The sequence below is a fragment of the Neomonachus schauinslandi genome, chromosome 5 (genome assembly GCF_002201575.2).
Source record: "Neomonachus schauinslandi chromosome 5, ASM220157v2, whole genome shotgun sequence".
Classification (NCBI taxonomy): Eukaryota; Metazoa; Chordata; class Mammalia; order Carnivora; family Phocidae; genus Neomonachus; species Neomonachus schauinslandi.
This window is the reverse complement of record NC_058407.1, coordinates 21,112,291-21,184,379: the sequence shown is the minus strand read 5'-3', so window position 1 is coordinate 21,184,379 and position 72,089 is coordinate 21,112,291. Positions and strand designations below refer to the sequence as shown.

The 72,089-nt window shown below is 38.5% G+C and overlaps 1 protein-coding gene and 1 pseudogene across 5 annotated transcripts; one reads left to right on the top strand and one right to left on the bottom strand.

Annotated features, from left to right (window-relative positions):
- Positions 1 to 24,277: 24,277 nt before the first annotated feature.
- NR1H4 (nuclear receptor subfamily 1 group H member 4) lies at positions 24,278 to 70,914 on the top strand. Of its 4 annotated transcripts, none has more exons than XM_021687554.1 (9): positions 24,278 to 24,356; positions 36,537 to 36,902; positions 50,628 to 50,768; positions 52,895 to 53,028; positions 54,697 to 54,795; positions 55,130 to 55,229; positions 59,168 to 59,314; positions 69,091 to 69,204; positions 70,676 to 70,914. In XM_021687554.1, exons 1-9 carry the CDS (start codon positions 24,278 to 24,280, stop codon positions 70,912 to 70,914), a joined length of 1,419 nt encoding a protein of 472 aa, XP_021543229.1. The 4 variants fall into 4 exon arrangements, with proteins under 4 accessions (XP_021543229.1, XP_021543230.1, XP_021543228.1 ...); XM_021687553.2 differs by lacking the exon at positions 24,278 to 24,356 and adding an exon at positions 30,050 to 30,315; XM_021687552.1 differs by lacking the exon at positions 24,278 to 24,356 and adding an exon at positions 30,050 to 30,315 and having other exon boundaries at positions 50,628 to 50,780.
- LOC110578040 lies at positions 58,484 to 58,965 on the bottom strand (annotated as a pseudogene). Its single transcript, XR_002480161.2, has one exon. The product of XR_002480161.2 is annotated as a ubiquitin-60S ribosomal protein L40-like (transcript).
- Positions 70,915 to 72,089: the final 1,175 nt, after the last annotated feature.

The following is a 72,089-nucleotide window of genomic DNA, read 5'->3' as shown; positions in this document are numbered from 1 at the left end:
CACAGATGTGGAAGGGACCTTGGCTGTCATCTGGTTGAACATCCTCATTTTGTAGGGCTTAGAGAGATTAGATGAGTTGCCCCCCCAAATACAGGTAGGGAGAAGCAGAGGCAGATCTGTAACTATAGACATAATGTGCCTAAAATATGTGGAGAAGAGAGGTACAGATTACTTGTCACACCCTGAAATTTATAATTTCACCTACTATAAAACCATGACTTATACTTTTTTCAAGGAGCTCATTTTGTGTATCTTTGAGAGTTCTATCACATTTCCGTCAATAGCATTTTCCTACCAGGGAATAAAAATGGGATGTGTGTACTTTTTCTGTTCCCCTGGCTTCCTTCCCCACCAAATTATGCCCTGAATCCAAGCCTCATCAGCTTTGGACTAAGCAGTGCTTAGTCTAGATCTAACCAGTGTTGATTTAGATCTACGCTGTGATCTTACAACTGTGTTGTATTGAAATCTAGGCCTCATCAACACACACATATGTAAGTAAAACAAAAGCTCCATTAATTGGTATGTACCTTTCTACTTACAATGGAAATATTTGCTATGCTATCTTAAAAAATACACCATTTCATTGAAAACAAGCAAATGCTGGTCACGACCCACTAACTTGATTTTATGAACCACTAATGGGTCATGTCACACAGTTCAAAAGACACTGCTTGAATGTCCATGTTGCTTCTGTATGGGGAGGGGTAAGTGAGGACTGAAGGCATCTCAGAAGACATTTCCTCTGGAAAAGAGAACCACCCACAAGGCCCCCAAGTGCTGGCAAAGGGCAAGAAATAGACATATTGAGATCCTATTGGGAGAATATAAATTGACACAATCTTTCTGAAAACAGTTTGCTAAGTTTACTGTAGAATCTTAAAAATTTATTCACTCTGACCCATTCATTCCACCTCTAGAAAAACAGGCTGAGGAAATAATCTTAGATGTAGCCAAGGATTTAGCTACAAAGGATGATCATTGCAATATTATTTATAATGGAGGAAAATTGGAAATAAGTCAGTTTCAGCAGTACGCAATTGATCAATGAGGGCTTTATATCTATGAACTGAATATTGTATTGCCATTAAATTATGTTATATATGTAGTGAAAGATTTAATGATATTAAAATATTTATGATACAGTAAAAGAGGAAAGCAGATTCGGAACAGTATATACCACATGGTATCATTTTTTATGAAAAGAGAAGATGTGATATATCTATTTGCATTAAAAATTAAGAAGAAAATATATCAGTGTTAATAGTATATTGTATGATTCTATGGGTTGTAAGAATATAAGTAAATTTTATTTCCTTCTTTATGATTATCTGCATTTTCTATTTTTCTACACTGACCATTATTACTTATGAATTAAAAACAACAAAAATAAAGGACCCCTCCAAAAAAGGGAGGGGCAGGGAAGATACAGAAACAAAGTGCATTTGATCTAGGATGAGTGGAGAAACTAGCGTCCTAAGTACAATATAGTAATGTTCTATCTCATGGGTTACATGTTAAAACAGGTTGTGAATATATATATTTTTGATTTGAAGAAACAAAATTGTTTTTTTCTTTTAGTTTTTTATTTAAATTCAATTTACTTAACATATAGTGTATTATTAGTTTCAGAGGCAGAATTTAGTGATTCATCAGTTGCATATAACACCCAGTGCTTATTTCATCAAGTGCCCTCCTTAACGCCCATCATCCAGTTACCCCATGCCCCCACCCACCTCCCCTCCAGCAACTCTATTTGTTTCCTATACTTAAGTCTCTTATGGTTTGCCTCCCTCTCTGTCTTTATCTTATTTTTCCTTCCTTTACCCTATGTTCATCTGTTTTGTTTCTTAAATTACACGTATGAGTGAAATATGGTATTTGTCTTTCTCTGACTGACTTACTTCACTTAGCATAATACCCTCTAGTTCCATCCACATTGTTGCAAATGGCAAGATTTCATTCTTTTTGATGGCTGAGTAATACTGTGCATATTTTATTTTTAAAAGGTTCTGATCATTAAGACTGGCTGTCCAGGTTTAGATGAATGTCCAGCTATGTACTTCACCATCTATAGGATGGCTATCTCTGCAATGTAGACCCTGTGACTTTAGTGAGTCACTTAAAAGTTGATTGCAGAGAGATGGGTCAGATTCTCATGGTTTCTGAAGATTTCACATCTTATGGGGTCTGCCAGTGCTTCTCTTTGCTGTTTTTGTACCATGCATTTTCATGTGGTATTTCATGTTGATTTTCATAATAACCCTATGAGGTAGGCATTGTTTTCCATTATTATATTATTTTGAGGGGAGGAAACCCAGAGATTGACTTGCTCAAGGTCATGTGACAAGACTAGAGTCAGGACTCAAACCCAGGTCCCTGACTGTGAATACCCACACTTTTGGCACTGCCCCTACCATATTGTCCTAGGTCTTACAAATTTTCTCTGGTTTTGAGAACACAGCTTCTTTAGGGTTGTGGTGCCTAGACAGAGAAAGGAAGTTACTTAAGGTATAGTATAAGGACTGCTGCAGACAAACTTCTGTTAAGACTGATTCAGTGTTGGGACAAAGATTCACTCACAGCCAGGACTGAGCCAATGGGGAAAGAGACCAACTCAACTATCCATGCTTTCTTTCCTTCCTTCCCTTTCTATTTTAGTGTCCTCCTTGTGGTCACTGCCTTTTGAAGCTGAGTGTCCTGTCTCTGTTCTCTGACTGTGGTGGTCACCCATGTCTCCTGTCCCTAGGTTAGGTCACACCTTTGCTATTCTAACATTTAAAGTTTGCCTGTTCTGCTTCCCATTTGCTTTGGGATCTTTTCTTGTCTTTGATTTATGATGAACTCATTCATTAGGGTGGGTGGGGGAAATTTTCAATTAAAAAAAAAAAGGAGGGGGGCGCCTGGGTGGCTCAGTCGGTTAAGCGACTGCCTTCGGCTCAGGTCATGATCCTGGAGTCCCGGGATCGAGTCCCGCATCGGGCTCCCTGCTCAGCGGGGGGTCTGCTTCTCCCTCTGACCCTCTTCCCTCTCGTGCTGTCTCTCATTCTCTCTCTCTCAAATAAATAAATAAATAAATCTTTAAAAAAAATTAAAAAAAAAGGAGGAAATTAGAGAAGATAAAAAAGCCAAAGCATTAATAAAAAAATATGAATTTCTATGAATAGAGATCTTTTTTTTTTTTTTGGCAGAGTGGCTTTTATGCTACACATCTAAAACTATACCAGAGTTGATCACTGACAATATGTTAATGATTTCCCTCATCTCTACCCTATTCAGCAATTAATTAAAATATCCCAGTACTGATAAGCATTTCATAAATATTTTGATCTCACTTTGCCTGGCTTAATAGTGGAATAAAGTATAGGAGGGACTATATTAGCTTTGGAGAAAACAAACCTAAGTTTAAAGCCCCAGCTTTGTTGCTTTTGACAATTCGCTGATCTCTAAGTCTTGGTTTCCTCATTTGTAAAATGGAGATACTACTTCCTAGCTTCTGACTTATAAGGACTAGATGGAAGGGGCCCTCATGCCCTCAGTGGGGTGTTGAGTTGGCTTGCTCTGGTTCCTAAGAGCCACTTGTTAAATTTCCAGGAATTTCTGAGCAGGTTGTTAAACATAGCCATATTAAAAATTAAAGTATATAAACTTACAACTAAATGCATTGTTTAAAAAGATGTAATAAATACTCAAAACTCATCATCTCCTAGTTATTTTGCTATATTTTACAATTATCTATGCTCTTGTGGTTATTCACATCTATTGTATGTATCTGTAAGGTGGAAATACTAATTAATGGTGTACCACCCTTCCTCTCTTCTCAACCTCGTGTTAAGTAACGTCTTGTTGATAGTTTGGCCATGATGAGGATATTTACGCTACAGAAATGAGCAAAAATCCATGAATCAGGATTTGATTTATTGCTTTGTCATTGTCTAAGGAAGGCAGGGCTGGCAGACAGAATTTGGCCCATGGATATTTTGGTACAGCCTGCAAACTAAGAAAGAGGTTTTATATTTTTAAAAGGTTGTAAAATAGGACAGAGACCAGATGTAGCTGCAAAACCTAATATATTTATTTTTTGGCCCTTGAGAGAAAAGTTTGCAATCTCTGGCCTAGGTGGAGAAAATTTTAATAATAAAGATTAAACTTAGAAGTGTGTCCTGCCTTGATATGTGGAATTTGAGAAACAAGACAGAAGATCAAAGGGAAGGGAGGGAAAAATAAAATAAGATGAAACCAGAGAAGGAGACAAACCATAGGAGACTCTTAATCTCAGGAAACAAGCTGAGGGTTGCTGGAGTGGAGGGGGGTGGGAGGGATGGGGTGGCTGGGTGATAGACATTGGGGAGGTTATGTGCTATGGTGAGCGCTGTGAGGTGTGTAAGACTGATGAATCACAGACCTGTACCCCTGAAACAAATAATACATTATATATTAATTTAAAAAAAAGAGGTGTGCCCTGCTTGTAGCTCTACATTGTGAGGAGCACATACACAAAAATGAAGACGTGTCTTCCAATATCTGAAAACTATTATTTGATTCAGCCAAAAAGCTGCTCATGTCACTGGTTAATGAATGAATTTCCAACATATATGTTGGAACTGAAAGAGGGTGTGATTTAATGAGTATAATTTTTGTGAGGGTGGCAGTTCAACATTATTTCACACATGTGATTTCATGACAGCAAATGTATGGGGAAAAGCATTCGTGGACCAGAATACAGTTCTGTTGATCAAATCATGGTTGAAAATCAGCTACCAATACAAGAGTTCAGCAAAGCTAAGTGAAAGCATTCTGTGAGCATCAGTTGGCTACATGGAATTTATAATATACAAAAACTTTGTGTCTTGTTATTATTTGTGAAACATGTTACACATCTCTAATATCTAAAAAGTTGAAACATGAGTGTGTGTGTGTGTGTGTGTGTGTATGCCCCTCTCTGAGAGGTTGTTAAACGTTCCCCAGCACACCACTGCCCCTACCTCCCCTATCCGTCTTGCTTCACACCTCCTCTGTGCTCTTAGTTGAAAAACACTGGCCTTCTTTACTTCATGGGATTCTCCAAGCTACCTCCTGGCTCAGAGTCTTTGATGTTGCCTTTTCCTTACTCTGAAATTTTCTCCTCCTCAATACTTTCACTCCCAATACCTGAGATCCTTCAGATCTAGTCTAGTTGGGCAGATAATGATAGTGTGAAATGCCTAGGGAAAAACAGCAGTAGCTAATGCTTAGAGATCACGTCTATGTATCAGACACTCTGTATGTACCAGCACTTTGCACATATTAATTGATTTAATCTTTACAATAACCCTGTGAAATAGGTAGTAATTATATGTCCATTTTATAGATGAGGAGATAGAGATGTTATGGAAAATCCAAAGGTCTCAAACGCAGCAGAGCTGAGATTTGAACCCAAGTGACAGGTTCGCAAGTCTGTGTCCTTAACCATCACCTTCCACTGCTGCTGGGGAGAATGAAATCATAGCATAGCTCTTGCCATCCAAGAAGAATTGGTCTGGGAGTCATGCAGGAGTCCTTCAAGCATCTCAGAGTTGCAGAGCAGTGTGAGTGTCACCAGACTCTTCAAATGGGAGGGGAGAATTTACAAGGCTGGATTCCCCCTCTTCCTTGTATCTGGGGGCATGCTTCAGTATATAGGGAGCCCATAGGCATAGGGAGTGAGAGCCTGTAGGACCTACAGATGCTACTTAATAAGAGACGTAAAATATAGCAACCCTAAGAGGTTTGAATGTAGACCTCCCACTAACTTTACAATGGGGAACATTCGTACATGCACATATACGGGCGAACACACACACCCACCCATGTGTGCACATGCTACTTTGGGAAGTTGTTCTTTTCTCAGCTCACTCACTGATTTAGCTAACAAATAGTTATGCAATAGTTTTCCATGAGAGGCACTATGTGAAGACCAGGGATGGATACAAACGTAAGTCAGCTACCATGCCTTTCCTCCAGAAATTTTGTTCTTGTAAAAGAGGTAAGTAGGTGACTATAATATACAAGGTCAGAGGGATTAAGGGACAATGAGAGAACTACAAATAAAAGGTGAGGAGGGTTTGGTGGGCAGAGTAGGGGCAGATGAGGAATAGGGTTGGCTTCAGGGAGAACTCAGCACTTGTGGTGGGCCTGCAAGACCTGAGGATAGGAAAGGAAGGTGATTTAGGTAAAAGGAGAAACTTGAGCAAAGGCATGGAGCCAGGAGAGCTTGGCATAGGTGGGTAAGAGGTTAAGGTCTCTGAAGAGACAGGATGTAAGAAAATGCTAGAAAGATAGATCAGGGCTAGATTGTTAGAGAGTGGGAGGAGTTCTAAATATCAGACCAAAGCATTTTAAATTTATTTTTATGGCAGTGGGAATCCATTGGGGGATTTTGATTAGGAGAGCATCTAGCAAGCTGCTTGCTGGGTACATAGTATGCAGATGACCATTCAACGTCAGTTCAATTGATAAAGCAAAGAAATAATAATGGCTGAAATGTATTGGGTGCTTGCTGTAGCTCAGGCACTTTTCAAACATTTTACACATTTTTAACATGTAATTCTCACCACAGCCCATGAGATACTGTATCTCCACCTTACGGGGGAGGTAACTAAGACTCAGAGAGGCTATGTGTCTTGCTCAGGGTTGTGTCAAATAAGTAGGCATCTGACCAGAGCCCCCACGCTTTATACCGCTGTGCAACTTGGAAAAGAGGAAAAAAAAAAAAAAGGAAAGAGAAAAGAGATATGAAGCCAATGCTGTTCTTCAGAAAGGAGGCTGTGGTAGGCCCAAATTAGCAGAGGAACAGGGTGGGTTGGAAATAAGAGACATTCCAAAGATAGAATCCACATGGATCTGTTATTACTTGCTATAGGAGGCCCAGGAGAGGGAAGGGTCAAGAAAGCTCAGTTGCTAACTTCAGTCCCTGGGAGGTGGTGGAGCTATTGAAAGAAATTGGGGGGAAGGGGGAGGACAGTTCATTTTCAGACCATGCCTGCGGAAACCTGGGGACTCAGAACCCTACCAAGGAGCCTGAGGAGAAGTGTTTTAAAAGGCTAGCTTCAGGGCTCCTCAGCCAGGTCCCATTCCCTACTCTGGGGCTCTGGGAGTTTGTCCTGGGAATATTGAGGCCCTCCCAAGGTTCCTTTCTATGTTTATATCATTTATCAGGGAAAGGATTGTTAATGACTAATCTGTGTTCATGAGGCACGGAGCCAAGGAAGAGATGTTGCTGCTGAGCCGGAAGGCCGACTGTGATCATCCACGGCTTTTACTAGAACTCCCTCCTCTTCCTCCTCCTCCTCCTCCTCCTCACCCCACTGTCTTCGGGACTCACCCCAATGCAAACCCAGGTTCTGAGCATTTGTAGCAAAATTGCCGCGATTTGGAGAAGAAGACTGGACTCAGAATCCTCCCAGGGCCTTGAAAGTTCATCTCCAACCTGAGATAATCCAAGTGAGTACCTAATTCCTCTGGGACCGGGTGTCTATCTGAAGGCAACGGAGGGGAAGTTGTCATTTAAAATTTCTCTTTAACATCAGGAAGTTTGGTCAGTGAATGAATTGTAAGTTAGTAGAGTCTGATGTAAAATCCTAAAAACAAGAAGGGAAAGAAAAGGAAAACTCTAAAAACAAACAAGAGGAAGCAGGAGTTCATGGGTCTAACAGTTGCTTACCTTATTGACAAATTATTTAGGAATATCTTTTAAACATTGTGGTCACCCAAGAGAACCACCAGAGACAGTGAATTTTAGAAATGTCTCTGTTCTGATTCCATAGACAATTTGACCTGAATAGTATGCTCTATTTTGGTGATTTATCAGATCTTGCTGTGAGTTTGGGAATATTGCTAATCTCAAATGACTTGGGACCTAGGGACAGGACAATGTTTAAGCCATGCGTAACTGAAATAAAAGTTTTTCCTAGGAGAAGAGTAGGTTTAAAAAGCTTTCTCTTTTGATTTCAGTTGTAAACTTGCTTTCCACTTATCATATTAATATTGGATGGAAATATTAAAAAAAGATGGAAAATGTTAGGAAGAACTTTGATATTAAAGTTGTCCACAGTCTGAATCACAGATAAGGCATCACCTTGTCTGCTTACTGCCATAGTGAATTAGGCAACTAACTATAAGGTGAGCCTGGATCGTTTCTCTTAACTGAATTTTTATTTAGAAGGTAGGGGGATACACATGACTCACTTTGGATTCTTTCTCTGGGAAACTCACCTGAGTTCTAAAGAAATCTGATGTTGCCACTGGGACTGCCTTAGATAAAGGGACCTCAGAGTATCGACAAGAGAAGTAGAGAAAGATGTTGAGGGAGCCATCACTGGGTTTCTAGCTGTGATTTTATGAAATGATAAGCACTTTCATCTTTGAGTCACCCCTCCTCCAAATGATGGACTGTGCCATTTGCACCGTGGACTTTTCTGTTTTGCTGAGGATGTTGCAATGTGGCTGATGCAACTGGAGGTAGCTGATAAGTACCAGCCAGGGACGACACACTCTTGTCCTGAGACCCTTCCTCAGTGTCTGCAGCTGTGTTTTTCTCCAGGCTCCTCTGCCCTCTCTCCAGAGTCCAAGAAGGAAAGGAATATACTCAGGTCTTCCCACACCTTCCACACTTCCCAAATCTGGCCAGATTGTGATGGAACACCCAATAGTTGTTAGGCCCTGAGTACTTTGTAAGGAAAGAAATGTGTGTGTCCGTGAGTGTGTCCTGGATTTTGCTGACTTTGAGCGCCTACTAACAAGTCACAGGCTTTACATAAACTGCCTGTTTCCTTCTCACAGTAAGCCTGCTTGGGAGTTTTTCTTATATTCATTTTATAGATGAGGAAACAGAGGCTCAAAGAGGACAACTTATTTTAATTTTTTTAGTAAACTCTACTCCCAATATGGGGCTAGGACTCACAAACCTGAGATCAAAAGTTGCATGTTCTACCTACTGAGCCAGCCAGGCACCCCCTCAAAGAGGACAAATAATCTGTCCATGATCACACAGTCAGGAAGTAGCAGGTACTGAACATGAGGGCAGGTCTTTCTGACTCCAAAGTCCTTTCCTTGCTACCCCGACATTGTTGGAAGCTGGGAAAACTTGAAATCTGGACTAATAGGAGAGCAGGCAGAGCAGCCTGCAAACATTTCAGTTGCCAGGGATGATGTGTTAAGCCCTAGCACAGTTGTGAAGAGTCCTAAAGCCTTGTAGGGTGTTTTCTAGTGACTGCACCATGAGCAGGGGGAAGTGGAAACTTTCAACACTATTTGCTTTAACCCAGAGATTAGTCTGGGAGCGCTGGTTGGAGACTTCAGTTATGAGCATTTTAATGAAAGACTCCATGAACCCACCATGGTGCTATGATTAGGGATGTCCAAGAAGAGCTCAGCACTGTTATGGTTCACAGAGTCTACAGGTTATGAAAGCCAGGAGAATACACATCACCATGTGACAGATTTGAAAAGGCTTGCATTGTCCTTAGGTGGGTGGATGAAGGAAAGCATGAAGGTATGTGTTCTTTTCTTAATAGGGAGAATTTCCCCTTTCGTTTTGCTAAAAGTCTCATTTTCCTCTTTCATCCTAGCAACAGAGATCGTGAAGGGGCTAAGAGAAATAGGAACAATTTTCTTCTTCCCAGGTATTTTTTTTTTAAGATTCTATTTATTTATTTGATAGAGAGAGAACACAAGCAGGGGGAGCAGAGGGAGAGGAAGAAGCAGGTTCCCCGCTGAGCAGGGAGCCCGATGTGGGGCTGGATCCCAGGACTCTGGGATCAGGACCCGAGCTGAAGGCAGATGCTTAACCGACTGAGCCACCCAGGTGCCCCTTCCCAGGTATTTCTTACTGCGGTAGTATTTACTGCCAGTGGAGTTGTGTCTACAAGGTATCACTCTACACATGTCCTTAGTTACCTAGCTGCATGGGGAAGCAGAAGTTGTCCTTATATAAAAATATCCACCCACCTTGCTCTTCTCTAACCCCACTCTGTAATTCCCTAGCCCCTGTGCCCTCCACAGGGAGTTATGTTTTCCCTCAGTTTGCCGCTTTCCAATTTTGATAATAAAGCAGTGTCTGCTATTCTTCCTCTCTCTCCTTTCTGTAAGTTTGTGTCAGTACAATACTAATCTAACACAACTTGATTGTGAAGTGAAATACTGCACGGAAAAAGTAATACCTTTTTTCTTTGTTAGGTCTAAGTATTACAACAGAGTTCTGGTGATTAAAATTAATATGTGTGAATGTAATAAAAATATTGATTAATTTGTATTTTTCAAGATAAAATCCTAATAAAACGTTGAGATTTTACTTACTTCCTGATCTAAACAGAATCAATGCTGCAGTGAACATCCTGTGCACATGTGCCAAGGTTTATCCAGGGATGATATTTAAGAGTTAGAATTGCATTTTATTTTAATACACACTGCTCAGGGGCACTCCAGAAAGATGAAAAACTATGCCCCCACTAGCAGTCTCTGAGAATACATAATATCATGCAAAAAACTTTTGATAATCTGATAGGTGGAAATGGTATCTAGTTATATTAATTTGCATTTTCTGATTATTAATTAGCTTCAGATGTTTTGTATGTTTATTGGCCACTTTTATTTTCCTTTCAGTGAATTTTTCTCTTTATATCCTTTGCCAATTTCTTTCCTGGATTGTTTATCCTTTCTGTTTTTATTTATAGGAGTTATTTATGTAGTGTTTGTACAAATTTTTGGCTACTATTTATGTTGTAAACATTTTCTCCCAGTTTGTTTCATATATTTAGCTCTGTTTCTGGTGTCTGAATTTCTTTTTGATTTTAATATAGTCAAATTTATTCTTTTCCTATTTATTTCCTGTTTAAGAAATTCTTCTTAACCCCTTCATTCACAAAGGTCATGAATGTGTTTTCCTATATTTTCTCCCAATAATTTTATAATTTTTAAAATCTGTAATCTGCCTGAGACTTATTTTCAAGAGTGATGCAAGATAAACATCTTTAATTTTTTTCTCCTCAAAGGAATAGTCAATTTTCTGGACACTATTTTTTGAATAGGTCATCCTTCCCCAACTGGTTCCCACTGAATCCACTGGCTACGGCATAAAAAACGTATGACTGCTCAGAACACAGCATGCGATTTGCCTTCCTATAGCCATCCCCAGTGCATGCCCTCCGCCTAGTCTAATGTCGATTCAAGTTTAAATTCAAGAGGCAGCCCTCCATCCTCAGGAAGATTTTCTAGTCACATGTATGCTTGACACCACCAATGATTCCCACTTAGAATAGAAGCAAAGCTCTTTACCACAGTCAACAAGGCCATATGAAAGTTGTCTTCTCTCAGACCCCATCTCCTATACTGTCCCTTTGCTCACCCATCACCAGCTCGTTGGGCTTTTGCTCTTCCTCCCGTATTCCACGCCCAGGCGCTTAGCACTTGCTGACCACTCTGCCTTTGGTCTTATTTCCCTCTTGCATAGCTTACTCCTTATCCTCCACTTCTCAGCTCAAATGTCTCTTCAGAGAGCTCTTCCTGGTTCACTCTGTCCAAAATAGTGTCCAGTGGCATCACTCTATCCCTTGTCCCCTTTATTTTCTTATTATCACCAGTGGAATTCTTACTTTTCGTTTATTTGCAAATTATCCATCTCTTGCCCTAGAGTGTAAGCCTCTGAAGACAGAGGTGATTTTTTTTTCCTATCTCATCTATCATTCTATTTCCAAGATCTAGATCAAAGCCTGATACATAGTGGGGAATTAATGAACATTGAATGAATGTCCTTGCTTATGGTCCTGAAGGGACTTGTGCTTACCTCTGTCATAATAACCCCTAGACTATTTGAATTGGGTTTTCCTTGCTGGACATTTCTACTGAGCTTCTTGAAGGATCATGATTTTTTTGGTCTTTGTATGTCTGGTGCCTGACACAGAGTCAATAAATGTATATTGACTGAATAAATAAGGGAGTAAATGAATTCACTTGGCAGTGACATTGGAAAATGACATTGAGATGCCATTATTAAAGAGTAAACCTATTACTTTAAAGAAAATACTTTCTTTAGATGTTAGTGAGACAATAGCCAACATGCCATATTGTTCATTTGGGGGATGATAACCAACTCTCTAATACTATGTAACAAGCTACCCCCAAAACTTAATGGCTTAAAAAGATAATGACTTATCATTTCTTTTTTTAAAAGATTTTATTTATTTATTTATTTGTCAGAGAGAGAGAGTGAGCACAAGCAGGGGGAGTGACAGGCAGAGGGAGAGGAGGAAACAGGCTCTCTGCTGAGCAAGGAGCCCAATGTGAGACTAGATCTCAGGACCCTGGGATCAAGACCTGAGCCAAAGGCAGATGCTTAACTGACTGAGCCACTCTGATTTATCATTTCTTATAATTCTGTTGGCTGGCTAGGTGGTTCTTCTGCTTTTTCCTGGGCTTAATCATGTAGCTGATTTCAACTGGAGGATCAGCTAGGTCTTACTCCCAAGACACGGTCCTTGATGTTGCCGTTGATTGGGATGCTTGGAATGGCTAAGTCTCTTTTGCCTGGAGTATTTCATTCCTGGTCTCTTTATGGCATGATGGTCTCAGGACATTATTCCAAGAGGGTGAAAACAGAAGCTACAGGTCTCTTGAGGCTTAGCCTCAGAAGTAGAACAAGTCTGTTGGTCAAAGCAAGTCATATTAATAACAACTCATTAAAGGGGTGGGGAAATAGATTTCACTGCATAATGGGAAAAATTGCAAAGTCAGCTTTTGGCTCAAGATGGCATTGGTCTTACTAGAGCAATTTGCATAACACTTTCTGGATTTATTATGAGCCTTTTTAGGACTCACTCTGTGCCTGAAAACCTACATCCATAATTTTTTGAGATAGACTTCTTTCTACTTTGGACATGTCAAGTTATTGTGGAATAATGCTATGGGATAACGCCCCTGACATTCTGAGAAGACATTTTACCTAGATGCGAATGTCTACTAGGCACCTCCTTAAGTTTTTTGAGCTCTTAGCAAAGGATCTTATAGCCACACTCATGATGTGATATCTACCCTGGGGCCATTTCATACTTGAGAATCTTCTGCCAGATGGAGAGACCAAAAATGCTCCAAACAATCTTACTTTTCAACTTAGCATGTCTTGAACCCTTCATATTTACTTTAAATTCTGCTTACAAAATGAACAGTGCCTTCCTTAATTCATTTCTTTCTTTATGGAGCTTATCATGTGCAGCTAAATACACCAAGTGACACACTCATTATACTTCTTGGAAATCTCCTTAATCAGGTCCACAAGTTCACTAGGAAACTCTCCATCTTCTGAGTTACCACAGGTGACAGTGTTGCCAGTTGTTTCATGATTACAAAATATGACCATCCCAGCTTCCTATAGTAATTTCTTCACCATTCTTCCAATTTCCAGAGCAGTCTCCTTACTGCCCTTCCAGGTTCTGCCCAATTCCCAATCCCAAAACCATTTGGCCATATGTTTTAGCCTTTTTTTAAAAAAAAAATTTCTCCCTCTTCCAGGTACTGCTTTCTATATCTATTATTTTTTTCTTTGTAATAACTACCCCAAACATAGTGACTTAAAAGAGTAATGATTAACTACTCATAATTAGTTCTCATAATTACTCATAGTTCTCATATTTCTATGAATCAGCTGAGTAGTCCCTCTACTACTTTTGCATGGACTCATTCATGTGGCTTATTCAGATAGAAGATCAACTGGAATGGAAGGTCCAAGATAGCCTTACTAATAGGTATGAAGTCTTGATGTGGCCGTCAGCTGGGACATTTGGGATAGTTGGACTTCCTGTCCAAGAGGTTTTGTATTTGGGGGCATCTACACAGAGTGTGTCAGTCTCAGGGCAACATTCCTAGATGAGGAAAAGAAGGTCCAGGTCTTCTTAAGGCCTGACTCACATGTCTCATAGCATCTACCATTCTACTTGTCAAGGAAGTTACCAGACCAGCTCAAGTTCAAGGGCTGGGGAATAGACTTCATCTATTGATGGGTAGTGGCAAACTCACATTGCAAAAGGGTATGTAGAGTGGAATAATGTATGGTGCCTACTTTTGCAAATAACAAATAATTTACATAAATAATAATCATAAGATTTCAGGAGAACCAATGAATTTTTTGGGAAAAAAGACGATAGGTCGGTAATAGAGAAAGCATAAACAACTTTTTGCCCATTCTGAGTATAGCAGATTGTGGGGAAAAAGAGACAGATTTCCTGACTGTGAAGAGTAAACATTAAGAAGACAAAAAACTATTTCTGGTAATTCTAAGGGGAGAGAAATTAACAAAAGGAGATTTGGGAGGGTTATTAAAACTATTTCCTGAGGTGGTCAATTCATGTATAAAATGGTTAAGAGATTTCCAGCAGGAATGGTTACAGTTCAGTAATTAGGGCTCCATTGTGGGAAAACAGCCTTAGTTATCAGGTTTTGTATGTGATTTTAAAAATCCTTCTTCAGTGTTTATGTGTGTTCTTGTGCATTTCTATTCACTAATGATCCTGTGGCCCAAACAAGACTGATTCTAAAGGCGGTTCTCTGTGAAGGTATACTATTCATTTATTCATTTGTGTGTTTAGTTAGTTTATTCATCCATCCTCTAATTCATTCAATCAGCAAGTATTTATTGTGTATCTAATATGTGCCTGGCAGTCTGCTAGGCACTAGAGATCCAGGGTGAGCTCTCCTAGAACTGATGGTCCAGTGGGGGAGATAGACAACCAATCACCACAAACATAAAGATAGAATTAAGACTGTGACAAGAAGAGGTACCCAGAGTATGAAAACCTCCTGGAGGTTAGTGCTAGTCAAGGTGGTTGAGAAGCCTGGCTTGAGCAAGACAAGCAAGAGACCAGGTATAGAATAGAAGGAGTACTCACTGTCAGGTTCGTGGCCCTAGGGGCCTCAACTTTTATATCCAGTTGGAAATAAAACTTAGCCACTCTTTAGGCCTCATTGTGTAATCTCCCATGCACAGAAACTCAAAGAGCTGTAGAGGTCTGTTGGCTTAACTATTTTTGGTTCACAATGCTTGAAGGTGATATACTTTTTTTTTTAAGATTTTATTTATTTATTTGAGAGAGAGAATGAGATAGAGAGAGCATGAGAGGGGGGAGGGTCAGAGGGAGAAGCAGACTCCCTGCTGAGCAGGGAGCCCGATGCGGGACTCGATCCCAGGACTCCAGGATCATGACCTGAGCCGAAGGCAGTCGCTCAACCAACTGAGCCACCCAGGCGCCCTGAAGGTGATATACTTTTAAATGGAGACTTGAGAAACACGAAAGAAGAAACAAAATAAGGTAACAGGCAAACTCTGTACAGGCTTAATTTGTGCATATGAACACATTGACTGCCTTAGGCAAAAGTGACCTTGCAGAACTGCCAATTCACCCTCACTAGGGATTGGTAAGTGGTTAGTGACAGTCTCGGTGGGAGAGCTGCACGAGAGAGCATGAATTTAGAGTTAGATGTGGGTTTACATCCCTGTTCTGCTTCTCACTAGGTGAGAAGGTCAATGTGTCCTTGAGAAGTGTGACCTTAAGAAGTTTGCTGAGTCTCTTTGAACCTCAGTTTTCTCATCTATAAAGTGTGTATGTTAACACCTACTTGGCTTATTACAGATTAAATGAGATAACATAACATGGATGCTGTCACATAGTAAGTACTCATAAAATGGTAGGTATTATTTTAATCTATATCTCCCAAAATATGTACTAGTAGTTACTGTGATAGTAATAAATACTGTCTGGTTCCTATAGGGCACCACTCTCAGAGTAATGTGGTCACAATGACCGTACTGCCTCGTGGTCATCCTGCTGACCTGTGGTTGGTAATGGCCAAACATTGTCTTATACATCTCTCTGGACTTTGGGAAGGATCTATGTACCTTAAATTTGTACTTTTGCCCTGAAAAGAATTACTTCAGTTTGAGTGCTTCTGGGGAGACCAAATCTTTTTTTTTTAAGAATTCCTTTCTCTTTTTCTTAAGAACATTCTTCCAGACTTTGGGCTGAATCCAGAGCTTCCCCTGGGCATGAAATAACGACAGCTAGAAAAAGTCTACATTTTTCCTGCTCTTTAAGAATGATTTACATATTTAACTTTGCCATCAACAACTGGGTTCATCTGAGAAAACTGACACCAAGGATGGTGTCCTTGGGTGTGAAGAGTTTATAGAGAACCAGCAAATGTAACTGGTTTTATCTTCATCTTCTGAGAACTGAGATTTTTCTAAATCAGAGTCAAAGCTGTTTAATTGGAATAGGGTCTTTCCAAGGTCTCTATTTGCAAACGGTTTATGCTACATCAGAGGAACTCCGTATACTTCTGGTGACACATAGTATCTAAACAAGTAAAAATTGATAACCAGAAAGTGGGAGTCTAAGTTACCAGTCACTTTGTGTCTTATCACATTAAAAACAAACAGTGTGTACCATTTCTGAAACTATTCCTGGGTCCTTAAGTTAAGACTTAGCTTACAGCATCATGCAAATAAACATAAAGTAAAATAAACATTTTGTTCCTGCTTCCACCAATACTCAGGGCTTAAACTTTGAATCATCAGGCTTCTTTCTCCACCACCCCCCTTTATGTTTGCTGTATTCAAGTCTCCTCTTTTCCATCTCTCCAGACACCACCAAGCGAAGCACGAAATCCCCTCACTTCAGCCACGAATTTCCACCTTTCAGTGTTTACTCTCCCCATCCCACCTTCTCACTAGAGTACTCTTGAACATAGATCTCATTGTGCCATTCAATATTTCTAGTAGTGCCTCACTGGCCACAGTTAGAGTCCCCAGATATTTTATGGGAAGGAATACTTTCGGGGCACTTGGGTGTCTCAGTCAGTTAAGCATCTGCCTTCAGCTCAGGTCATGGTTCCAGAGTCCTGGGATCCAGCCCCGAGTCGGTCTCCCTGCTCAGTGTGGAGCTTGCTTCTCCCTCTACCCGCCAACCCTGCTCGTGCCCTCTCTGTCTCTCTGTCAAATAAATAAAATCTTTTTTTTTTTAAGAAAGGAATACTTTCTCCTCAGAGCCTTAAGAATGTGTAAGAAGAGCAAAATCCTATATGAACTTGCATAACTTTATAGATGAGGAAGATTTTTACATATATAATTTCTTTCAAACTTTATCATCATGAAATACTTCCCACATGCAAAGAAATTGAATAATATCATCAACCTCCTTGTATTTACCCTCCAGCTTAAGAATGAGAACATTACAGTTGCTATGGAAATTCCCTATGTACACACCCAGTCCTTCTGCCGCACTATTCTGACTGTGGGTTCAACACTTCCATACATGTCTCTATAGGTTAGAGCAGGGATCATAAGTGTTTTCATAAAGACCAGATAGTGAATATTTTAGGCTTTGCAGACCATGTGGACTGTGTTGAAACTGCTGAACTCTGCTATTGTTGTGTGAAGACAGCCATAGATATGTAAGCAGAAGGGCAAATTTGGTCTTTGGCAGGCTGGATTTGGCTCATGAATCAGAGTTTACTGACTCCTGTATTACAGTATCAATGATAATATGTAGCATTGTTTGTATATTTTTGAACTTACATACATTTTATCAAACTGCTTGTATTTCTCTGCAACCTGATTCTTTTGCTCAATGTTTTTAGTTTTATCCATATGAATACATAGTGTCCTAGTTCATTCACTTTAAGTGCTGCATAACACTTACGAATATACTTATAGCATTATGCATATACTATTTCTTTATTGTATCCATTGTCTTGTTGATGGGCATTTATACTGTTTCCAATTTTTTACTATTGGAAACGATGCAGTGAGCATTTTTGTCCATGTCACCTATTCATATGTGGGAAGACTTACGTGGTACAGGGACCAGAGTGTTAAGTGACTAGTCCTCGGTCATACATGAAGCTATGAAAGGTCAGCACAGTTCTCTAACTTAATCTTCTCATGTCCCGTCCCCCATGACATTTCTACTACACCACAGCTGTTGTTTCTGTGTATGTGTGGCACTGCCAGGTGTGATAGCAGGATTCAAAAGAAATATATGATATTTAATCATAAATAATTATGATTCTTGTCTTCTTCGAATTTACAACCTGGTGCTATAGTGGGGAAGATGACAGATGTAGTGAAATCATTAATTCCCACATGAGGAGGAGAAAGATAAATGACGGAGGAGTGTCATGGAGAAGTTGTGGCATATATGGAAAAAAAAAATCTATAGAGCTGAGAGCTCTAAGAGCCCATTTGAGTGTTCAAGGAGACATAACTTGCCCACAAAAGGCAAAATTGCGTATTATAAAGATGTAAATCTTCCTAGCTAGGTATATAGGTTTGGTACATCTCAAACTCCTAAAGAAACTTTTAAAAAAAAAAAAGAATGTGACACAAGATGTGATGATTTATTACAGAGAATAAAAAGATGAGAATATGTTAGGAAATACTGAAAAAGAATGAACAATAATAGGGAAGGGTAATATTGGTACAAGATAGGTCAATGGGAAACTAAATTCAGTATCATTAAAAGAAGGAGCATAAATCAATGGGAAAAAGTATTCAACAAGCAATTCTGAGAAAACTCCCCTTTACCATACACTAAAAATAAAAAACAATAAAAATAGGCTTTAAAAAGTCTAATATATTTAACTACATACAATGGAAAAACTTTTCAGGTAAAGATAATTAAAAGAAAATAAAAATGTTTGTAGTAAATATTCCAGAACACCACTACATTCAATATGCAAAGAACTCTTCTAATTCAATAAAAGAATGAACACTTACATAGAAAAATGGCAGAGGACATAAACAGAAAATGGAAAGAAATTAGCACATATAGACAATAAAGATGTAAAAAAAATTTCAACTCTACTAGTATAATCAAAGAAATGCAATTTAATACAGTAAGATAGGATTTGTCACTTATGAAATTAGAGAAGATTGTTGAAAGTAATGCTAATGAAGGTGTTGTGAGAAAGGCACCCTTATTCCATGCTGGTGGAAGTATAAATTAAAAAAAATTTATAGAATGCAATTTGGTATTCTTTAATGCTTTTTTTGTATTGTCTGAATTTTCTGCAGTGGGTCTTTTATTTTAAAGCTAGTTGCATTTAAAAATAAATTTTAACAACTTTTCAGGAAAACAAGGCATGAAGGTGGGGAAGTCTGTGCGCAAATTCAGATATTTTTCTTTCTTTGCTCTGATTCTAAACTTTGTGTATTAAGACACACATGAATTCATCTGAATAGAAATGATGGCTTTCTGTGATGTGGGCTTTCACTACTAACTCTGGAGAATTTTTAGGCTCTCTGTCTACAGTTTCTCAACATTCAGTATTTAAACAAAACCTTTTAACTGTATTTCTAAGGAGGTGTTCTTCTTCTGGTACATGTGCTCAGTCATCTCTGGCTGTGGCCCGTGCCTGACAGTGGTGACTTCCTTTCTCATCTGCATGCTCTCTCATACACAACGGACCACTTTCTCTAGCTGTGCTCTTTGACACCAAGGAGAATGATCCATGCTATTCGTAGAGAAAGCCTAAGGGGCAATGTATAGTTTTGATGAAATGGATACTGATAATAAGTAGTAATACACTCAATCCAGAATATTTTTTATTTAAATATTAAAAATCTTAAGCTCACTAGATGTTTTTTAAAATCCAAATTTATGTGCATGTTTTTGTTGTAGAAAAGTATGATATGATGATCAATAACAGACATTCAAGTAATAAAATATGCTATATCAGAGTAAACTTCTGCAGTGACGTGGAATGAAATGTGAACTCACAGAGGAATAGGAATGATAAAATTTTTTCCAGGTGTTAAAGAACATTTTTTTGGTATTTCTTTGAAGGATGAGGGAGGCTATTAAGTTGCTGTGGTATTTAAGAGTACATTGAAGAGTAATTGAATAGATTTAAGAGTAATGTAACAGCATGTAAAAATGTCAATTTTTATATGTCAGAAGTTAATTTTTTTGCAAATTTTTAAAGTGAAAAACTACAGCTATAAACCCAAAAATGTGTTGATGGAGTACATTGTTTTTCAAACTTTTTGTGGGGAGTAAATGAACAAAACTATTCAAAGACCACTGGTATAAAGAATACCCATTGCTTATTCTCAACCTATAAAATGACTCCTTATATGGAAGGGAGGATTTGAGGGGGAAAAAAAAGCCTCCAGAACTAAGGTGTGGGGTCTCCTGGGAGTTAGTCTTCCCTTGCAGTTCTTCCCCCAACAAGGGGGTGAAGAATATTGGAGAAAGGAGGACATAGAAGTAACCCTAATTAAAGAAATAATATATATGGAAACACTTGTTAAATACTTGGGACATGGTAGGTGCTCATTAAATGACAAGCCAAATAAGGCTAAACTCACCAATCCCATTAAGGAGCTGCTAAGAGGTAAAGATCTTACTATTATGAGATGTGTATTAGTGGGTTTACACTCCCAAGGCAATCATTACATTTATTCATAGTTTGCCTATAATATTACTTAGTTAAACATTTTTCTTCTGTTATTCGTTGAAGGCAGGGTTAACAAACTTTTTCTGCAAAGGGCTAGATAGTAAATGTTTTTGGCTTTTTGGGCCATATATTGTGTATTCCAACTACCCACCTCTGCCATTGTTGGAGGAGAAAAGCCATAGATATTCCATAAACAAATGGGTGTGGCTGTGTGCCAATTACATTTTACGAACACTTACTTTTGAATTTCATGTAATTTTCACGTGTAGTGAAGTATACTTCTTTTGATTTTTTCTACCATTCTGAAGTGTAAAACCATTATTAGCTTTCAGGCTACACAAAAACAAGTGGGTAGCCAGCTTTGGCCTGAAGGCAATAGGTTGCCAAACCCTGGTTTAACGTACGGTGTTTAAAGGCCCTTTATGCTAAGAATGGGTATAGTATCGGAAGGATACACAAGGAATTGGCCATTGTAGTTGTATTTTGGTAAGGGAAATGGGTAACAGAGCTGGAAGGAAGACTTATTTTTCAGTGTACTGTTTGATTTGCTTACCATGTGCTTACATTACCATTTCAAAAATTAAAGAGTTTCCTTTTCTTTAAGCCCCTTCAGGAATCATAAATCCATCAAACCTGGTTTGAGCAGACTCTGCCATGGATTCTGGATTCTGGAAGGCTTTCTTGTTAGCTAATCAGGGGCACCCACATAATAGATCTTCAGCCAGGGGTAATAACCCAAATGCTACAGAATTAGAGGAATTGGGCTTTGGGTGAGAGATTGATAAATTATGTGCTAATAGGAGAATCATATCCTTATCTTGTGCCACTTCTAGGAAAAGCATGCCAAATGGCAGGGAATTGGGCAGAACTAAGCAGAAAAATAATTAATACAGATTATTTAATTGAGCCAACATTTCTTGAGGGCCTATTATGTGCCAGGCACTTAAACTAAAGGTACCAAGTTTATATGAACATATAAAGGAAAATATAAGAATCCAAAATGAAGATGAGTATGCACGGAAAATATTGCAGAGCTATCATATGGTATGGAAGTATGAGGAAGCTTGATGAACATGACTAAAGATTAAAAAAGACAAATGTTAGAAAAAGTTAGCACAGAAGGAAACCCAAAGGAAGAGTCAAACTACCAAAATCTCCTATTTTTTTTTCTTAAAGACCAAAGGATATGGATCTTATATCACAGAGTATACATTTGGATTGAATATTAGGAAAAATTCCTGACTCTGTACATTGTGGGTTCCTGGAAATTATTATTATGGTAAACTGTGGAATTTCCTATTCCAGAGGAGGAACTCTATCTAGAATAGTAGTTGTCTGAATTTTGGGGAGGCTTTTCAACCCATTTATTATACAATATGCAGACATGTATACACAATTATAATACATAATTGATATATTAATATATACACAGTGAATATATGCCTGTATAATTCATGTACACGTATTGAACGTTGAATTTCCCTAGTCTGCAACTAGCTTGTGAGTATGAATGAAGTCTCATTAACAGTAACAACTCAACTTTCACTGGTTTATTCCTCAGGTCCTTTAGCTTTTCTGTCAAAGTCGAAGTATTTCAGAAGTGCCTTAGGGTCTCCTCATGTTTGTTCATGATCAGATTTGTTCTGGCTGGTGCTTCCATTACCTTTTGTGTCCATGAGTGAGAACAGCGCCCGACCAGTGGTCACGATTCCTCTGCTTCTCCGAGGGTTATGGTGATACCCAGCGTGCTGCTACTATTACACAATTGCCCCCAACAAGGCCCTGGTCCTCTTGGGGTCAAAGTTCCACTGTGATATGTGGCAGAGTTGTGTGAGCACGAGGGTGGCGTTGAAATGAGTCCTCTCTCCTACTTGTTGGAAGTATTCTGTTGGAAGTGTCTACCTCTACTTTATACATCAATGCTTCTAGATTTCATTTTTATTTATCGCCTTCCCTCTCACCTTATGGTGGCAGGAAAGCCTTTTGAATCCAGTATGAGTTGGCCAAACGATGTACTACAGTGAGAATTACAAATTTTCAAAGATTTAATTTTGCTTTAGGGTGAAGGTCATGGTTTTTGGCTCCACCTGACTTTAGAATGGGTTTTTTCCCAACAGGCCCCTTGGCTTCCTGGGGAATAGATTCTGGTAGGGGCATGCCATTGGTTCACTAGATGGACCCAGATTTGTCTGCATTCCCACAGTGGGCATGGTTTGTATCCTGTAGCAGAAGGTTCTCTCTCTTTCTTGCCCCTTCAACCACCCACTCTCTGGTGTCTTCTCTTCAATTCAGATGTACCCTAGATTTGACCATCTTTAGAAATTGCCCTTGAAACTACATCCTTCATCAGCTACTTCCCTATTTTCACTCCTTTTCACACCCAAACCTCTCTGTTAGAGCATCCTGATCTTAGGCTTCATCAACAGATTCATGATAATCTGTAATCACCTGTGTATACACGTGATTATTTTTTAATGTCTCTCTTCTTCATTAAACTTGATGTCATTGGTCATGGACACTTCTTTTTCCTTTTACTGTCTTATCTCCAAAGATCCAGCCCAGAGCCTAGTGCAGAATAAGTTCCCAATAAATGCTTTTTCAAAGCATGAATAAAGGAATGGATGCAGCAGCATAGTATGGTAGACTACCTTATCAGCAGCCCAGTATATCTGAAACTCACTTCTGCTTGAACTGGAACATTCTGCTGAGTGAAAGAGAAATAAATAAAGACACAAATAGTAGGGACATTCTAATGAAATACTTATTTGTCCAATAGAAGCCCTATATTCTCTTCCTGAATAGCAAATATAAATAGTTATTTATTTGTAGACAAAATGATTTATTGGTAGAGACAAGATAAAAAGGTTTGAAAATCATCCTCAGAAAACAGACTTGGAAAAGAGATTCTGATAGCACAACTTTTCATTACTTGACCTTTCAAATTACCTCTTCAGGAAAGTAGGAGACATATTGGGAGGAAGGAAGGCAGGAGGAAAAGAAGACCTAAAAATATAACTAAAAGTGGACATTGCTTCTCTTGGGCTCTTGGATTCATTCTGGACATTTCCTCAGGATGAAACTTCAGACACTTTGGTGAGATTTACCATTATTTTTCTTTATACCATAATGTTTTTTTAGCCCACATAAATATAAGACCATGGTAGACCCTGAGAGTGAAAATGCAAGCCCTTGAAATTTTCTCTAAAAAGCAAAAATTAAGATCTGAGAGAACACTTTCTGAATTTTTGATTTGCTGACATAGTGCCTACTCAAGAAGATTCCAGCAGAAAGTGGTCTGAAATCACTTTTGTGTCTTTGTAAATACCTGCTCAACTTTGGAATAAGGCTTAAGATAATAAGTCATCGATTTTTCCCATTTTTAATCAATGCCTTTCTATTTGTTTCTATTTTTTCTATTTGTAAAAGAAATAAAGACATATCCAAAATATCATCAAATCTTGCCCAAATTTCTCAAGTGCTGAAATTTAAATGAAAACATATGGTGTTTCCCAGATACTTTAGAGAGTGTCTCTTTTGAAAGCACATATCCTGGACATTTATGAGTCCAGATGAGGTGTAAAAATGATAAATATTGAAAACAGATATGTACAGAAAGGTTATGGCAAAATATCTACAAAGGGATCCATTTGCTATTTTGTGAATAGGCTTCGTCCCTCCTTCCCTCTCTCTCTTAACCAACTATCTAAACTGCCAACCCTTCCTCAAACTCTCTACTTATTTATTTGTCTTTCAGATTTTTTTTTCTTTTTTTGAAGACCACCATAACGAAGGGGCATTCTCAAATAGAACAGTTTGGATGGGATCAAGAATGAATCTCATCGAACACTCCCACTTACCTGTCACAGAAGAATTTTCTCTTTCTGACAATTTATTTGGTAAGTTGTCAGGTTCATTTGAATACAAGTAAAAACAAAGTGCAACTTGGAAATATAGGAGAAAAAAGCCTAGATGATGAATCCAACAGAGCCTGGCAGAAGTTTTTGTTCCTTCTAAGTACTCAATAAACATTAGCTACTATGCAAGGTTGGAGGTAGATCAGACCTTGGATTTATTGAACCTAATAGTCTTCTTTTTTTATAGATGAGGACTGTAAGACTGAGAGCTTTGTGACTTGTCCAAGGCCACGAGGCTAGATAATTAACAGAGCTGGGAGTAGAAATGGATTCCTGGTACAGGCTAATTCTGATATTATTATAGCATGTACTAAAGTATGAAATCATACTTCTTATGGTTTAATATTATACCTATAAAAGGCTGAGGTTACTTAGATTATAGTTTCCACTATTCATCTTGTGCTGGGGGATATATGGCACAATGTCATGATTAGTCATTTAAATTGGATTGAGGACAAACTGTTCTAAGTTGTTTTCAGTAGATCTGTAACTAGATGATACCATAAAATGATATATTGCTTCACTTTATGCATTTATGAAAAAACTGTCATTTTAAAGAGTTTCATTTGGGAACATCAGCAAAGACTGAACAGCAGCAATATTTGGGATGAGGTAGGGAAGCCTTCTGCCACTTGTAAAATAATTCTCTTCTGTATAATAGCCCTGCTGGGAAACTTAGATGCTCCCAGTTTTCCACTCTACATTAATGCATGGACCATGGTAGACTATGATAGTGAAAATGCAAACTCCACAAAATTCAGTGTTTGAAGGCATGATCCCCTATTTGGTTACTGACATCCTTGAAAGAGATTAATTAATAGCTTATGCTATTACCTACTAGTCGTTAGCATCTTAGTGTGTAATGGTTTAGTGGGTCATTTCCAAGGAGAGGTCTTTATTTGTATTGCCTGTTTACATATCTACCTGCCCCATGCAGTATAAGAGCATTTAAGGGCAGTGACCATATTTTATTAACCCTAGTTTGCATTTGATAAATAAGAATCAAGTAATAAATAAAGGAAAGGAGAAAAAAAGTTTAGGGGGAAAAAGAGATATTTATCAGTAACTCTCAGAGAGACCAAAGGCAGTAGTAATTATTTATGAAATGCCAGTTTTCAGACATACTTGTTGTCTTATTTCTTCCATTTGGCTTTTCTTCATCATGTGTGTGCATTCAAGGCCAATGGGCCCTATCTCCCTATCCAGCTACCTGACCATTTGCTTCTGGTCTACCCTTCTATTAGTCCTTAAAATAGTCAGTGCACAGACATCTTCATAATTTTTGTCTACTAATCAGAGCTCACAGGATAATTAGAACTGTAAGTGCCTATCATAGACTAAGGAAAATTTCACCTAAGATTATTTTTTAACCTCACTGAAATTTTATGATTACATGGTAAGATCTCTAAGCAAGCACATTAGATTGAAGGCTGACCTCATCAAACATGAGGTGAAAAAGATGTGAGCAGATAGAAAAAAGTTGGGGGGTGCTGTTAAGTTAGAAGCATCTGGGAATGATTGCTTAAGGAAGCACTGTGACTCATGCTTTCAGTGTTGCTTTTCCTTCAGCTCTCCTTTGCTAGACCACGTTCTCATCTTGTTTCCTAACACTGTCATTAAGATTTCTGAAAGTACAAGCTGCATGAGCTGCAAGCACAGCTGTTATTCCTGGCTGGAGCAGTTTCCTCAAATCTTCATCTGGTCTTCTCTCCTGGTAAACTAATATCCGGTGTGGCCATTGGAACACATTTTCCTTTTCTGCACTAAGTTCTAGAGCTAGCTCTAAGCATTTTTATTACATCTCTTTCCTCCCATGCCCTCAGCCTCACTCTACTTAACAAACTTGAGCTAAAGGTATGCCAAAGGGGTGGATGAAGCCTTGCATTTTAATTTCCTTATTCTTCCTCCCCATCTTCTTTTGTGTCCTGATGACACTGATGGATTCTTTGGGCTTCCCACCCTAAGCTTAGGATGCAGAGCACCAGGGAAAACACTGTGGCCCATGGATGAGTAACTGGCAGTGCCTAACTCACATTCCTGGTTTTTGAGATATGCCAGAGACTCGCAAGTGTTAACCCATGGGCTCAACTAGCGGAGAGTGGAGTTCTTTTCCAATGGTCTGTGTAATGAATAACAGCTATCATGTTGTTACAGCCCAGGAGAGTGAGGCTTATGGTAGAGAATATGGATAGCTATCATGTCTTTACCCAAACGTTGAGTAACAACTATATACTGGTCATTGGAATAAAGCAGGGAATAAGACAGGCAAGATCCTGCTCTCCCAGGAATCTCAGATCTGGTAAACCTTGTTAGTGGAGTTAAGAAATGGTAGGATGTAGAGAACTATCGACAGAGACCTCTTTTAAGGCAAAATGGACTACTACTTCTTTTGATAAGGCATGAATAGTTTGGAAAAAGCATGGAGGGAGATGAAGAATTATAGACAAGTGACCAGCTGGTGGGCAACCCCATTGCCATCCAGGGTCTTGCTCTCAACCTTGCAGGCTAAGAAACAGATCTCAAGGACGTTCAGAATAACTAGGCTGAGAAAGGTTGACTATAAAACCAGGTTGCAAACTTATACATCTTCAGGAATAAAAAAAAATGTGATAATGGTAACAGCTACTATTTCTTGAGTGCTTTCTACATGACAGATATCATGCTTAAATACATTTTAGATTTGTTAGCAGACTTCCTGAATTCAAGTTCATCTTTGTCATTTATAGGTATGAGGTCTTAGGCAAACGCCTCAACTTTATGCAAGTGACTTGCTTTATTTAATCAAGTTCTCAGAAGAATGCCTGGCACATCATAAGTGCTCTATAACTATCTGTCATTGATTAATTCTCACAACACTCCTATGAGGTACATATCATTATTATTCCCCTTTTACTGGTGAGAAAGCGGAGATTTAAAGATGTTCAATAATATGCTTAAGGTTCCATAGGTAATAAGTGGCATCCAGAATATAATCAGGATAAGCAATTAGAATTGGATGGTTAAGGAACAAGGCAAAGAGAACACTTCACCTTCTCAGTGGAGAAAGACTTTCCAATGAGATTACATCACTCAGGGTCTATTGACCAACTCTCTTCTCAAGGATAGTTTTCAGAAAAGCATTTGCTCTGGGACTTCCCTTTTCTCATGGGTTCATAGCTGATGCTCCCACATACCATGAATGACATGTCATTCACATTGCTCCCAAGTACCATATGCAACAGGACCAATAGAACTTTCCATGATGATTTTTTTTAACATATAATGTATTATTTGTTTCAGAGGTACAGGTCTGTGATTCATCAGTCTTACACAATTCACAGCGCTCAAAAAGAAAAAAAAAAAACTTTCCATGATGATGAAATATTCTAGATCTACTTTGTCCAATGCAGTAGCCACTATCCACATGTGGCTATCAAACACTTAAAATAAAACTAGCATAACTGAGGAATTTATTCTCATTTAATTAAATTAATTTAAATTTAAGTAGCCATATATGGCTAGTGGCTAGTATTTCAGTGCAAAGAATGGCAGGGGAAAAATGTATTTTTAGAAAAAAAAATAGCATGAGGCAGTTGGGCATCACTAAGAGAGAAGCAAAGGGGTCCAGTCAGTCTTATGAGAATATCCTGTGTGAATTTCACTCAGCAACAACAGTTTCCTGGATCAGCTAAATTGTCCTATTCATTTCCTTGTTAGTATAGCAGTTTCTGAGGGCAAGAGGCCCATTTGTTTGACCATTGAGAAAGTCAGTAGAGAATTCTTTTTTAAAAAATAGTAAGATTTATTGGGGCACCTGGGTGGCTCAGTGAGTTAAACGTCTGCCTTCGGCTCAGGTCATGATCCCAGGGTCCTGGAATTGAGCCCCACATTGGGCTCCTTGATCAGCAGGGAGCCTGCTTCTCCCTCTCCCTCTGCCTGCTGCTCCCCCTGCTTGTGCTCTCTCTCTCTGTCAAATAAATAAATAAAATCTTTAAAAAAATAAGATAGAAGATTCAGAGATAGTTTGCCCTGGTTTACATCCTCTGGGTAGCTCTCCCACCCACGGTCCTCCCAAGGCAATGATAGCTCTGGGGTTGTGAGGAGAAGAGAATGAGGTCAGAAGTAGACTGAGGATTGAGAATAGCTTTGCAAACTGTAAATCTTAATTTGGCAATCCAAACCGAGACATAACCATGGACCATCACTCTTTTCCTCTTTTGTGGCAATGAGGGCAAGTGTCCCTAAGTGTTTCAACCATGGGGTTTGAGTCAGAAGACCTGGGTTAAAGTCCTAACTTAATGCCTCACTAATTGCGTGACTTTAGACAAATCACTTAGCGTCCTGCTTTGCCTTGTAGAGTCTGTAAAATACAGTAGAAGATAGGGCATCATAAATAATACCTTCCTCAGAGGAAGCAAGTAGGATCAAATGATGTAATGCATATGGAACCACTTGTAAACGTGTGAAGGCTATAGAAATGTCTTGGCAATGATGATTGCATTTATATAGATCACTTTTGCCTTTCAAACTGCTTATTTATTGTGTTTTTATCTTCACAACACATCTATGAGGGAAGTAGGGCAGGAATTATTATCTATGTTTTACCATCTGTTGATGTAGACAAATGAGGCCCACAGAAGCTGAGAGACTGACCTAAGGTTATACAGGACGTCTGGTTGCATTAAGTGTGAGCTTAACCCTGGGCCTACTGAATCCTATTCTAAAGTCCTTTCTTCCAAAAAATAACCAACAATCATAGGCTTGATATCCACAGGTTATGCTGCAGAAATTATTCCTACTCAGTAAGCAAGCCGCCCTACAACCTGAGTCCAAAGCCAAATAATCATAACATCAATGTAATGATGGTGTGTAGCCACCCACTGTGCTAAGCATTTTATAAACATTATCTTATTTAACGCTCCTAGTAACTCTATGAGGCTGTATGGTTATCAGCCCCATTTTACAGGTGAGGAAATGGAGAAAGAAAATGGTTCAGGAATTTGTCCATGTCCACAGAGCTAGTGAGTACCAAGGGAGTCTCGTTGTATTAGTTTGCTGAGGAGCCTGTAATGAAGGATCAGACTGGGTGGCTTAAAGAACAGAAATGGATTGTTTCACTGTTCTTCACGCTAGAAGTCCAAAATCAAGAGGTTAGCAGGTTGATTCCTTCTGAAGGCTGTGAGGGAAGTGTCTATTCCTGATCCTCTCCTTGGCTTGTAGATGACTGCCTTTTCCCTGTATCTCTTCATACTGTCTTCTCTTTATGTCTGTCTGTCTCAGTGTATACATTTCCCATTTGTATAACGACACCAGTTATATGGGATTAGAGACCACACTCATGACCTCGTTTTAACTTGATTGCCTCTATAAAAACCCTTTCTCCAAATAATGTCACATGCTGAGGTCTGTGGGTTAGAAGTTCAACATACCAATTTGGAGGAAGGCGACAGAATTCCACTAACATTGGATATAAACCCAGATCATTTGGCCTTATACTGTTAAGCATTATGCTTTAATGCTTCCTGACTTACCAAAATTATATTATTCTGTAGCCTTTTGATAGGAACAAATTTCGAGACACAGAGCATGTCACTTGACCCCAAATCCACTTTTAGAGCCACTGAACAGAAACCTACTCTACATATTAAGTTCTAAAACTGGAAAGTGCTCCCCAAAAATATTTAGCTAAGAGACTGGTTTCCAGCTTACTAAGCAACTTGGCATTGAGGACTTTTCTCATAAACATTTACAAATATTCTTCTCTGTAATGAAGTTAATCAGTAAACCGTACAACCTCTGGCCTCTATTGCTCCTTACCTAGTCTCATTTTTAGTTGCTGTGAGTAAGCTAAGAATGGTAATGCAGTTTCAGGGGTTAGAAAATCCAATTCAAAGTAGTCCTTGCCATAGACACACATCATCAGGATTTATCATGGAAATGATGAGCATGAAGCCTGATAAAGGTAAGACACTATTCACAGGGGCTCTTGGCCGAACCTTTGCAACTGGACTGAGGAAGTGGAGGGCTTTTGTTTGAGATTTTAGCAACAGATCTCTGTCAAAGATGTCTCAGTCAGATCCGGGAGACTGGGGTGAGAAGTTGGGGTGGGGTAATTTTTGAGGATTCGAGGCAGGTGAGTATCTCATTGAGATAAAATCTAAGTATGTTTTCCCTAAAATTGTTCATTGAATATTATGTGAAATTAGCAAGATTTTTTCAAGTTAAACACTAGGCAGTTCTAACATTAATGCCTGTAGACACTTGAAAAAGCACTTTGAAGTACGTTACTTAATGCAGTGTTTTAAAAATGGTATGTCTCAGATCCTAGTGGGTCATGAAGTCTATTTGTGGCTTATGACCACCACTGAAAACGAACAGAATAGAACAGAATAGAACAGAATAGAATAGAATAGAATAGAAGTAGAGTAGAAATGTCAGAATACACTTCAAGAAGTGAGGATAAGGGTTATTTCAAATCTTGTTTCAATAACTCCTACATATGTTTAAGTGTACAAAGGAATTATGATATAAGATGTATTTCAAACTATGGGTTGTGGTGAGAAAAATAAAAAGAGATTGAGAAACACTGATTTACTAAATTAGTTTCATAGCAGATTTCTCCCAAATCAATGGAAAATCAGATGAGTAAAGAGTTCAGCTTTAGGCTTAGGCTATTTGTTTTCTCTGAAGTAAAACATAGATTATAATTAAAACATAGACCATATAATATAATATTGTCTATTTTAATATTTTTTCAAAACAGAATCTTATGTTTTATATTTTCACTTAAAAGAGAAACTCTAATCATTTTTACAATAATTATAATTTTGAATTTTTGATTATAGACTTAGCAGCATACTGTTTTATTTAAATATGTTGTTTAAAAGTGACTGACACTGTATTTAGGAAATTAGTTGGAAGGCAGGAGAAGCAAATTTTTCCATCGTTTCCATTTAACAGGTATTTATTAAGCACACTGTGTCAGGCTTTGTGTAAGGCATCAGGAATGAAAAAAAAAAAGGTGGTGGTGGGGGGGAATATAACCTAATATATTCCCCAAAGAGCTCACAGGCGAACCACAACAATAAAATCAAATGCATTGAATGTTTATTCTGTGTCCAGCACAATGCAGTTTATATTCTTTGTCTTAGCTTATCTGTACTACAACATTTCACCCAGGTACTGTATTATTCCACATTATAGAGGAAGGAAGAGAAGCTTAAAGAAGTTCAACATCGTTGCCAAATTCATTCATCTAGCAAGTTGTAGGTGGATTGAGTCCAGATTTGTCTATGCAGCAGGGCCCTCGTAACCAGTGTGTCATACCACTTCAAGTTTAGCGTAGAGGACAAGCCTATAAACAAACCAAACAATGTATATGCTTCTATGTGCTACAATAATGGTGTGGACAGAGAGTAGGCGAGATTAACCAAGGGGAGCTAGGACAGGCCTCACAGAGGAGGTGATCAGCTGGTAAGCCAGGGAAAGGCGCCAACGTCACAAAGGCCAGGAATGGCAAACAGCTTACAAATGAAGCCGTATCATCTAGTTAAGAAACCATGGATTAGGAATAAAGGAAGGCAGAGAAGGCAATTTTTCCATTCATGAAACATTCTGACAGAAGATCATGAAACATTCACTATGGTCAGCATTGTGTCAGGGGTAAAAAAATGGATATAATGTGAACCCTTACCAGGCTCATCAGGAACAAACTGTGAGATCATGGCAAAGTGCCTTCATTACAACATGAGCCTGATTCTCCCATTTGGGTACACAGGGATTCTGATCACAAACTCCTAGTCGCTAGTCACATGTGGCTATGTAATTTTTAATTTTAATTATTAAAATTAAATAAAACTTAAAACTCAGTTTCTCAATATCACTAGCCACATTTCAAGTGTTCCATATTCTCATATGGTTAGTGGCTACCATATCGGTGGTACAGAACATTTCTTTCACCTCAGAAAGTTCCCTTAGATGGTATCCCTTTAGAGAAACTACTGAATGCTAGAGACTCTCTACTCAGAAGAATTTTGCTTTCCTTTGCAGGAGGTCTCAGACACCCCAGGTGTCTGTCTGTTCATGTGTTCTTGTTTAAAAGCTCTTCCTAGGAGTGCCTGGATGGCTCATAGGTTAAGTGTCCAACTCTTGATTTTGGCTCAGGTCATGATATCAGGGTCCTAAGATTGAGCCCCGCATTGGGCTCTGTGCTCAGTGGGGAGTCTGCTTGAGATTCTCTTCCTCTCCCTCTCCCTGTGCCCCTCCCCTGCTTGCGCTCTCTGTCTAAAATAAATAAATAAATCTCAAAAAAAAAAAAAAGTTCTTCCTAAACTCTCAGGGAGCATTACCTGTCATAAAGGAGTCCAAATTCCCCCACTTTTTGGTAGACTGATTCCAGAAAAGCACTGATAAATCAAATTTATAGGTATATATTCATATATTATTATTCCCTTTAAATTGTATTGAAGTAGAAATAAATTTACCTTTTTAGAAAGCATATTTTAAAGTTGATCTACTCTTCCCATTCCACATCTGATGCTCTATCAGAAAGTTCTGGTATCTGTTTGCTTGTTTTTGTCCCAGCCCTTGACATCTCTACACACACACACACACACACACACACACATACACACACGTGCTCGCTTGTATAGGGAATGACTGGGGGGGCCTTTTGTATCTGTATTCTGTCTGTCTTGTTCACTATTTTATTCTCAGAGACTAGCACACTGTCTGGAAAATAGCAAGTGTTCAGTATATATTTATAATTGAAAGAAGTATCCTATAACTTATGTTTTCCAAACAGACCAAGTGTTAATAATTACTAATTAACTATCAGTTAACTAGTAAAATCAGGATTTTGCTAGGCTCTTCAGGAAACAAACATGTCTTTCTGACATCCAACTTATCAAAACCTTTTCTCAACTACTTTATTCTATACTCAGAACTACCTTATGAGATAGTAGATAGCAGATAGCAAATACCTGGGAACAGGTAATTGATGGGGTAAGATCAGTTGGAGGATAAAATTCAGCAATAAGTGTAAGTGAAACTAATGCTTTTAATGCTTTTCAGTTCTTTTCAAACCTATTCACTCAACAAATTTTAGTCATATTTAATTATGAAATAGATTAGGATTTTGCTTATATTTTCTCTCTTCTTTTTGCTGTAATCATACCATCTTTTCATATTCTTCTATTCTGTGGTAATAAGACGAGGCACCATTGCCAAAACTTTGTCAGAAATACTGACTCAATGCTGGTTTTATATGGAGAAGTCAGGCATAAAGGACAGGAAGTTAATTTTTGCCCAGATAGTGTATACTTTGTGCTTCGACAATCTTTTTCTGGATCAATGCAGAAAGCATTCTTTTCAACAAACTTTTGGTATGCATATATTCCATTTTGCCATTATAGAAGAGCCCTGAATTCTCATGTCCATAGTCTATTAGTCATATACTTATGGAGATTTTAGATATAAAGGAGAACTATAAGGTCATCGAACATGAAGTCTTTTCTTTAGAGATGAGCAAAGTGCAGCCCAGGGAGGATAGGTAAGTACCATGTAACAAGACTCAGAACACCCAGGGACCTAGAGTCAGGGAAGACTTCCCAAGAGAAACTATAATTAAAAGGAAATTTAGAGATAGATAAGTGGAGAATAGTGAGATGAAGCCCGGTGAGCAAATGGCTGTGTTGCAGAAGGTTCCAGGCTCAGGAAGCAGCAGAGCTCGGGGTGGGGAAGGGAGGTCCTGAGTCTGGAGGCAGCAATGCACATTCAAGGATCAGAGAAGTCAAAACAGGAGAAATGGCTGGAAAAGAAAAGGTAGGATCATGTGGAGCCTCGCACACCTGTAAGCAGCTTACCTGTAAGCAGAGGCATTGAAGGTACTCACCAACTGAAGTACAGAGGGAGGAAGAGAAAACCGTGTACTATCATGCTTTCAAGCATCACACATCTGAAATTATCCCAGAGAGGAGTGATTTAGCACATGGCTTTGAAGTCAGACTATCAAGGTCCAAATCTCAGCTATTTAGGTAGGTGGGAATAAAGTTGCCTTACTTCTCTGTGCCTCAGGCTACTCATTTGTAAATGAGGATCCTAATGTTACCCACCTCATAGGATTTTGAGAGAAAGAGTTGAAAATATACAAGTGCCTGCCACTAGGAGGGAGTCTTTAAGAGTTTGCTGATAGTAGCAGTAGCAATAATAACAACCACAACTCTTTGGGGGGCACTGCAAATGTATAGATGCGTAGATCCACAGTCCCTAATTGACAGTTCTAAATTCCAAAAGCTCTAAAAACTAAACGTTTTATCCAAAGTTTGACACAAACTTCTCTGGTGGCAAAACCCGACCTGTATGGATGTGAGCATATTTATGGCCTTTATTCTGTGTCGTATGAATATTTATACATTTCACCATGGAAAAGATTGCTGTGTTTGACTCTGAGTTCTGTCCCAGACCACGCAGGGAGAAATAACACTGTGGTCTGTTCTAAAACACAAGCAATCAATTCTGAATTCCAAAACATGTGTGACCCCAAGGGTTTCAGATGAGAAACTGTGGAATAATCTGTATTACCTCAATCAATCCTCAGCATAACCCTTGATCTAGATATTTTCATCCCAAGCTTGCTGCCATCAAAACTGGGGTTCATCAGTGGTTTCAGTAATTTGCCCAAAGTCCCGCTGTTCATCGGAGGTGGAGTTGGAATTTCGGTCTAGGGTTGCCTGACCATCCTTTGAAGAATTGGACACATGTGTATATTCTCCTCTATCTTATTTAGTTTATTAAATTTTTTAGTGTTTTGCATAGTTTAAATATTTTTATTTTCTAGAGTAGTAGATTGTGTTTCTAGGAAATAGAAGCATTTTCATAACCTGATAGTTTCCTAATACCTAGAGGTTTTATAGATAAAAGGCTCATTTTGTAATAATGGCAGTAGAATAATAATTATTATTACTATTTTAATGACAACTATAATTTATCAGGCACTCCTTGTGTGCCAAACATTTAGCAAAGTGTTTGGCATGCATTATCTTGTTTAATTCTCACATCAACCTAATGAGGTACCTATTATTCCCTGTTTTATGAAGAGAAATTTGATCCTTACAGACATTAAATAAATTACCAACATGCACACAGAAAATAAGTAACAGGACTGGGATTTGAACCACACAATTCCAGCCACTGCATTCTTTTTTTTTTTTTTTTAAGCTCCTTCTTTGTTTTACCATGATTAAAATACTAATCTACATGGCAAAGTTACAGTGTAAAGACTGTGCAACCTCCCACCCCAGAAAACAAAGCAACAATCTCACTTCCCAGTCACCATCATCCAGTTTCTTTTGTATCATGCAGAAATTTGCCTTGTGCATGCGTGTGCACACACACATTGTTCTTTTAATACCCACATAAATATATACATTATTCTATAGTTTAATATTTTCAAATAGCATCATATCATAGAAACCTTTCTTTATCAGTACATATAGATCTAAATCATTGTTTCACATCTACATAGTATTTCAGTGCATAGACATAATGTAATTTATTTAAACCAGACTCCTATTGGTGGATATTTAAATTGTTCCTGATTTATAGTTTTTATAGATGTTCCTGCACATGGACATCTTTACAGAAGCCTTTCACACAGATACATGCCCATCTCTAAAATAAATTTCCTTGCAGTCTAACTGCTGGGTTAAAAGAGTATTTGAGTTTCAAATGCTGAAAGATACTGAAAAATTGTCGTCTAAGAATGTTTGCTTTTCTAAGAGTGTTCTATCGAGCATTTTTAACCTTTACTCATTTGAGGATGAACATGGTCGTATTTTATATTGCAGTTTAAATTTAAATTTAATTGTTGATAAGTGAGTGCATTTTTGTAGGTTTATAAAACACTTTGTATTTCTACTGTCCACTCGTATCCTTTATCCTTTTTTCCCCCCATGGGATTGTTGAATTTTTCTTACTGGTTGCAAGTGCTTTTTACCTATTAACAATATGAGTCTTTGTCTGTCTTTTATGTTGCAGATATTTTTCTGAGCTTGTAATTCGTCATTAAATCCTTTTGCAGTGTTTTGGGGTTTTTTTTTTGCTGTAAAAAAGTTGTCAATTTTTATATAGTTAAATTTTGATCTTTTCTTAGACATTAATTCCAATTTTGTTACTCTTGTTCAGGTGTACTAACAGAACAAGCAGCAGGACCTTTGGGACAGAATCTAGAAGTGGAACCATACTCACAATATAACAATGTTCCGTTTCCGCAAGTTCAACCACAGATTTCCTCGTCATCCTATTATTCCAACCTGGGTTTCTACCCCCAGCAGCCTGAGGAGTGGTATTCTCCTGGAATATATGAACTCAGGCGAATGCCGGCTGAGGCTCTCTACCAGGGAGAGATCGAGGTAGCAGAGATTCCTGTAGCAAAAAAGGCCCGAATGGGTGCATCAGCAGGGAGAATAAAAGGGGATGAGTTATGTGTTGTTTGTGGAGACAGAGCATCTGGATACCATTATAATGCACTGACCTGTGAGGGGTGCAAAGGTAAGCATCTCTGGTTGGCCATTATCTCCTTGAGGTTTTACTCTATTGGTTGTTGAAATCCCTCAGACTGGATTCTTCCCTTTTCCCAGATAACATCCCATTTTCTCTTCCTCCACTCCTACCTGTTTTAAATCTCTAGGAAAAGCCTTTTAGTGTATTTAGCTTATATATAAGTAAACTATTTCCTATTCACAACCTCTCATATGGTTAAAATAAATTTATAGATTATGGGTTTTTTCTGTTTGCTTTTGAGAGAGAGCGAGCGAGCGAGCAGGGGGAAGGGTAGAGAGAGAGAGGGAGAGAGAACCCCAAGCAGGCTCCACGCCCAGCTCAATCCCACAGTCCTGAGATCACAATCTGAGTCGAAATCAAGAATTGGGCGCCACTCAGGCGCCCCTGTTGTTTTTTGAAAGAAAGAGAAACTGTTGAACTCATCTCTTTTAAAACTGAGATCAAAGAGAATGAGACTTTATTATCTGATGTATTTATTATACCTCAATAGTAAACCTTTTAGTTCTAATACTTCACTCCCATTTTATAGATGAAAAAAGTGCAGCACAGGAGGTTAATGAACTTACTCAAGGCTTCACAGCTAATTAGAGGTGGAGCTTCAAATCTACAGCTTATAAATCTAATTCCAGAACTTCTGCTGTTGACCATTAGGCTACCCTGTCTTTTAATCCTTGCCTAGCTACCCTGTCTTTTAATCCTTGCCTACTGAGTGATCATTCTACTCTGAGCTATTTGCTCAAGGCTAATATTGACTAAATCAATGGACAAAGTATTGGTATTGTCTGGGCCAAGGGAATAAACCCCTGAAGTCAGTAATCTGGGTCGGCTCACCTCCTTACAGGTGAACACTGGTGAAACCTGGTCCTCCCAAGAAGAATCTGGGGCATCCAGGTGACTGGAGTCAAACCAGTATGCCTAGGACAACCCCCAAAAACACTCATTTTAAAAGCAGGCAGGGGACGAATCTCCCCTAAAGTTTATAGAAGGAAGCCAGAGATGGGGTGGGGACCAGGAAATTGTGGGGTCATAGGACACAAGGGGACAGACAAGTGCTCAAGAGAGAACCCATCCTTGGGGGAATTCAGGAAGAAAAAGCTGGATCTGGATGTAGGTATAATTTTTAAGAACAGAGAAAGGCAGAGCTTTTTCACTGATTCTGATTTGAGACTTTGCTCCCATGGTGAGAGCAAAAGGACCAGAGTGCAGGGAGAAGATGAGATGGAGCCAGGAAGAGCCTGTGTTCTACATCAGGGGTTGGCAATGTTTTTTTCTGCAAAGAGAGAGTAAATATTTTAGGCTTTGCACCATAGCGGTTTCTGTTGTGATTACTCAACTCTGCAAACACACCCACATAAAGAAGGGGCATAGCCATGGATTTATTTAACCTATAAAAATAGGCAAGGAAATTAAAAAACAACAACAACAACAACAAAAACAGGCAGTAGGCTGAATTTGGCCCATAGGCCCAGCTGTAGTTTGCTGACCCTGTTGTAGACCAATGACTCTGGAGGGTGAGTGTGAGAATTAACTTGAAGCTGGGTAGCGAGAGAGTACAACACTCAGGGCATGGATATGAGACACATAAACTCATTTTATATAGCTGGATTGAATTGTATAGCTGGATTGAATTCATAGAAACTGTATTTCATTCAATTCAGGGTTTTTCTACTCACCCCCCCCAAAAAAAACCCCACCTTTCTCTGGGGTTTTGTCTACATTCCATGATTATGCAGCGTTGTGGAGGGATTGGGCACTGTGGATGGGGCTCTGGTTTTCACCGCTGTTAACACAGTGCAGAGTCTGTTGAGTGTTATTCTAGCTGGTCTTCAGTCACCAGTGGGAAGGGTCTCTGAAGCTCCATTCTGGGGTCTTGAGCACACTTCTCCTTCCTGTCGAGCCTACCTCCTGTCCCACAGCTCAGGTGGTGGGTTCCTGATGTTCTGCCAGTGTGGTGCTTGCATGTCTGGCTGCCCAGAGAGACCATTTCGTCTGCTCCTATGCCGCCCTGAGGACAGGCAACCCCAGGTTGCCTCACCAGGCTGTCTCCAGGAAAGGGCACAAGAATTTTTCTGTTCTAGGATTCCCGAATGACATGGAGTTTCTATAATCTTTCAATACACACATCCCAGGGTGCAGTCTGGGCATGAAGGTGGGAGGGACAGAGCTCAGGGCCTTCTCATGCACTTAACATGTCTTGGCTCTTTTCATTTTCTCTTTATTTGTCTCCCAACTTGGGGAAATTTAGTGTCTGGGATCTTGAGGCTTAGGCTTTGGTGACTAAAAAGCCAACAATGAACTCCTTTGTGCTTTGTATATGTTCTCTTGAGGAAACAAATGAAAATGATCCTAGCTTAGTGAACAGGGAGGAGGTTCACAGCACAGAGTAGAGTACAAGGGAAAGAACCAGTACCCCATACCAGGTAGGCCTAACAGCTTGGGCAGCTCGGTCCCCCACACCCCTTGGGTATCTGTGCTTACCAGATACAAAATGAATCTTACTCCGTAGCTTTCCATCAAAGGAAGGGTGTGGACTTTTGGGTTTCACAAGCATGCATTGAATCTAGACTGTCATTCGTGGCTGAGTAAAGATGTTACTTAATATATCGGTCAGAGTTCACTGAAATAAAACAGAAAGGAAAATTTCAAGCAGTAAGGAATTAATATGGGAGAAGTTAGAAGAGCAGAGGAGCAGGTTCTATGCTGAGTCTCCAAGAGGATGCTCAGGGTCACCCTGTAGAACTGGTCTGCCAGGGAATTGCTGTGGTCAGGAAGATGGGGAAACAGGAAGCTAACACAGAGCTGTTGGCTCCAGAAAGGCACTGCCTTAGCTGCCATCTAGGGATAGGAAAGCTGCCTGCACCATAATTACTGGCTCCAGAGTGATGGCTTGTCAGCTAAATCTAATATACACATTATGAATGCCCTGTCTTGCCTTTCAATGCCCTCGAAGCTAGCAACTAGAAACCAAGACGCCACCACAGCACAATTCCACAGCCCTGCTTGCCAGCAGAGACAACAGTCTTAAAAGGGCATCTGTCCCGCAGAGCTTAAATCATATCCACAACGTTAGCTGCAAGGGAGTCTGGGAAAGACTGTGTCCCATTTTCCCGCCTTTACAATAGAGAACATACACTAGAGTAGAAGTAGGTGTCGTGGATATCCGGCCAGCCAATTCTTAGTTTATGGAATATTTTGCTTCTCTGAGCCTCCATGCTGCAAAAAAAAAGGGTAGTATCTATTTCACAGGGTCTTTGTAGATCCTGGCAGCTCTCTCGCTTTAGGACTTTGATGCAGGTCTGTCAGACCGGTGATCCTTACACACACACACACACACACACGAAAAATTTTTCAAAACTTAAAAACAAAACAAAGATCATGGTTAAACACCCTGATTTTATTGGTCTCATGTTAGAAATATTTTAATTTTAATGAATGTTCTATTGTCGATATTTACAGCATCAAGGAGAGAAATTTCAATACATTTTTAAAAATAATAATTGTGAGAACACAAGCATAACGCAGTGACAGTGACTGCGATTTGCTCAGCACTAGATTACCTCAAGAGTTTTCTTTTCTCCCCGTTATCAGTGGGGCATATGAAAATGTGCTCATGTGTAGATGAATTTTGATTCAAACTTCAAGCCTCAACTAACAAAACTGATCTGCATCTGACTGAAAATTTCAAATGGCTGCATTTCCAAATAGGTCAATGTCACATCCATCTCCAGGCCGGGAGAGTCTACACCTATCAGCGAGAGAATGGTAGAATTCTTAAAAGGCATTGTATGAGTAAATGGGTGTCCTTTTGAACATATTCTGACTTAGTTCTGAAGTTCTAGGAAAGACTTCATAGTTGTTGAAACTATTCTGGTGTGTGGAATAGATGCAGAGTGTTTCCAATGGGCCCTTTGTTTATGGGTCAGGGCTGAGATGCCCTGACCACGCATGAAATTCCTAAAATCCTGTTTGATTTTGAGATCTGATTTTATAAAATCTGATAACGATCCTACTGAACTCAATAGGTCAAATTATCTTAGAGTGGGATGCAAGGGGATGGGGCTTAAACTATATCACCGCATTGAAAGCCTTTTGTAGTAAGTGTTATAGAAATCACAAGAGGAATCAGGTTCTGACAGCAGACAACCCAGATTTCAACACCCCCTTCCCCACCGCTGATTCTCTTTCCAGATGTCCAAGTTACTGAATGTCTGGGCTTCAGACTTCTCTCCTATAAAATGAGGATAATAATAAAGATGAGGAGGAGGAGGTTGAGGTTGAGATGAGGATGATGGTGGTGCTGCTGATAGATAAGATATATCAAATGATTATTATATGCAGGCTTTATCTGGGACTTTACCTGTACTAACTCATTCAATCTTCAGGACCACCCTTTGAGGTAGGTACCTAGGGGTTGGGGGAGGATTAAATAAGATAATGTGTGTAAAGCAATTAACATAGTACTTACCTATGGTGAACCCTCAATAAATGTCCATTATTATTACTATTATCATTGAATAATTGTGAAGAAAAAAATGAGACATTGTTTTTGAAACATCTAGCTCTATGCCTGGAACACTTGAATGCTCAATAAGCATTAGTTATTGCTGTTTTGTTGGTGAATTCTTATAATTTTATTGTTGTTATTTTTCTGTTCATCCAGCCTCCCAAACTTTAATCATAAACAGTCTTCAAAACTATTTCTCTTCCTATTAATTAAGCCTCCAGCTTCTGAGAGTTTGAATTCATTAATTCAGTTCTTTATTCAGCTACTATTATTAGGGACCAACCATATGCCAGGCACTATTCTAAGCATAGGAGATGCAGTGGTGAACAAAACAGACAAAATTCCAGCTCTCTTAGTCACCATTTTAAAGCAAAGCCGGGAAACAGTTTATATAACTGAACTAAAACAGACAAAAAGAGAAAACAGTAAGACAAAAAAATAAAAGATTAACAAATATAAAAGCAATGAAATAGTATAAAAAAAATACAGAAAAATTAAATGGTAAAAGGATGATTTCCAGTGGATAAAAATTGAAATTTCAAATAAATATATAGCAATGATGTTAGACAAAACTAAGACAATAAAAATTACATTTAAACAAGAAAAAATGTTTAAACTAAATATATAAGCAATATATAAATATGAAAGTAGTGACTAAAAAAACCTCTAGTTTGCTTAAGCCTCCAGCTCCTGGGAGTTTGCCCACCTGGGAGTCTGAACGGCTCTTAAAGACATGCAAAATCAAGCTCACGCAGAGCATTATTACCCCTCCCCTCCTTTTCCCAATCTAAAAGCATTGACTCCCACCTCCATCATCTTTGAGATGATCCAGTATAACCCTTTCAATGAGGGGTTGAAAACAAAAGCCCTATTTGAGAATTATCTGTTTTTAGAGATGGACAACTTTAGCTTTTGTTTTATCAAGTGAACACGGAAAATGTCTACCCTCTTGGGTGGGGAAAGAAAAGCAAAAAAAAAAAAAAAAAAAAAGGGGGAAAAAAAAAAAAAACCCCCCCCAAAAAAAAAAAGAAAAAAAAAAAAAAAAAAAAGTATACATGAATCACTGAATAAATTATCCTTTCATTTTAGCATTGCTAAAATTATTGAAAAAATACACATTAATGGACTCAAATTAGGGAATGTAATGACTCTCTGTTATGGGCTCGGCAATTCCTACCTCAGACTCTTTATTTCATTTATCCTTATAATGGCTCCAGCAGATGGTATTCTCATCTCCCTTTTGCAAATAAAGATACCAACACTCAGTTACTTGTCCAGGTCTCACAGCTATGAAAGAATGGCACAGAATTTGTAGTCAAATCCTCAGAACTCCTGAGCTATATTTTATTCTCTGTGCTTTTTCCTTGTATCCTTCTGTCACTGACTTTCCAAAGACAGTCAGCACTAACAGCATTTTCCTTGCATATGAGTGTTTTAAAAGTTGGTTCTGTGTTTAGGGAAAAAACACACCAACAAAGAGAAAAACAAACAAAATCTAGGTGATGGCAAATCCAAACCCATTGGTTGTTTGACAGATTGATCTCCTGGTGTTCTCCACCAACATACTTTCCAAAAGCAGGCACAACTATAAATTATGGAACACTACTCACTTGTATACAAAATAGACCATCTTTTTAATTACTAAGTAGGGTTGTCAGCCCCTTTCACACATTGAAATGACAACCACTAGTCCTATCACTTTTAAAAAATAAAGAATGAGGCATCTAAGTATCTTCATTTCTAATTGTGATATATATGAGTATTAGAATATATAATTTAAGAATTGCCTTTGTGGGAGCTCTCCTTGCAATGTCTTATACTTTAACCCTGTACCTCATATTAATAGGTTAAGGTGAAAGTAGGATAGACTGAGAGTTGCCTCCCAGGCAAACTCACACAAAGGCAATTCTCAAATGACTTCAGAAAGGAGAGTGGTTTCATTAAGTAGCCTCTGAGATTCCCTATTCACCCCTCTGATGCTGTTTGTGTTTGTGCAGCCGCTTTTAGCAATCTGGAGGGAGTACAAGATGTGTGGTTGGATAGAATGTTTCAGTCCTTATCTTCTAGGCATGGGGGCTCCCCATTCCTCCTGGGAATTGTCCTCCCCCTCTGGTTTATATTCTTTGCTTGAGACTGCATGCAAATACTACTGTTATCAATGGCTTAGATGCATGGCAAACTTTTTGTAAAGGGCCAGATAGTTAATATTTTAGGCTATTTGACTGCCATTGTAGTGTGAAAGCAGATGTGCAGGTAAATGAATGAGCTTGGCTGTGTTCCAATAAAACTTTATTTATGGTCACTAAAATTTGTATGTCATACAACTTTTACCTACCACAAAATAATTTTCTTTTGACTTTTTTTTCACTCATTAAACATGTAAAAACCATTCTTAGGTTGCAGATCATGCAGAAATAAACAGGGGGTGGAATTTTCCCTGCATGTTGTAGTTAGCCAACTCCTGGCTTAGCACAGTACTCCCGCTGAATGCTTATAGGCCGTCAGCATCTTGTATCTGAATTTGGAGTTTCCTCCATTGCTCCTAATCCTGCATTCTCTGCACCTGTTTTGGGCAATGTTTTTCATAAATTTACTCTGTTTTTTAGCTTTCAGGGATTCATCAACATTTTTGATACACCGAGGGAGTTGCATTCTAACTCTTAGAGACTATGCTGTTTCCATGAATTTTTCTCTTATTTTGTGGTATTTTTTTGACAGAAGGAAGTATAGAAGTTTGATGAGTGCCCTTTGACTACTAAGGTTTGTAGATTTGTTTACTTTGAAAGGATGTTAGGCAACTTCCCAAAATAATTCAAAGTCAGTCCTTTTTTTTTTTTTTAAAGATTTTATTTATTTTTTGACAGAGAGAGACACAGCGAGAGAAGGAACACAAGCAGGGGGAATGGGAGAGGGAGAAGCAGGCTTCCCACAGAGCAGGGAGCCCGATGTGGGGCTCGATCCCAGGACCCTGGGATCATGACCCGAGCTGAAGGCAGACGCTTAACGACTGAGCCACCCAGGTGCCCCAAAGTCAGTCCTTTTAAAATGTATTTAAGAAAAAAAAAATCAATATGGATTATAGTTGGTAAAAGTAAGTGTTGGAGAAGTCAGGTGAAATTTTTTGTCTGTCTGTGGTTCTCCAATAGGTTGAAGAGGGAAAAACTCAAAATTATTAGCAGGCACTAAATAGTCAATAATAATTTTCATCACAAGTAACAACTGGTGTTGGTGAGAATGTGGAGAAAACTGAACCCTCTTGCAGTCTTGATGGGAATGTAAACTGGTGCAGCCACTGTGGAAAACAGTATGGAGGTTCCTTAAGAAGTTGAAAATAGAACTACCATGTGATTTAGTAATTGTACTACTGGGAATTTACCTAAAGAATACTGAAACATGGGGCGCCTGGGTGGCTCAGATGGTTAAGCCTCTGCCTTGAGGTCAGGTCATGATCTCCAGGTCCTGGGATCGAACCCCACGTCGGGCTCCTGGCTCAGTGGGGAGTCTGCTTCTCTCTCTCCTGCTGCCTCTCCCCCTGCTTATGCTCTCTCTCTATCTGACTGAAATGAATAAAAAAAGTCTGAAAAAAAAGAATACTAAAACACTAATTCAAAGGGATACATGCACCCTTATGTTTATAGCAACATTATTTACAGTAGCCAAGATATGGAAGGAGCCCAAATGTCCATCCATAGATGAATAGATAAAGAAGATGTGGTATACATATACAATGGAATATTATTCAGTTATAAAAAGAATGAAATCGTGCCATTTGCATGACATGGTTAGAGCTAGAGAGTATAATGCTAAGCGAAACAAGTCAGTCAGAGAAAGACAAATACCATATGATTTCACTCATATGTGGAATTTAAGAAACAAAACAAATGACCAAAGGGAAAAGAGAGGGAGAGATGATAGATAGATGATAGATAGATAGATGATAGATAGATAGATAGATGATAGATGGGCAAACCAAGAAACAGACTCATAATTATAGAGAACAAACTGATGGTTACCAGAGGGGAGGGTGTTCGGGGGAGATGAGTGAAATAGGTGATGGGGATTAAAGAGTGCATTTATCGTGATGAGCACCGGGTGTTGTATGGAAGTGTTGAATCACTCACTATATTGTACACCTGAAACTAATATAACACTGTGCATTAACCAACTCGAATTAAAATAAAAGCTTAAAAAATAATAATTTTCATCAACTCCATCTCAGAAGTTTGAGGGTTGCTTTTTTGAAAATAATAGTCTGAAACAGCTTCTGCCAGGTGATCAGGAGTCTATAATCAAGCTCTAAAAAGATTAATGTCTAAAGACAATTTTAAGCAATGTAAGCTCCTTACTAGAAGGATAGCCTAATGTACTGATTAAGAGCATAGGGTTTGGAAGTGAGCTTATCAGGGTTCAAATCCAAGCTCCACCATTTATTATTTGTAGGACCTCGAGCAAAATGCTTCATCTCTGTGTAACTCAGTCTCCTTAGCTGTAAGAGGGAGATAAGAATAGAATTTACTTCATAGGATTGATGTGGATATTAAATGAATCACCATACGCAAAGTGTTTAGAACAGTGCCTGATACAAAGTAAGTTCTATGTAAGTGGGTGGTGGAGTCCTTTTTATTTGACAATGTGCTGAGATAGACCTAAAGGCTAATTCTATTTAGGCTACAGTGCATGTAAACATACTAGTTATTCAGCTCTATGCATTTGTTGCTGTTTAAAAAGTATGGAGACCTTGAAAGGTTTTTTTTTTTTTTAAAGATTTATTTATTTATTTGAGAGAGAGCAAGCAGGGGAGGGCAGAGGGAGAGGGAGAAGCCGACTCCCTGCTGAGCATGGAACCTGACGCGGGGCTTGATCTCACAACCCTGAGATCCTGACCTGAGCGGAAACCGAGTCAGACGCTTAACACACTGAGCCACCCGGGCGCCCCGAGAACCTGAAAATTTTAAACAACTAATATTTTATTGATTTCAAACTAATGGGTAGTTACTATCAGTCACTGGAGTCTGATGTGTGCACGTTCATGTGTCCTTGTGTGTGTGTATGTGTGTGCACACGCATACATATTTATATATGCGTTGGGAGTAGGGTATGGTATGTGAGTTACGTCTGTATAAAGAAGCAGAGAAACAGGATGTGCAATATTTTGTATATTGGAGGTATCCATTTTCCTATCCTATAGATACTCTCCTGCCACCGCAGGAGTTCCCCTAGAGCTACACCTTCCTCAGATGGCAATGTCAGCCCCCTCTACTCATCTTTCATTACCAGGGAGTCTCTGTTCCTCAGTGAATTTCCTTTCCATTCATTTTCAAATGACTTTTCTGGGCCTTGTTGAATATGCACAAGACAGAGGCAGACGTATGTGTATAGATAGATTTGCGTAAGTATAAATACAGTATATGTGCCCATATTTAAGTGATATAATGATAATATTGTGTTGCCATCTGAGTGAAAGCTAATTAATTCATCTATTGAGATGATAATGATTTCTTTCTCAGTTAATACAAGAGTTAAAAAAAAAAAAAAAACCCTGCAGAATTGTCCTAGCACTGTTTCTTTGATTCATCTTGGAATAAGGAGGTTTATTTCTGTTAACTATTGAACTATCAGTATCTACGATGGTTTTAAATGGAATCCTTCCTGGGAGGGGCTGAATATTCATGAATATTCAGGTTGACTAAAGAACATCATTGAGCTCATTGATTTGGTACCAGGAAAAAAACTAACTTCCTTCCTCCCTCCCTCCGTCCCTCAGCAGGGAGGAAGAGAGGGAGGGGCCTCTGGGATCTTTTCTTCCTTCCTTCCTTCCTTCCTTCCTTCCTTTTTCTTTCTTCCCTCCTTCCTTATTCCTTCCTTCTTTCCTTTTCTTGCCTAGAGACTCTCTTAAAATGCATGCTTTGGTATTTGCACTCCCAGTATCAATGTTGATCTGAAGCACAAAGTCTTTTTTTAGACTTTGTGTAGTTGGATCTGACATTTAGGAAAATGGTAAGATCTTTCCTACTGAAAGTTATACCAGCTGACAGATTCACAAGCAAGTCTATGACTTTTGTAAACCTTGCTATCTCTAACTTTTTCTTCAGCCTCTGTTTTTATGTTGAGTTAGTTACCAAGTCCTGAGTTTCCCTGTTTCCTCCTCCCTGTTCTCACCATCTAGTTCAGGTGCCAATCACCTCTCAGCTGTTCCACATTTTTTCACCTTAGGATTCTTCCCAAGATGCAGGTTAGGTCACACCCTCTTCGGCCAAAACCCTCTAATGGCTTCTCTTTCTGCATGGTAAAAACTCAACAGCTTTTGCATCATGTTGAAGGACATTTAACCATATTCTGTCCCACTACGTGCCCTTACCCACCTTCCACTAATTCTTCCTATACTCTACTCTCCTGCCAAAATAGATCATCTAACCTTCCTTGGCATTTCCGTAACTTTCTCATTTCCCAGAATGTCCTTCCTTCCTCACAGTCCATGTTTCAAAACCCTATTTATTCTCCAACACCTGGCTAAATTCTACTTCCTTCATTGAAGTGCTCTCTGATTTCCCCTACTCAGAATTAATCAGGGCCATTCCTAGCCATATAATACCTTTTCCTCAAGACACTCAATTTCTAGCTATTGGGACATTGTCATATTATACTTACTTTACTAGAACAATTTTTATTGACTTCTGCTGGAAAAAATTGTCATAACAAATGTACAAATCTCCATGTCTGTGATGAAATTTCTGCCTGAGTTTGAATCCTCCTAATTCACTTATTAACCATGTGATCATGGCCAAGAGGCTTAGTCTCTGTGCCTCTCTTCCACATCTGTAATATGGGAACATATAATATTATCTTCATCATAAAATTGTTATGAAGGTTAACTAAATGCAGGTGAAGTGGTTAGAACAACAGCCAGTGAGTGCTTAATAAACGTTAGCTATTATTCCAACAGGCTGTTAAAATAGGAAGGACCCTTGGTGTCTCAGTTTCAGCATTCATGAAGACGCTAGTTGCTACATCCAAAGTGAGCCCATCTTGCAGTGGGTAGTTAAGAAATAGTTAAAACCTCACCTACTTTGAGGGTATGAAGCAGTCAGGAGTTGGAAATTCTAGAGTAGTCTTTAAAGATTTTGGAGCGTGTGACTTGCGTGCTATAAATCCCATTGCAAGGGGGGGTCGTGTGGGATGCAGGTGTCTGCCCTGAGGACCACCACTGAAAGTATGGTACTTTTGTGAGGATTAGGAAAACGTGCCCCCCCTTCCCTAGGTGTAATCTATACATTAAGTAGGCCCTGCTACCCTATGCCCAACAAAAGGGTCTCCAACAGGATCACTTGAGGAAATTGATATGTATCCCTTACAGCTGAGGGACACAGGAGACTGGCATCTGACTTTCACCTGAAAAGCTGAAAGAGCAAGCGGTATGGTGGCTGCTTATGGATAAATGGGAGAGATTTCTCCTCCCCACAGTTTGCTGGACCAGAGAAAGCCAGCACAGGGTTGTCTTAAGCTCATGACAAGAAGGCCACATGGAGGGATTTCAGAGTAAAAAGGATGGAGGTGAATTGCCAAATTCCTACAGACAGTGCTGTCTGTCAGACGGAGCAGACGTCCGTCTGTAGTTGAGGAGGGGACGAGAGCCCTGGCAGGGGAGAGTGGCCGGCCCCAAAGAGCTCAGCCTGGACACGGATGACGGAGGCCGCAAAGCAGACAGGGCCCAGCAGGGGCAGCTCCTGGGGACGGGACCGTGGCCGCGGAGGGACCCTGTTATATGCGGAAGAAGGGGATATAAGTCATGGGCTAGAATAGAGATGTATTTGCCCTCATTGAGGAATTGCAAAGGAACAAATCCCAGTGGTGGGCCTTCTTTAAAGAACCCAACCCAAGAGAGAAGGAGTCGATTTCAGAAACTTGCTAGGCACAAGCCAGCTTCAAATAATACAGGCAACTAGCACTTTCCTGTTAATTCTTCCCCTCACCTCCCACAATCCTCTCCTTATTCATTGCTTCACCTTGACTCTGGAAGTGTCAGAAATTACAGTTAGCGGGGTGGAGGAGAAAGAGTAGAGGTGGCGAGTGGGGGAAAAAGAGAAAGAAAGGCAGTTGTGTTTCCTTCCTGCCTGCAGCTTACCTGTAATGAGCTGCTGCTGTGGCTACACCTTCTCAGGGGAGATGTTTGCTTTTAAATCAAGGTTGGAATTTGTATTATGACACTAGGCTGGGCATGTCAAATACTGAATTGAAGCCACCGCTGTGACCTCTCCCAGTCCGCCTGGTAAATAGCAACTCGTTTTGCAAGGCTTAGCTCAACACTTACTTCCGAGTCTGATCTCTTCACCCAGAACTGACCATTCTCCCTGCTTCCTCTGCCCAGCCCAGCCCAGGAACACTTAATTTCACTTGTTTGGTTGTTTGCATGGTTTTAACGCTATAAACGCTAAGAGGTCAGGGACGACTTACTCGCCTTTGTACCACTGGCCCCTAGAGCTCACTGGCACACAGCTGTCTCCCAATAAAGGTATAAGGAAAGTAACCTATCTTAAAAAAACAAAGTAAAGGGGAGCCTGGGTGGTGCAATGGGTTAAGTGACGGACTCTTGGTTTCAGCTCAGGTCGTGATCTCAGGGTCCTGAAACTGAGCCCCGTGTCAGACTCCAAGTTCAGTGGGGAGTCTGCTTGAGATTCTCTCTCTCTTTCTCCCTCTGTCCCTCCCACTGCTCCCTCTCTCTCTCTCAAACAAATAAATAAATCTTTAACCACTCCCCCCAAAAGTTAAGATTTTTCTTAAGAGAGGCTATAATTCAAATGTGTCTTTATCTTTGAGCGAGAAATTGAAAATGACAGCCTTCTGGATGTTGCGGTGAGGTTGAAAGTATCTTTGCCACCTGTACACTCAAGGATGACCCGGGGGCTCTCCAGGGTTTTTTTAAAATTTATTTGAGAGAGAGAGAGAGAGACAGCAAGAGAGGGAACACAAGCAGCGGGAGTGGAAGAGAGAGAAGCAGGCTTCCCGCGGAGCAGGGAGCCCGATGCGGGGCTCGATCCCAGGACCCCGGGATCATGACCCGAGCCGAAGGCAGACGTTTAACGACTGAGCCACCCAGGCGTCCCTCTCCAGGGGTTCTCCACACAGTGCTCTGGCTTGCCTGAATCCTAATGTGTTTTTCTGAGTAGAAGTTGTTAGGAGCCCTTTCACACCTTTCTGTGTTTCTTCCACAGGTTTCTTCAGGAGAAGCATTACCAAAAATGCCGTGTACAAGTGTAAAAACGGGGGCAACTGTGTGATGGACATGTACATGCGAAGAAAGTGCCAAGAGTGTCGCCTAAGGAAATGCAAAGAGATGGGAATGTTGGCTGAATGTATGTATACAGGTATTCACATCAAGCAATTAAATTCCACTAAAAATCTCTTAAGGAGGGTGCCTGGGTGGCTCAGTCGGTTAAGCGACTGCCTTCAGCTCAGGTCATGATCCCATGGTCCTGGGATCGAGTCCCGCATCGGGCTCCTTGCTCTGCGAGGAGCCTGCTTCTCCCTCACCCACTCCCCCTGCTTGTGTTCCCTCTCTCGCTGTATCTCTCTCTGTCAAATAAATAAATAAAATCTTTTAAAAAAAATCGCTTAAGGAGGCAGAAGGCAGGTAACTCATCTGATTAGTACTTCACATACTAAAGAAGGGATTGACTAAGCCATCGAACTTCTTGAAAAGGTAATGAGCCACTGAAATTGTCCAAAGTGTCAGCTACAGAGCATTTTATTCCCCTGAAAGAAGCAGCTTTTTGTTGTTCCTTGTTGCAAGAATCACATGTGGGGTGAAGTGGCATTAATCTGCAGTGAAAGTAACATGTAATAAGCTACCAAGAATGACAACAACCTAAAAATTTTCTCCAAATTTGATTTAATATCTTTATTATTGTTTAATTAGCATAAAAATTCACAGTTGTGGGAAAGATTAAGAATGTTTTATAAGGTATAACTGCCTCTGAATTGTCTAAATAGAGTTTTAAACCAAGTCATTTTATTAGAAGTCCTTCTTCTCTTAGTGCAGCTTTGAACCAATTTGTATAGGTTTACACAGGAAATTAACTACTGTGGGTTTTAATATAATTTGGCCCTTTGATCTGATAAAGAGACACTGTATTAACTGCTGGTTTTGTGAGGAACCATAATCTTCATCAATTTGGAATGCATGCTAGTATATAACATATTAATTTTTCATTCTGCAAATTCTACAGACCACTCAGATTTTGAGATATGTCCTATTCCTCCTCAAAACACACATGGCAAACAAATGTCCCCAAGGGGATGATAACATTCAGGGAGGGAATGCCACATGGAATAAAAGCCTTTGGAAGGTGACTCCTGTTCTATTGTTCCCACATTGTACAGGCGACTGGGATGGACCCAGAGAAATAATGTGTGCAGGAGGGGGAAAAATGGGTCAGTGTAAATAATCCAGCTCTGGGTGGATGAAAGTTTTATAGTAGATGATCACTATCTCCTCTTAGCATATGAAACAAGAGACTGCAGTAGGGACTACTGCTGGAATCCAATCTTGCAATGGAAATGCTTACTTTGATACTGGGGAGTTCATGTTGCTCATCACTTAAATATGAACTCATTCCAATGGGAGCACTGAGGACATTTTTCGTGATTCCACCCACAAGAGTCTGTACTATTATTAATGTAAACTTGTCCAGTAACAGATGCAGAGCTTTCATGTGAGCTTATAAAATAAATTCCCTGGACAAAGAAATTCCTGGAACTTAGTTTCATTAACATTGAGAGAGTAAGGACGTTAAATGGGAATATGGAAGATTGTTCTGCATTATTTTTTATAGCTCTGTTTAAGTATAAATTAATTTTGATATTATATGATTCTTCAAAAGGAAATTTCAAAGTCCCTTTGAGTTATTTCCATCTCTAACTATGTTCTCAATAATGTATACAGTTCTAAAGATTAAGAAGATTTAAAATTTTCCCTAAAGGATGTTGACATTTGTTTTGCTCAGTATGTGTTTACTTACGTGTGTTTAATGTGAAATTGAATATACTTTTTATGATACAATTATGTGAACATGGATGAGAAATAATATTAACATTATGTTGTGAAACACTAGCTTTCAGGGTCCCCCAGACCTGGAATGGGGAGAGTGTCATTCACTTTTTTATTGACTGAATACTTTGCATTTGTATAATGCTTTAGTATTACAAATTCTTTACATAAAGTACATTTTTTTAAAAACCCCAATTATCCTTAATCTATACAAAACTCTGTGAGGTAGATATTTTTCCTATTTTATAAATGAAGAAACTGAGAGTCACAGATGGATAAATTTCTTGTTCAAGGCCAAGTCTCAAAATTCAGAAGGGCTAGAATTAGCTCTGTGCCAAATTGCATGGATGTGAGCCGACTACACATCAACTGCCTCATGACCACAGACCCAATACGACTCCGTGGTGAAATCTCTGTGTTTTATTTTTTCAGGCTTGTTAACTGAAATTCAGTGTAAATCTAAACGACTAAGAAAAAACGTGAACCAGCATGCAGATCAGACCATTAATGAAGACAGCGAAGGTCGGGATTTGCGACAAGTGACCTCGACAACCAAGTCATGCAGGGTAATAACATGCAATGGTGTCCGCTAAAGCCCATAGCAGCTGAGCTTCTAGGCATGTAGCGACCTATCTGGGAGGCTTTAAAATTAGAGCCACCATAAGCAGAATTTCATTCCAGTTGTGCATTAAGTGGGTTTCTTCTTTTTAATTGAGAAAGTAATGTCTGCTTTGGTGTAGAAATTGAAATAATAGCAGTAAATAAAGTAAAATGAACGCTGTCTGTCTCCCTGACTCCATTCCACTCCTACTACCAAGAGGTTGCCAGTAGAAACGGTTCAGTGTAGAAACGGATTTTTCAGGTTGAGGGTTTTTTCTTTTTTTTAAGATTTTATTTAGTAGAGAGAGAGAGAGAGAGAACGTACAAGCAGGGGAGTGGTAGGCAGAGGGAGAGGGAGAAGCAGATTCCCTGCAGAGCAGGGAGCCCCCCGCTGCTGGGCTGGATTCCAGGATCCTGGGATCATGATCTGAGCCAAAGGCAGACACTTAACAAACTGAGAACCCCAGGCACCCCTCAGGTTGAGTTCTGATGACCATTTTCTTTTCTCTGTCATTAAGAAGGGAAATGTAAAGTGGGAAGGATGTTAATTCAGTAGAGGTTTGTGGATTAGTCCCTATCAATGGGTAAAATTGAGTCGATACACATCTGTGGAACAATAGAGAAAAGCCTTTCCCATAGAGCTCACAAATTATGCAAGAAATCCTTTGAACAAATTGAGACAAAATAGAGGAACAGCATTTTGGATGATTGGTTAAACACATGGTGATAATCCACAGGGTATATGGAGGAACTTTAATTTGCCATTAGTTGAGAAAACAAAAATCCATGCTTGCTTAAGTCACATTCTTCTTAATATTTATTATACTATCGACAAGGAAAACCTCATCCACATTTAGTTTTCCAAGTATAGTATTTTTGCATTCATTTCAGAAAAAAATAATTTCATATTATCTTGCCATAGTACTTCATCAATCACACTTTGGTATAAGGAAAGCGAAGAGTTGACACAATTATCCACACTCTTCAAAAGATGCTAGTAAGGGAGAAAGTGATGTTCAGGGTCTGAATTTTCCAGATTGATGACTCTACTTCAGGGCTAGGCAAACACTTTCTTCTGTAAAGGGTCAGATATTTTAGGCTTTGGCCACAAGGTCTCCATGACAACTACTCAACTCTTGCCATTTTAGTGCAAAAGCAGCATAGATAACACATAAACAAGTAAGTATGGTTGTGTTCCAATCGAGTCACAAAACCAGGTGGGTTTGGTTGATGGGCCATAGTTTGTCAACTCTTGCTTTATATGAATGCTCTAAAATGTGGGAACTTTTCCTTAGTGAACTTTCACTGAACTTCTCTCTGAATGGGCTTGATAGACTTCATATCCAGACTATTATATATTACCAAGAAGTACACGAAATGGATATTTTGTTATCCCTATTTTACAAACAGAAAAATGAACAACTTGGGACACATTTAGTGAAATGTGATATGGCTTGACCAAGGACCCAGAGTAAGCAATTACAGTACACATTATATCAGAGTGCATAGTTCCTGCCATATTTAGGGCTTTTATCAACAATTTCTGAGATAAGTTTACTCCAGATGGATGCACATATACAAAAAATGCCTTATAACCACCTTCCCTAACACCTTTTATTTTTTTGCCAGTGTAGGAGAAAACTGAACTCACCCCAGATCAACAGAATCTTCTGCATTATATTATGGATTCATACAGCAAACAGAGGATGCCTCAGGAAATAACAAATAAAATTGTACGTACAGGTATCTGAAAATACATGGGTTTAAAGTTAATATTTTCTGGAGCTTTTAGTACCTTGGAGGTAGAATTTATATATGAATTTGTTATTTTGAAATAATTAGAGCTGAGAATTTAGTTTATACATTTGAATTTCAGCAGCATTAAACAAAGAATAAGAAGTCTCATATCTATCTAGGTGATAGTAATTATCCTCCAAGGATCTGAAAAATATGAGCTGGAATTTAAATTTTATTATCCAAATCTGGTTCTTTAGTCTAATGATTTTGTGTTGATTTATCCTTTTATCTATTTATTTATCATTTGCTTTTTTTCCCCTTAAAATTTAGTTAAAAGAAGAATTCAGTGCAGAAGAAAACTTTCTCATTTTAACTGAAATGGCAACGAGTCATGTACAGATTCTCGTAGAATTCACCAAAAAACTGCCAGGTATTTTTATATGTAGATACTTTTCTGTCATACTGTGCAATATTCTTGTGACATTGAGTCAGTTCTGTTCATTGTAAAGTAGTGATTATTTTACATCTGATTTAAATTAATGTGTCTAAGTACTATAGGCATGAAATGTTAGAACCAGGTAAGATATGTGAAATCATTTGTAATAGTTCTTCTGAATTGATAGACTAAGAAATCGAGACTTTGCAAAGTTGTCATTTATCCATTTATTCATTTAATAAACGTTTGTTGATACCTATTTCATACTAAGTACCTAGCTATTACCTTCAAAGGGAATGATTAAAGAAAGTTCATAATAAAAAATTATATACAAAGTGCTGTTTGAACAGAGAGGAAGAGGTTGCTAATTGTATCTGAGAAAGACAGGGAGACTTCAAAGAAAATAATATTTTAATCGAGTCTAAAAGATAAAGCAGTTTTCCTGGTGGTATAGAAGAGAAGGAAACTTCCAAGTTGAGAGATCTGCTTGTGAAAATGTAAAATATAAGGCATAAATAAAAACAGGATTATTAGAGATGAGAGAGGAAAATTCAATGTGATTGCAGCATAAAGTGGTGGGCTCCTTGGTTAGACATAAGGTAGTTGGTACCAGCCTGATAAGGGTCTAACTAAGGAGTTTAATAATCATCCCCTGGACGGTAGAGAGCTTTTGGTGCCTCTTTGCTGTTGTTTGTGTTGACAGGGAAGTTATGGATTTATGTTATATAGATATGACTTGATCAGTTTTATATAAGATGGATTTGAATGGGGAGAGACCAAGGAGGAGGGATCAGTTAGGATGCTACTGCACTGATCAAGGCAGAGGGCTTGGAATAAAACAACAGCAGTGGGAGACCGAAAAGAAAACAAAATGAAGAGAGATTCAAAAATTGATAGGGCTTAATGAACAATTATATTTGTGGAATGAGGGAGAGGAACTTATCCATAGTCATTTGGATGGTGCCAGTACAGAAACTAGAATTCAAGATTCTTATCTCCCAGCTTCCCAATTCTTCCAGCTACATTATCAATGCTATCTAAGCCAATACATTTAAGTTGTTTCAGTGTTTTAAAAATATATTAGTACAATAGAATTCCATGATCTAAAAGAGTATAATTAATACCTTGTACAAGAGCATAACCCTGTAATATTAAATTATAGAAAGTAACTTCTGATGTAAGATTTTAATTAGACAGGTTAATTTGTCTTCTTTGGCCAGCATTATGCTATTATTTTATTAAAGTGTCATGGATAGACATAAGCCTACATAAAACTCATAAAATGTGAGGAGAAAGTGCTCATTATCATTTTAACATTAATATTCTCTCATTTTTTATTAACAATGAAAGAAGGACTTAATTTGTTATATGCTAATTAAGGCAATCTTGATCAAAAACAAGTTTGGACAAGAATAGAAAGTGTGGGAGGTGGAATTGGGAAAGGGAGAAATATGATGTTTTTGGTTGTTTGTGAAAAGAGAGTTTTTCAGTTCAAATGGTCTGTTGGTCTTGAATCACAAAATAATTGAAGAAAAAAAATCTTCTTCATAAAAGGTAGCTTATCTGAAGACAACAGCAATAACTGACACATCTCTTTATTCCCTGTGATTAGACTAGTTCCTGAGGGGAGGAAAGAGTACAATTAATGTATGTTTAATGAGTAAAGCAAGGCTACCTGGCTGGCTCAGTTGAGAGAGCATGTCACTCTTGATTTGGAGGTTGAGAGTTTGAGCCCCACATTGAGAGTAGAGATTACTTAAAAATAAACTTTAAAAAAATTAAAAAATAAAAAAACTTTCTAAAAAAGAAAAAATTAAAATACAGAAGGAGATAAAAGACCCAAAACTCCTGAGAAATTTTAACAATAGTAGCAATATAGTTAAAATTAGCATTTTAACAATAATAATGGAAATGGCATTATGATAAATAGTAATAATAGCGCTATAATTCCAAAAATGAAAGGGTGTTTGTGAAAGATAGTAGAGATGAATCATTTCATTCTGTAGTTCACTGAACATAATCTGTGCCAGGCATTGTCCAGGGTGATGGAGACCCTGCAGGAACGGCTCCTGTCCCCAAAGGAGCTCTTAGATTCACTAAAATAGTGATTCTTAATCCTTCGCATTACTCTCTTCTCTAAACTCCCATTGTTATTTAATACTTTTCTAAGCCATTTAGACCCTGGTGGTATAGTTTATCTTTATATGTATTGTATGCGCGTGCGTGTGTGTATATATGTGCATAGGAGCTTGTGTTTGTTTCCCATTTATTCAGTCATCCAATTATTCAATAAATAATTCTTGGATATCAATTATGTGCCAGGCCCTGGGGATACAAAAGTGAACAAAATGGCAAAGTCTCTGCCCCCAGGAAGTTTATACTCTATTAGATGTGGCAGACAATTAACAAATATGCAAATAAATTTATTATGTTAGGTAGTGGTAAATTCTATGAATAAAAAATAAAGCAGGTAGGAACCAGTGAGTTCTGGGGAGTATTGTTTTAGTAGGATTACCTTGAGGCAGAGATCTGCATACAGTGAGGGAGTGAGACATGGGGATAGCTGGGGAAGGGCATTTACCCCTGAGGCAAAGCAAGCTTGTATGTTTACAGCAGAGCCAGGGGTCAGTGTGGCTAGAGCACAGTGAGTGAGGGGAAGGAGGAAGAAGAAATGATGTCAGGGAGGCTGCTGGTGACTGTGGCATATAAGCCAGGATAAGGACTTTGGATTTTCCAAGTGTGTATGTTCCTTCAGGTTATCAATCCATTCCCATATTTCTCTGATTTTTTCTACCCTGCATGATACAGTGCTGAGCTCAGAGCAGGTATCTTAACGTGACCTTGATTGTTTTGTTTTTTTTTGAAAATGTCCCCATTGTCCAGATGAACTAATGAATCAGCCAAATATTCCCTTAAATGTCTGGATATATGTAAAGATTTTTTTCTGCTTTGTGGATGCTTCCATTCTGCAGAGTTGACCCTATGACACCAGACTTGACTAATATAATGGCTCAAAGAGAATTTGTTTTCTTCCAATTTCTGAGGGCTGCTACATCTGAATCAGTCTGTTCTGCCATAACATGTATTTTTGATGGGGATCTGACATCCTTTTTTACCCAACTTGTTCAACAAATCCTACTCAACGAAGATAAAAGTCAGCTTCTATTTGGGAGAGAACAATAGATACTTAATGACTCAACCTACCCAATCTTTTTTTTTCTTCTTCTTTTTTTTTTTTACTGCTCCAGTCAATGAAAGGGGAACTTTATTGAGGCCCCAGGGCCTTGGGGCTCGGGCAGGAGGCCGCCCTGCGGGCAAAGGAAGAGCCGGTGGAGGGGCCTTATTTGACCTTATTTTTGGGGCGCAGGTTGTTGGTGTGGCCGCACTTCTTCTTGCGGCAGTTGACAGCGCGGGGGTGCAGGCGAGCATAACACTTGTGGCAGGTCATCTTGTCGCAGTTGTATTTCTGGGCCAGCTGGCGGAGGGAAGGCTCGATGATGCCACCCCGCAGGTGGCACCAAGAGCAGGGTGGACTCTCTGGATATGATAGTCTGACAGAGTACGGCCAGCTTCCAGCTGTTTGCCCGCAAAAATCAGACGCTGCTGGTCAGGCGGGATGTCCTCCTTGTCTTGGATTTTGGCTTTGACATTCTCAATGGTGTCACTGGGCTCAACCTCGAGGGTGATGTTCTTGCCCATCAGGGTCTTCACAAAGATCTGCATCTCTGCGTCTGCTGGCGGCCGCCACTAAACCGCTCGGCCACATAGCTGAAGAGAAAGAGGGCGGCGGAACCTCAACATACCCAATCTTAAAACAATTATAAAATCACTTTATGGAAATGCTTTATCAATGGGGATGATAGTGATGATGAAATATTGTTATATAGAATTCACAATTCCCTCATACTGCTTTGATTATCACCTTCATCCAGGATTTCAGACTTTGGACCATGAAGATCAGATTGCTTTGCTGAAAGGGTCTGCAGTTGAAGCTATGTTCCTCCGTTCAGCTGAGATTTTCAATAAGAAACTTCCAGCTGGACATACTGACCTACTGGAAGAAAGAATTCGGAAGAGTGGTAAGTGATTTGGTTAATGGTAAAGAGTTTGCTCCTGCAAGTAAGAATTAAATAGTTGAGGTGTTTAGAGGGTTGGTTAAAAAATCCTGGTTGTATTAGCAAAATACCAAAAATACTCTTTGCCATATATTAAGATTAAGGGCCAAAGGAGGAATTTTTTTAAAGTTTGGAAAATTAGTCTGATAAAAAACATAGCATACAGGAGCTGAGACAATTCAGTCCAAAAAAAAAAGATTCATTTGTTCAAAATCTTCATGTATGAATGACTATGAATCAAACTATTACCCATCTCTATTCAAAGCAAAATAAAAGGAATTATTATTAGCAACATTTATACATCATTTACTAGGTTTTAGACACTGTCCTAAATACTTTACATATATGATTTCATCAAATCCTTGCAAAGTCCTATGAAATAAGTACTGTTATTATTCAAATTTAATAGATAAGGAAACTGACACAGAGAGTGGTTAATAACTTTCCCAGAGACAGACGGGAAGTCTGACATTATAAGCCCTGTCTAAACTACTGTACTACACTGCTTCTCAATAGACAAAATAAAATAATAGTATGAGCTGAACTTACTATGGAGGAATACTGTGACAGAAAGAGCTAAGAGACATTGGAATAAATTTCCAGGAATTCTGTGCAATTTATCTTAGAAGAGTTTTAAAATAGGATAAGTTTTTATTTTCCTGAGATGCTTTATATATGGATTGGGAGGGGAGGGATGAATGAAATGAAATGATGGCTCAAGATCTTTTCTTTCCAAAGTATTATCTTTTTATGAATGACTAGAACAAGTTTAAGTACTTATAAAATCAGTGTTTTAGAATAGATATTGGAAGGAAAGTTTTTAGGAAGTTCTGCATTTGCAATATAAGGAAAATAATTGAAAAATTGAAAATTATTTTTTAAAAGCAGCCATCCCATAATTATTGTGTTTTCTTCTCTTAAATACTGAAAGCATAATTATCATCATTGATGGATTTAAAGAATGCACATTTTAAAAAGATGCATTATTCATATATATCCATTGATTTATTAGTTTAACATATATTTAAGGGCAAGGTACTGTGGAGGTAGCGAAGAGAGGAATCAGGCATCTTCCTTCTCTTAGGAAGCTTATAGTCTAGTAGAAAGACATGGACTGTACATTGATAGTTTTAATGAAATGTGGAAGGAAAGTGAGATAGGGGTGACTTCTAGTTGGTAAGGCTCTGGAAAGATTTCATTGGCAAGCTGGGCCTTGAATGATATTAGATATGAATATTCAGGGTGGAGGTATAAGAGAGAAGGACCAACAGAAACAAAGGACTGAGGCAAGAAAGCTCAGGTTATGCACACAAAGAAGAATGAGTAGTTGAGTTTGATTGGATTAAGGGTTACATCAAAGGGAAATAGAATTTTTTTAAAAGTCAGAATCAAATGGTGAGGACCTTGAATGCTAGGATAAAGGCTTTATTCTTTATTTTCTAAGAAATAGGGAGACATTGAAGATTTTTGAGCAGGGGAGGAAAAACAGTCATGCTTTACAAATCTTCCAGCAATGTTAGGATAAGCCAGGATGGGAGACATCTCTCAGGAAGCAAGAGGTTTCAAGAACATGCTCCCAGAAGAAATGGAGAGAAGGGAAACAGTCTGAGAAATATATTGTTGGAGATTTTCACCCTTTGAAAGACAGTATATTATCAAGAAATATGGATTCTGATTCTGGACAGATTTTATTTTACATGGTCTGGAATGTATTTTGTGTGTGTGTGTGTGTGTGTGTTCATTCATCTGTCCATTCGTCCAGGATGCTGGGGGTAAGGGAGAAGGGTTGAATCAGGTAACCTCCAAGGTACCATCCAGTTCTATAAGTCTTACTGCTTGTCTTCTCTTAACTAATCAATTTTTTTGACTGCTGGTTTAGCCAGTCACTTGGGCAGCTACTTGAGTATCTTGATTTTTTTTTTTTATTGTGATAAGAACACTTAACCTGAGATCTACACTATTAGCAAAATTTTAAGTGTACAATACAGCACTGTTGCTTATAGGTACAATATTGTATAGCAGATATTCATCTTGCTTAACTGAAACTTTATGTCCATTGAGTAGGAGGGGGAAATGAGTTACTAATCAATAGGCACAATAAAGGAGATCTTTCTATTCAACAAATGTACATCGAATACTTGATTTGTGCCAAGCACTGTATAATTATTGAGGGTATGGAGATGAGGAAATATGTTCTTTGTCCCCTGAGGACTTATAGACTAATGGGTAAGTTGTATAAGCAAAGGATTCCAAAACAATGTGCAGCGTAATTGGGACTAGGAGGGATGTATATGCAAAATGAAATTGAAGCAGAGAGATGTGCTTGCCTTCCCTGAGTCTACTTGTGAGTCAGAAAAGGCTTAAAAAGTTGACAAGTGAATCATGGAGGATGGTTAAGAACTCGTCAAACCACAAAAGTCTGAGAAAGGCATTCCAAGGGCTATAGCTATTAAATAATAATATAGAAATTCCAAGTGCAAAGATGTGGAAGTGTGAGAACATCCATGTGTTGGATTCACAAATACCATGATATTGCTGAAAAATAGTATTTCTGAAGGTGAAATGTAGTAACTGCTAGATTTTTAAGGACATTGGACGCCATAAAAATAGCTTAATATAGTTCTTGTATAATGAGGAGTCTTTGTAATGTTCTGAGCAGATATGACATGACCATAGCAGTACTGTAGAAAAGTCTTTCAAGCAGTAATATGAAGGAAGTTTTAGAGGGATTGAGACAAGTCTATAAAGAAATCAATGCAATAACTAGGTGAGAAACTGTGAGGGTCTTGCAGGTTAAAAATAGGTACTAAAATAGAAAAAAAAAACTTGCTTGATTAACATAGGTTCCAGAACTTGTGATTTTGCAAGTTTCAGGAAAGTTCAAGAATGAAATTTTCCAGAATACGAACTGTAGAAATAAATATGTGTGCCTCTAGTTCATAAATAGATTACTTTACCCAAACATCAACCACATATTGTGACAATAAAACCCATTCCAACTCACATGCTGCTTCATATTTTATTATCTATAATGATGTTTCCATTTATTAATATTTATGAATTTGCTTCTCCCAGTGGATTTTCGGAACATTGCCTCTTCCACACACCACATAAAAACCTGATCTTGCAAGATGACCTTCCAGAATAACTTTCTATTCTTATGCAAATATAACACATTCTTCTTTCTATTGTACATTTAATTCTAGAGAAACATATCATCTCAAAGTTGCCCTGTCTATGCCTACAGAACTCTTTAAAGAATATAATGTGAAATTTCCTTTCTTGTTCTTCAAATTCATACTCTTCTGTTTGCTATTATTAAATCCCAATTACATACACAAAAGTACTGTCTCCTGAGATACATTTACTTAATGAGGATTATAGTGTTTTTTATGTTAATTGAGGCTTCAGAACATTATATCTGACATAACCTGTGGTTGGGTTATTTCTATATAATTCTAGTGCCTCAATTATATTATTCCTAATGTACTATTATGCAAACTAGATTTTAAAGCTGAAATATTTATTAAAACTAAGAATTATCATATGATACCATAAAATACGACAGCACTGAAATTGCTAACATTGAATGAGTTTACATTTTAACATTAAGGAAATTAGCAATAACTTTTCACAGACCAATGCAAATTGTTCTGTTAACTTCAAATATAAATAACCTCTGAAATTTATGATATTTTTGACCTTTTTTGATTCCCATAACAGACATAAATGAAATATTCAATTCATATGTGTTTATCAGGATGACAGTATTTATCTTGTGATTTTGTAATAGTTCGCTTTTATACACATCATCTTATTTGTATTCTCAATGGCCCCTAAAGGTGGGTGTTATGCTCCTATTTTATAGGTGAGAAAACAGGCTTAGAGAAGCTAACTGACCTGCCCAATGTCCCACAGCTAATCAGCAGATTGACAGGAGATGAACGCAGGTGATCCAACTCAAAGCCCGGTGCTCTTTCTATATGTTGCACCTGTCACTCACCATGGTCCAATATTTGCTCTACTATCAGCTAGTAAGGAATGAAAAGACCTAGTAAAACACAGTTCCTGCCCTTTGGTTGAGAGAGAACATATAAGGAGCAGGTAGCTATTTGCAATTGGCTTTAGGTAAATGATAAAGTGAATAGAATCAGGGAGGTCAGAGAAATGAGAGATCCTTATTAGCATGATGGAGTTGTAGCTAGTTTACAGTAGCATGGTCAAGTGTACTCTGTGCAATATACTGGGCTTGTTTTTCTGCTCTTTAAATACACATGATTTCACTGCTTTAGCTTCGGCAACAAATGAAAACAATTTTAAGAACTAACTTTTCTAAAGAAGCTGATGTAAGCTGATTATCGGTTCAGATACTGACTTTGAAAAAAGGGTTGGAAATGTTAAGAACAAATAACAGAATATTTATAAGAAAAGTAAATGCATAAGTCAAAATTTAGAGTTCTTAACACCTCATTTTGCTTTTAAAAGTGGTCATGTAATTTTGGCATAGACAAATGTGGGGTTCAAACTGTAGGAAAAAGACATTTTCAAAATAAGAGAAAGTATTAAATTAATATAGGAGTCAGCATTTTCATTGGCTCTCAGCTGTGTTCCCTAAGCCTTTTATACTTGTCCAGTATTGGACAATATGAATTTATTTATGTATCTGCTTCTTCCATTAATCTGTTGACTGCTAGAAGGTTATTCCCAGCATTATCACAGTGCCTGGGACACAGCTGGTGTACAAAAATTGGTGAATTTTGTTGAGATGAATCTGGAACTTGACAATCCAAACCCTGGCAACTCCTAAGCCCCAGTGAAATCTAACTTAGCCACATAACCTTTAGCCACTAGGGTTAATAGGAAGCATGTTATTTATTAAATATTTCAAATTAAATATTTTATTTTGAAAGTAATTGTTTTTTGAATTGCTAACTTGATGGCAGCTTTTCACTTAAGGCCAACAGTATGGCACAAATGACTCTCTGTGTAGAATTTAGCAGTTGAAATAGAGGTTAGGGTCCAATCTCTTAACACCATGAGAATGTTTCCATTGTCTTAAGGGCATCCCTTGCCCCATCATGTCTCACAACTATGTCACCTTCATTGCAAGGAACTAGCAAAACAGAATATTGCCCAATTTAACAAACATTTGTTAATTTCTACCATGTCTCCAACAGGATGCTGGTAACTGAGGATACAGAGATGAGTGAGAAACATCTATGGAGCACCCTTTAGTGGTCAGGCAGTGTGTCAAGCACTAGGAATACAGCATTGGTTCCTGTTCTCATAGAATTTTTTCTGGCATTTCACACTGTATTGGGAAGGAGAGATATGAATTGTGATAGATGCAATAGAAATGGACCTAGAGAAGAAAGCAACTAATTCTGCTTCACTGACACAGGGAAAGCTCCACAGAGAAAGCAAAATTTGAATGTTGCCTTGAAACATGAGTGGTGTGTCCTAGCCTAACAGGGTTTGCCTTATATTTCAGGCAAAAAAGCATGAAGACTTTAAAAATGTATCTTATTTTTAGAGGAACTATCTGTTAGGATGCCCTTGGCTGATGATTACAGAAAATCCAATTCAATATGGCCTAAAAAGTAAGGACAGGTCTTTTTCAAATTTCTACTCTGCTATCCTTGGTGTATTGGCTCTATCCTCAGGCTGATTCTCTTCCTGGCCACAGCATTTCCAGGCATCACATCTAGGTGCAACAGTGGCCAAAAGAAAAAGAAACTTAATGAAGAAACTTAATGACTTCTTCTTGAGTATAGAAATCTTTCTTGAGACCTCCCGAGTAGACTCCCCTTTGTCTCATTGGTCAAAATTGTACTGTCGCTGACTAGACCAACCTCTGACAAGAGAAATGAGACCAACAGTGGCTGGACCTTGGGCTGGAGCTTCAGTCCGCCTCTGCCATAGTACATTGGCCATGGGACTGGGGGGAGAGGGAGGTAGAGAAATTGTGTAGACAGTGACGTGAATCAGCTTCAGGAACCAAGATTTGGTGTCATTAGCTCATAGAGAAACTACTGGGATGGAGACAGCTTAGGTTTGAAAGGAAAGCAGAAGGCAAACATTGCTTTGTAGGGTATGTCAGAGACTTATACCTTAACTTCTATGCTATGGGGTGGTGTCATTTCTAGGAAAATGTCAAATTACATGATTTTGAGCAAAAAGCATCATTTTTAGTAAGATTCTTCGTCTATCTTGATCCCATCAAGTATAATAAATCAGATAGAGGTATTTAAAATACCAGGAATGGTGTCTTATATAATATGTATTCTTGTATCACACACACACATCCGTCTGCTTTATTTTTTGTTCCCAATCAAAACTTGGAAGTTAATTAGGAAATAAAAGACATTTACATTCAAAATAACTTAAAATAGCATAGTTAATTCTATCAGTAGTTTTTCTCTCAAAGACTATTTTTGATTATTGAACAATTAATTGTTCAGGTACATACCTCTTTCTTTAAAAAAGGCAAAGCAAGAAACAGGAGCAGAAACATACTTTTTTTTTTTCTTAAACTTTGTCCTTTTTCACAGTAGTCTTTGTCCTTAAGTTAGAAAATAGCCCCCCCCTTGTGGCCAAAAATCAGCTAATTGGGCATAGGAGCAAAAAATGAAACAAACTTGAAGCTTATCTCCAGAAAGGAGGAGGCAGGAAAACAAGAAAAGATTGCCCCTTTGGAATGATATTATTGTTACATTTCTTAGGTTAGAAATTGCTGGTCCATAAACACTTAAAACACCCCTTTGTTGATGGTGCTGTGGTTAATTCTGATTATTAACTCCAATTCTAAATGCAGATTTATATTTGATCTATGCTGTAGGAAATTTATTTTTTAAAAATTCTATTATTTTCTACATTTTCACTATATTCACTGTTAGCTTGTACAATATGTACACTATGAACAATCATAACAAATATCTTTACCTCTTTTCTCCTCAAAAGTATTAGCTATAGTTAGATAGCTAATGGAGGTAGCATTTTTGGAAGGTTAATGGGGATTTAGAAAGACAAAATAGGAAATTAGGTAGTCAAAGATGATTTCTAAAAATTAAATATTTTCAAATCAGCTGCCTTTAATATTATCACCAAATCCTTGTATGTATACTATTTTAAAAAATAGCATGGTCATGAGTTATTATTTTAGGTAGCCACAAATGATGGGTGTAGTCCCTGAATGCTGAGGAAAGCCTAAAGACTGCCATTTTTCTTTTTTAAAGTGGGAAAAAAAAAAACGAAAACAACCTTACCAGGAAAATATAGATCTTAGTTTAGCTTTAACACCTAGAAAAATACCAAAGCAAATCACTAATCAGCCAATTTGTATTCATCTCTAGGAAAGTGCAGAATGTAAAAACAAAACAAAAACATAGCTTTGTAAACACAAAAGTAAATAAGCATAATCTAACTAAAATTAAGGTGAACTGAGATAAAAATGAACTAATGATCTATAAATTGATCCAATTTCCTGAATAACAATAATAGTATTTGCTCTAACATTTATTGAGGGTTTGCTATCAACCAGGCATTATGCTAAGCACTACACATATATTATCTCATATAATGCTATTGTTATAGTTCACATTTCACAGATGAAGAAACCGAGTCTTATGGAAGTTTAGGTACTGTGACCAACATCAAGTCATAGGTCAGTTTTCAAACTCAGAGCTGGCTCACTAACTCAACCTCCATGTTTGTTGGAAACCAGGACTGGTATTCCCAGGCTCACATACTTCAACCTTCTGCATTTTTAAGTTGTATCTAGTTTAGTCATGGGTATTCAGTTCAATCTGTAAAAGTTGGAATCTTCCACATGATGTAATACCCAAGTTGCTTAACAAAGACACTATTGTAAAGAGAGCCCACTGGGGTCAATTAAAGAATCAAAAGTCAACGGGGAAGAAAAGTGTGACATTCTGACTAAAGAGTGAAAGACCAGGGATTCAGTTTGGGAAGACTCTTTAGATTATTCTAAAGGTAAGGATTTAGACTTTCTGACTCTGTGAAGCATAATATTAGATGATAATTGTACTCTTTAGTGTCTGGAATCCAACTATATTCTAGTTTGGTTTGGCCAAAGCTGTATGGCTCTAGGTCTGGTTGGAGATAGAATAGAGCAGTCGATTTTAGTGTGGACCAATTCTGGGAAATTCATCCTCATCTTAATTCATCCATAAGTCACATCACAGTCTTTTTATTTTTCATTCCCATGGTCTTTTTCTTCTCCTCCTTCTCCTCCCCTCCTCTTCCTCCTGCTCCTTCTCCTCCTCCTTTTCTCTGTAATTCTGCAGTCAAGGCTCTTCTGGAGTGGAGCTATGCACAGAACAAGCACAAAATTAATACTTGTTGAATGAGTGGAGGAAGTGACACAAAGGAGTCTTAAGTTACGAAGAGGTTTAATCTAGATAAAGGAGAAGGAGGATATTCCAAGTAGAGAGAATATAAAAACCAGGCAGTGTGAGTAATTTAGGGAGCTCCAAGTGGCTGAACATGGCTGGATGATAGAAAGGTGACGCAGCTTAGTGACAGCTAAGAGCCAGGACTCTGGAGTCTGCTAGCTGTGGTTCAAATCCTGATTCCACATCTCACCAACCGTGTGTCTATGGGCAAATTATATGATTTCTTGGTGCCCATCTCATGGAGTATTAAGAAGATTGAATGAATTATAGCATAAGAAATGCTTGGAACAGTGCCTAATACATAATAAGTACTTAATAAATGCGGATCCTACTAGTATTATCATGTAGGTGAGTAGTGGGTAGTGGGATAGGCAGGGGACAGATCCTGGAATTTCCCATGTAAAAAGGAAGAACATTTATGACAAAAGCCACTGGGAGTTTTTGAAGGTTTGTAAGAATTGGGGGGACAGGGTATGATTTGAATTTTGTGATTCTGGGACTGAACTGAAGACAGGAAGACCAGTGAGGAGGCAGTTGTAGTAATCCAGATGGAAAGAAATACGGACTTAAAGGAAATCAATTCCCGGTGTCATGGAGAGGAGAGGGAGCACCCAGGGAGAGGTAGCAGGTCAAATCATAGGACTCGGCACCTGCCCGAGTTAGAGAGAGGGCCGAGTCTCAGTTGTCAGGCAGGGGCAGATGGGTGGGTGAAGATAATAGTCACTGAGAATGGGAATACCAGGAATGGGATGGATTTTGAGGAAGATGAGGAGTTTAGATCTGTACATGGTATTTTTGATTTGGGGTGTATTGACTTAGAAGAGAACAGCCAAGTACCAATGCCCTAGTAGACAATGGACTCTGAGAAGAACTCTAGCTGATGTATTAAGTGCAGATGTTTATACTTCTGGGGTTAAGAACATTAATTTTTTGTTGGTTGTTTAAGATGCTACCTATACCATGATTATAGATATTAATATTAAAAAGATTAACCAAACCCTATCTAGAAAATGGTGAAGTTGGGAGAGTCTTTGGGCAATTTGAGAACATTATCATTTATTGTCGGACAGCAGTGACTGAAACAAAGGCACTGCTAAAATCAGGGACACACAAATCACTGATTAGGTGATATTTTGAGGATTTTGTTAACCGACCATATTTGCAATGATCTGCCTTTGACTGGACACATAATATGTAGTCATTATTTGTGCATTTGTGCATAAATATTAACATGTGCATGTATGTACAATGTGTTTATAGTTTTACACTTTTTAGTCACTCAAAAATTTTATTATGCCTCTGTAATTTTTCATCTTTCCCCCATAGGTATCTCTGATGAGTACATAACACCTATGTTTAGTTTTTATAAAAGCATTGCAGAATTGAAAATGACTCAGGAAGAGTATGCTCTGCTTACAGCAATTGTTATCCTCTCTCCAGGTAATTTCGTTGCTACACTTTTATTTTTATGCCATTTGTTTGTTCTACTCCCTCTCCAGTATAATAGTAATAATGTTTCTTAAAGAACTGGAAGACACAGCAACACACAAAAAAAGTAAAATGGCCTGTAATCCCACCACTCAAATGGAATCATTGTTAATATTTCAGTGTAGTTCTTCTCAGCCTTTTTCTAAACATCACACTCATTCATTGAATAATTGCATTTTGAACACCTACTAAGCACTAAACATGGTTCCAGACATTGGGGGATATAGCAGTAAAGAAACGGGCAGGAGAGAGCTGCATGGAGTTTGCACTCCAGTAGGGTGAGAAAGACAATAAATGAGGAAACAAAAATAATTTTCAGGAGGTGGTAATGCTAATATATATATATAAAGATGAGGATATAAGGAAAGAAAGTGGCAGAATGTTACTATTAGTAGTAGTCAGGAAAGGCTTTTCTGAGGGGTTGGTATTTGAACAGGGACCTAAATGGAATTACATACTTTTTAAAATAATAGAGAACATACTATCCTTTTCTTAAGTTTATTTTCCCATGTCATTAAAAAATTATATCAGTAATGGGGCACCTGGGTAGCTCAGTCAGTTAAGTGTCTGACTCGTGATTGCGGCTCAGGTCATGATCTCAGGATTGTGAGATCAAGCCCTCCATTAGGCTCTGTGCTAGGCATGCAGCCTGCTTAAGATTCTCTCTCCCTCTCCCCCTGCCCTTCCTCCTCTGTGTGCCCATGCATGCACTCTCTCTCTCTCAAAGAAAATTATATCAGTAAAAGTTTGTTGAAATATATGTATCCATCATATTGATGGACAATCGTTTACTTGTTACCATGTTTGGATATTCAGGATGTTTCCTTTTTTCTGTTGTTTTAAACAATGTCAAAATGGATATCTCTGCACATAAAATTTGTCTGTATTTTTGGATTATTTTAATAATCTGAGAGCGATGCCACGTTCATGATTTGTAAAGCATAATTTCAATGTTAGCCTTAAACCATCTTTATACATAATATCAAGGCAGAAACTAGTTGTTACTTTATTTTACCATAAAACAAATAATTAAAATAAAGAAAAACTTTTTGGCCATACATACTAAAGTTACACATATATACTCTATGACCCAGCAATTCCGCTACTTAGAATATACCCACTAGAAATGATACATATGTCCACATATGGGTTACCTTTGGGGGCATAGATTAGAAGGAGAATTTAGGGAGGCTTCTGGTGGGGGGGGCAATAAATGTTCTATATCTTGATCTAGTTGTGATTACATGCATACGTGTGTGTGTGTGTGTGTGTGTGTGTGAATTCATCAAGTTAAACACTTATGTACATTTAAAAGTGCACATTTGTAAGTTACATTGTAAGCAAGTTACTGTTGCTATAATTATGCCAAATTAACACTTCTCCACTTTTTAATTTTGTCTTTATATTTTAAACCTCAAAACAGACAGACAATACATAAAGGACAGAGAGGCAGTAGAGAAGCTTCAGGAACCACTGCTTGATGTGCTCCAAAAGTTGTGCAAGATTTATCAGCCTGAAAATCCTCAACATTTTGCCTGTCTCCTGGGTCGATTGACTGAGTTGCGGACTTTCAATCATCACCATGCAGAGATGCTGATGTCATGGAGAGTAAATGACCATAAGTTTACCCCACTTCTCTGTGAAATCTGGGATGTGCAGTGATGAGCATCGAAGGGGCAATAGCATCTAGCTCTTTATTTCCCTCATAATATAAATCTGATGTATAACTTTCTTTTATTTCATTTGTACCTGGTTTCACACAAGAATTTTGATGAATATTTATGCAGTAATTACATAACTTCCACAGTTGTAAATATAGAGCTAGATAGGATGACTTTCTTTACATTGTATTTTACAAGGCTTCAGGGACTCTTTCATTCTAATTGGCATGCCCTGTTTGCCTAATTAAATTGATCATTCTTCACCTCTATCTGTTGAAATAGGGAAAATTTCATTTTGCTCTTCATCTTACCTTATTTGCATACATTTTATCAGAGTTGTGTTCAATTTTGGCAATAAACTGAACATAATGGCAACAGGCTTTTCTTCTGGAACAAAATTTGAAAAATACAAACCCATATCTTTAAATGGTGAATCACATCCTATTGGGCCTGGTGTATGTGTGTCTGGGGGGGGGTGATGGGTAATTAACAAAAAGATAAACTCTCATAACACAAATGGTGTTTTTCTCATCCCTGGAGAAGTCCTGGTGAATACTCATTTATTTGTAATAGCCCTTGGATCATTTCATTTTCTTTGAAGTTCAAAGAGATAACATACAGAAAAATTAATGATTCTCACATAAAGTATTCCCTCAAGCAAACCCTTTCGCAGTTAGGATCTTGAAGCAGCATTTACAAATGCAGACAACTCCCATGATGGGATATTCCCTTTTCTCTCTTAAGAGCACTCACTATTCGCTTCAGTGCATATAATTAATCTTTTTTTTTTTTTTTTGGTTTGTTTTGTTTTGCTTTTGGAAAACACTCCTACAGCTGGGTGCACAGCTGTTGTATACTTCCCCAAAGCAGGAATTATTTCATTTCCTCCATTCATTGTTATACTGTTGCATTCTTCTCCCCATTATCCTTTGGTGAATACAATAAAACACCTTCTATAAGTAATGGGCTTATATGTCCCTTTCTCCTGAAGCCAGACAAAATGGAGCTTGCTTAGCACGCCAAAGTCCTAAACATAGTGGAATGAGGTGGGACTAGCATTAGTTGGATTCCACTTGCTACAACAAGAAGATTTGTGTCCTAAGTACAAGATTCTTAGGACACGGTAACTGCCTGGAGGGGTTTACAAAGAAGTGCAGAGGCAAGTTCTATGGGCTC

What these genes read in the sequence shown, in the direction of transcription:
- NR1H4 (XM_021687552.1), top strand. Translation starts at nt 30,207, where the DNA reads ATGGTAATGCAGTTTCAGGGGTTAGAAAATCCAATTCAAAGTAGTCCT. An exon ending in ATTCACCAAAAAACTGCCAG is followed by an intron (nt 55,230 to 59,167) that starts GTATTTTTATAT and finishes ACCTTCATCCAG; the next exon opens with GATTTCAGACTTTGGACCAT. An exon ending in AGAAAGAATTCGGAAGAGTG is followed by an intron (nt 59,315 to 69,090) that starts GTAAGTGATTTG and finishes TTTCCCCCATAG; the next exon opens with GTATCTCTGATGAGTACATA.